Source organism: Lottia gigantea, assembly GCF_000327385.1.
Source record: "Lottia gigantea unplaced genomic scaffold LOTGIsca_79, whole genome shotgun sequence".
In the NCBI taxonomy this organism is placed as follows: domain Eukaryota; kingdom Metazoa; phylum Mollusca; class Gastropoda; family Lottiidae; genus Lottia; species Lottia gigantea.
In genome coordinates, this window is record NW_008710630.1 from 722,158 (window position 1) to 788,482 (window position 66,325).

The following is a 66,325-nucleotide window of genomic DNA, read 5'->3' on the forward strand; positions in this document are numbered from 1 at the left end:
TGCCCACTTGTAAGTTTAAAAGCTAAAATGTCAATAAATGTATGCACTATTTTGAAAATATATCGAGATCAAAGGGAAACTTTATCTAAGAAAAACTCACCTGTAAAATTGTCGTAATTTAAAAATAAGATATCTGCCCACTTTAAATTTTAAAAGCTAAAATTATTTTTCACCGGAAATAGAAGAAATTTAAAAACCGTTTTTATCAATTTTTTTTTTATCCCAGGGAGAAAATTACATTTCAAAGTTTGATAAATTTTTCAGAGAACAACACAAATGAATCATCCCTCAAATTCATACAAAATAAATATTATAAGACTCAGGGACATAAAATTGGCAAAGTTAAAAAAACAAATTAATTTTTATTCTCTTAAAGAACTATTTTAAAACATACAGACACTGTATTAAATAAAAGTGACATCGTTTTTTTGGGAGAACATGGTAAATGAATCATCTTTAAAATATTGGCCCAGTTTAAAATTCTAATTTATTTACATCATCTATCAAAATATATCTCAATCACAGGGACCCTTCATTAAAGAGATTGTAAAAAGGTTTTCTAAATTTCTATAAGCACCAGGGACTCTGATATCATGGATTCAAACCATTCTAATTTTCAGTCAGACGTCTGTGGTCCTTGCAATTCCATTAAAACTATGCTTTTTCGACATCATTATCTCAACAGCTTCCTAATAATAACTACATACCTTTGTGATAGTTATTTCACAAAATATTTAGTTTTAGTGGAATTGCAGGAACCACAGCACAGATGTCTGATTGAAAATTGGAATGGTGTAAATTGTTGTCAACAGTATCCCAGATAAACATAAAAAGTTTAGAAAATCTCTTTACAATCCCTTTAAAAAATTGCAACGTTTTTTCAGAGAACAAGGTCTATGAATCACTTGTAAAAAGTGGAAGGTTTAAAATAGAAAATACCAAGCAGGTGTAAAATAAAATACATGATTGTTTACTAGCTTCATCCTTTACCTTCAGATAATACAAATACCTAAATATTTTGACAGTTTTAATACACTGTTATTACTTAACTATATCAAAGATTATTCACATATGGTGAAAATATCCACATGTATTTTATTGAGCTATTTACAAAGCTTAGCTAAGATATTACATTCCAGGGGTTCAAACTTCAAATGCAATTATTACAAAAATTCAATGCAATTAGACATTCTGGGGGCATAATCTCAAAATATTCTTAACCTTAGGATATCCTAGGGTTTTAACTTCTAACACTGTTTCTAGGATATCCTAGGGTTTTATCTTCTAACACTGTTTCTAGGATATCCTAGGGTTTTAACTTCTAACACTGTTTCTAGGATATCCTAGGGTCTTATCTTCTAACACTGTTTCTAGGATATCCTAGGGTTTTATGTTCTAACACTGTTTCTAGGATATCCTAGGGTTTTATCTTCTAACACTGTTTCTAGGATATCCTAGGGTTTTAACTAACACTGTTTCTAGGATATCCTAGGGTTTTAACTTCTAACACTGTTTCTAGGATATCCTAGGGTTTTAACTTAACTTCTAACACTGTTTCTAGGATATCCTAGTGTTTTAACTTCTAACACTGTTTCTAGGATATCCTAGGGTTTTAACTTCTAACACTGTTTCTAGGATGTCCTAGGGTTTTAACTTCTAACACTGTTTCTAGGATATCCTAGGGTCTTAACTTCTAACACTGTTTCTAGGATATCCTAGGGTTTTAACTTCTAACACTGTTTCTAGGATATCCTAGGGTTTTAACTTTTAACAGTTTAATTCTAGGATATCCTAGGGTTTTAACTTCTAACACTGTTTCTAGGATATCCTAGGGTTTTAACTTTTAACAGTTTAATTCTAGGATATCCTAGGGTTTTAACTTCTAACAGTTTAATTCTAGGATGTCCTTGTGTCTTAACTTCTAACACTGTTTCTAGGATATCCCAGGGTTTAACTTCTAACACTGTCTCTAGGATGTCCTAGGGTTTTAACTTCTAACACTGTTTCTAGGATATCCTAGGGTTTTAACTTCTAACAGTTTAATTCTAGGATGTCCTTGTGTCTTAACTTCTAACACTGTTTCTAGGATATCCCAGGGTTTAACTTCTAACACTGTCTCTAGGATGTCCTAGGGTTTTAACTTCTAACACTGTTTCTAAGATGTCCTAGGGTCTTAACTCGAGAACACCCGAGGCCACTCAGCAACTGTGCAGGTCAACAGCTCAATAGCTCTGTCGTGACTAGAAAGAACAGACTCTACCAAAACAACTTATGCTATCATGACCTTATGTGACAGATCTTTCTAACGCTATGTAAACACCAGAACACCCGAGGCCACTCAGCAACTGTGCAGGTGAGATCAATAATAGCTCTATCGTGACTAGAAAGATTAACCCCATTACGTTTAAAATAAGAATTATTATATTGATTTTATTTTTCCAACCTTAAATTAATCTTTTTTTTACACACAATCTTTTCTCTTTTTTTATTGTCTTTTTTATTCTCTCAACTAACTATCTCTGGACTGGTTTCACATTTCTAAAAGTTCAGACAAAAACTTTCCAAAGGTTAAGAAAAAAACCTTCCAAACGTTCAGGGAAAAACCTTCCAAAAGTTCAAAGATAACCCTTCCACAAGTTCAGGGAAAAACGTTCCAAAAGTTCAGAGATAACCCTTCCACAAGTTCAGAGAAAAACCTTCCAAAAGTTCAGAGAAAACTCTTCCAAAAGTTCAGAGAAAAACCTTCCAAAAGTTCAGAGAATAATCTTCCAAAAGTTCAGAGAAAAACTTTCCAAAGGTTCAGAGGCCTTCTTGAACCACCCCCCCCCACCCCTCTCACAATAACAGCACAGTCATGTAGTGTGCAATGATGGAAATTATGCCAGGACAGCTGCATTGAAATCTTTAAATAACCACATAATAAGATATTTAAGTACTTGGTAGTATACCTGATAAAAAGTTAGAAGTCGTTAAAAACAAATCAGAATTCAAATGAACATGAAGTATTTAGTCAGGAGAGCTAACTTGAAAATAGGCGCGCCTCACATTCCAACTAGAGTCAAGATGTGCCTCACAAACAAAATACATTCATAAAATAACTCAGAGGTAAATATCATCAGCAGACACCACACTTTTATAAATATCACCTCATTTTGATTCAACAGACTATTCCCAGGTGTCGATCAGGCCAGAGTCAGAAAAACTTATTTGATTTTGATTCAACAGACTATTTGCAGGTGTCGATCAGGCTAGAGTCAGAAAAACTTATTTGATTTTGATTCAACTGACTATTCGTAGGTGTCGATCAGGCTAGAGTCAGAAAAACTTATTTGATTTTTGATTCAACTTAATCCAAAATAACAGTGTTTTCAATATCAAAAGTTTGCAATGTAGTGTGCAATGGGGGAAATTTTGTCTTTTCTTGATTTTTAATCTTTTCTTTTTCAAATTCCAACTGTCGAGGGATCTTTAACATGCACAGCCTGTAGCATACAGGGCCTCGGTTTATTAGCTCATCTGAACGACCAGACTAAGGTTGAAAAATCTGAAGGTTTTTTTTCTCCGTCTGTGCCGGGGTTGAACCCTAAACCTTCAGGTTAGCAAGCAAGCGTATTACTCACAGAGTCATCCTTGGAAAAGTAACCAGAGCAGCAAGAGAGAAGTGATTTTAAACTTTATTTAATTAGCCAAACAAGATGCAGAAAAGAAGATTGAAAAACTCTGTTATATAATTTCTAAGTTTATAAAATGTTCATCCCAAACCATACAAACTTTCTTGCCTTTCTTTGAAATAAGATAATATTAGAAAGTGACACATCATAATTGTTTACTTTCATTTTAAATTTTCTCACCCCTTCATAAGTCTTGTATAGTTCATGATAAAGGCCTTTTGAAGTGGTTTTGTTACTCGTGACCACATACAGTGGACAATGAGAGGAAATTCTGTCATTTCATTTCAGTATAATGAAGGAAATCTATTAGCAATGTTTTCATTTTAAATTTTCTCACCATTTTGTATTATCATAATGACATTACAATTAAAGTATAGTTTGTGAGTAAGTGGTTTTAGAATAACCACCACTAGAGGGAAGAAATATTAAATACATGTTTGATAAAGTTATATTATAACAATAGGAAATAGAATTTGAACCTCATTTGATTATTATTTACTTAATCATCCTGGTATTAGATTATTTCATACTAATTATAAACTTAAGCCTGGTGCACACTGACTTATTATTCAACAATTCAACTAAAACAACACGTTTTATCACCAGGCTATCACAAAGGCCCATAGACATTATTAACAGCTATTAAGCCTGGTAAACAGTTCCAAATCTTTTGGTAGGACATTTTTTCTCCAATGACATTACTTGGAACAGATATAAGTCAGTAGAATATCAGATTAAAGGGATTGTAAAGAAATATCTACACTAATGTATATCCGGGACACTGATAGAATCAATTTGCACCATTCCAATTTACAATCAGACACCTGGGGTTCCTGCAATTCTTCTAAAACTAAGTGTTTTAGCTGTTTTAAAAATCTTTATATATAGAATGAGCAGCTTTTGTGATAGTGACGTTTTTTTTTCAGTTAAGCATTTCTATAATTATAGGAACCACAGACATCTGACAGAATATTGGAATGATACTAAAAGAACTCTGTACAGTCACTTTAAGACTAGTAATGCTCCAAACTTCCATAACTTTTGATGTTTTCTTACCCTTACTGGTCCAAATTGCTCGAAAATAGCAATCAGAGGTTAAATATAAGTCAAGCAATTTAAGGAACAAAAAGAAAAATGGTTATAATCACACAAAATGATGGTCATAAAAAAACGAAACAGTCATATAAACACAATTGGAGTAATAGGAGTTATTTATGATCAGGAAATATGGCAAACCAAATACAAAATGGTGACCATTAAAACTAAATCATTTTTACAATACATCAAAACAATGATGGCCATGATTATTCAGATTTTGAGGAGATAAGGGTCAGACATTTTATTATAATAAATTATAATGTAGAAGCTTATCTCTTATTATCAGAAAATCATAAAAAAACATGGCTAAATATAGACCTGCATAAATTAGCATAAATTAGCATAAAATTAGTAAGACAACCCAAAACATGTTTAATAGTGACTCTATAGGCTTATGTTTATTTCCGTGCAAAATTTCCCTCATAACACACTCCATGGTGTTCAATATCATTATTAATTTCATACTGATTTCCCATACCCTTTAGTACATTTGATTAGCTTACCCTTCAAGCAAGGATTAGACTAATGCTGCCATCTTGGAAAAATTTCCCTTATAGCACACTGCAAAGCATTGTGCATCTTCAAAAGCTTAATCAAAAGAGGAAACAGGGTTATAAAATTCTGTTTCATTTCTCTTATGTACCTTATATCTCTACCATAGGCAATTGATTGCTTTTGAGGGAAGGGTGTTGCTAACTTGAGAAAATTTCCCTCATTCTACACTGCATGGCATTGTGTATCTTCAAAAGCTCAATCCGGAAAAGAGAGTAGGAAATTAAACTTCATTTTATTTGATACTGATAACTTCAATGAAAGATATGAGTAAAATCACAGTGGGGGTTACATAAAATGGTGTAAAAACTGTCAGGGGTGGTAAAATGGGCACGAACCTGCCCCCATAAAGATAACAACTCTGTGGGGAGGTGAGATAACTGCTATGACCCACAAGTTAATGTTCAGATAAACCTACAAGTATCTCATAATGGGATAAACTACAAAACTAATGGGCAAATATATACATAAATTATCTTAGTGAAGCTACTATTATCAGTGGTTAAGGGTTGGCCATGGAGTGTTTTATGTACTTTTATTAGCGGTAGGGGGAGAGGGGATTAGCCCTATGGAGAGGGTTATGTTCTTTTGTCAGTGGTAGAAAGGGGCTGGCTGTCTAAGGTTTTGTGGCTTTTGTTCTTTTGTTCAGTGGTAAGGGGGAGGGCAGGGGGATGGCTCGGAAGTGGTTGTGTACTTTTCTCAGTGTTAAGGAGACATGGGTTGAAAGCCAACTTTCGAAGGCATTAACCATATCATCAAAATTTTCTTACCAAGAGGACAATGAGCACCTTATCACCTAGCAGAGGACATTCAATTTTGCTACCGACTGAGCTATTCAACTTTGATGCAGTGAATTTGACTCAACAGAAAAAAATCCATTTCACTGGTCTAGTTAGATAATCTTACAAAGGTCACTTTTCTGGGCTGGACTGGGCTGGGCATGTATTCACTTTTCTAGAACACCTGATGTAACTGATAATGTAGCTCAGAAGAGTTACAGAGTAAAAGGATTTGAACTAAACTTGAAGTAGGAGCAGAGTTAAGGAATGATAGATACACTGTTTGAATGATTAATTTGTTTAATTAGTTAAGAGTGATTACAGCTCGTTAGTCATGCTAGATAATTAACCAAGCTCTGATTGACAGGTGACAACAATAAATCACCAATAATAAAACTTGAACTTCACTGTGTGAACCATCTTAAAATGACTAAAGGGGCTCTCACACCATTGCAATTACCTGCCTACAGTTGCAAATAAGAACAGCACTCATAAGTATCAAACACAACTCTCATACAACTGAGTAGTGAGATGTATTCTGTATTCAAGGTCAAGCTTTCATTATTCATAATATATGCAACTGGTAATGGCTATGATGCAAGACCCTTTAGGCTAAATTGCTGGGCAATATCACTATTACATACTAGTAAACTTTGATTTAAACCTCCTGATTTCTTGTTACTATGTCAACCAACTGATTAAAGCTCATCCAGCGCTGGGCAAGATCCATCAAAACTCATATATTTTTAATCAAACTCAATTTTAAATTTCCTTTCTTAAAAGAAATCCAAGTTGAGAGTTTCAATTGACAAGAGCTCATCTAATGCTGCTGACATGTTTCAGATACACAATCCTTATCAGGACAGTTCATCTCATGGTGCTGAAACGTATTTCCTATGCAAAATCAAATCACTGAACAAGCCTGAGTGCCAAATTGACAGTTCTTGGTGACAATGATAGCTTAAAAGATGCTCAACTCCAAATTAAAAATCTTTAAGTTCCTGATATTCAAAGAATCAGTCTGGATTTACATCAAAGTTACTTAGAAGTTGGTATGCAAATGTTAGTCTAGTCTAGTATTAGCCAAAATGAGATTCAAACTCATTGCACCAAATTCCCAAAAGAACAAACAATGTTTCTTATAAACTGACCCATCAACAGAAATACAAAGTCATAAATGAAAACTTTACGATTGCTTTGAAAATCTAAATTTCAAAATTTGCATAATGGTGGTAATTTATTGCCGTTTTCTGTCAATACGATACTATAAATAGTAACAATTAGACATTTCACGTTAATGATGCAGACATGATAGAAACAGTGTAATTACATCAATTTAAAATTGCCAGAATCAGATCTTTCAAGAAAAACTTCAGATCTGATTAAAGATGGCGTCTTCTGAGAGTTGAACCAGACATCAAATCAAGGTGTAAATCTGATTGGCTGAGAACCAGAAATTGTCGTCCATTTCTTGCTCCAAAATGTCTTATTTCTCATTTGTGAATGCGATTAAAGACATTGTAAAGAGGTTTTCTAAACTTTTTTTGAAGGAGCCCTATTGGGTACATTGATAGCATCGATTTTCAACATTCCCATAGATATTATTAGCAGCTTTTGTGACAGTGACTTCATAAAACGCCCAATTTTACAAAGCACAGGCCAAAGTGTTGTAGTATAAAAACAACAGGCATCATCTGATTAGCGACATAGTGAAAATCAATGCTTTCAGTGTCCCGGATACACACAAAAAGTTTAGAATAAAATTGTATACATATATGTGAAGGATATTTGATGAAATGTGTTAGATCTCAATCTAGATATCATTTTAAAATAACATTACAAGTTTACAAAATCTACGAAAAATACTCAAACAGTTGTAGGTCTCTAATCTTTAAAATGAAAAAATAATAAACTTTCTTGCGGTTGATAAAATTCAACAATGACGTGATTGTGCAATAATCTTAGAGAGGTGCCTCGATACAGAAAACCAGAAAAACTTAATTCATTTATAAATGGGGTGGAGTTTTATCCTCTATCTAACAGTGTGCGTGCGCAATGGAGGAAATTTTCATCAGCCTATTCTTTTGTTTTGTTTGCAAGTATATTCAAGTTGAAATATGAATTTAAAATTTCTAAATTAGCTGTCCTGATTAGACAGGTTTTAGTCAATTACCTGCACTGATGTTGGCTCTTGTGTCTGAAACTCGCCATAACAGCACAAGATGAACTTTAGTCAATGAACTGTCCTGATGAGGATTATATACCAAAAAACATGTTACAGTATAAATTGAGCACTATCCTGATGAACATTATATACCCAAAACATGTGCTAGCTATATAAGACAAGCTCTTGCAATTCATAAGAAAAGAAATGCTAGTTCTAAGGAGTGATAGAACCCAATGAGAATTCAAACATGCTGTCCTGATGAGAATTTTTTATCCAAAACATGTTTTAAAGAACAAGATCTTGTCAGGTCATGGGAAAATGAATGCTAGAACCCTACTGTATTGAATAAGAAAATGAAAGCCAGCAAGTTGGAGGAATGAGTCAGAGAGTTTTAAAGGCCAACAGATCCAATTTCAGTTCAGTTAATGAATTTCATGAAAATAACTCTCTGGTTTCACTGTTAACTCTATAGAATACCGTACTGTTATATTGTGAAGGAATGATCAGGTCACTTCAGGGGGCAATAAAACCTGCTTAAAGTCACACTGACACAGGGATTAAAGAGGGAAGGGGGTGGGGATAGTATACATACCCTTCAGGGGGCAGTCAAACACAAGGGTAGGGAAGGGCACTGATTACAATTCTAGAGAAGAACTCTATTTGAAGGAACGGTAAGGTCACTTCAGGGGGCAATAAAACCTGCTTAAAGTCGCACTGACAGAGGACTTAAAGAGATTGAGGGGTCGGGGGGTAGTAAAGGGTCGGTCCCTTTAGGGAGCAGTGAAATTGACACAGTATATTATATTGGATAGGCTAGGTCACTGTCAAACTGACACAGGACTTAAAGAGGGTGGGGGAATGTCAGAATTAGGTCACTTGTAGGAGTCGAACTGACACAAGGCTTATGAGGGGAGAGGGATGATGCTGATTAGGATGGGGCACTTCAGGGGGAAGCTGAACAGACTTCAGGGGAAAGGCAGGAGGAGGGGGGGCAGTATGCCGTCCCTTCAGGGGACAGAGAAACTAACACAGTATTTTATTCGAAAGGTTAGGTCACTTCATGAGACAATGAAACCATCTTTAAGGGGATGGGGCAAATTAGGGCGGGGCAGGATTCATTAGCATACCACCATATCAACAGGTTGGAATATAAAGCCCCCCTCCCCCTCCCCTCTCTCTGGAACTGAGGCTGGCCCAGCCCTCCTCTGCTCTAGTTTTCTAAGAAAATCTTCTTATGCACACCTCCTTATAAGGTTCTACCAACCAACGTGACAAAAGTCATATGATTAGAAACAATTGAAATTGTAAGAGTGACATCGCTGTTTGAAGTATTCAGGAAATAAATACCAAACAATCAAATTAAGAAAATGATTCCACAAAAGAAATCTACTTTAGTGAGCACTTTAGTGAGTTTCCTTATGCGCAGGATCCATGTGTAAAAGGCAATGGCTTCATAGAATGACGTGACCAAGATAAATTGAATTATTCGAATGCAGACAATATTACTAAGATTTAAATCTACTTTAAAATATTCAGGAAACGTGTAATATATTTTAGGTTAAGAAAGCAATTCAGCGAATTTTCTGAAAAAAAGTTTCCTTATGAGCAAGATCCGTTCATGAAATGACTTGATAAAAACTAAATCATATGCAAACAATTGATTAAGAAGGTCATTTCCACTTAAAATATTCACCAAAACATTTATAGGATAAATCTACTTTAGTGAGCACTTCAGAAATTTTTTCTGAAAAAAACTTCCTTATGTAGAGAAACCTTCGAAACGACGAAAATAGAGATAGCTGATAAATGGGACTAGTTTCATATATTAGGTCATGTGACCATAAATTTATGTCATATAAGTAACATCTGAAGAATTATAATTTGTAACGAGGATGTAACTTCCGCCTAAAATCAAAGAAGATTTTCTTCCATCTGCATACGAGGTTATTGTCAGGCGTAGCGAGAATGGCCGCCATAGATACCATTGAATTACATGTACAGTTCTTCTAAGATGGATGTTTCCACTTAAAATATGGCAAACATTTATGGGATATATCTACTATCAGCAAATTTTTCTACAAATCTTCTGTATGTGGGGGAACCTGCCATGAAATGACAAAAATAAGATTGGAGCACATGAATACATAAAGTTCTTCTAAGAGTGATATCTCCATTAAAATTATTCAGGGAAAAAAAATTTGCACAGGATATATCAACTTGTAAGCCATAAAGAATTTATCTATAAAATTTCCGTATGTAGGGATCTTTTTCTAAGAAATTTTACAAAAAGAAATGTAAAAGTGTTATCTCTGTAAGTATCGAGGAAAACGTAGAGGTTATATAGGTACAGTCAGATCATGATGACCACATAACAACACTCTCACCACATTATTAATAATGTCAAGGTTATCTTGATAAATTTTGAGATTTGTCCACTAAAGTTGGTGAGAAGATAAAAAATGATGATTCCATATGATATTGAGTTGAATTTCTATCACACCATATTTGTCCTTTCGACAATGCAAATGTGCATGACTTGAAAATACAGTCAAATGGACAGCCTAGAGCTCTAGTCAGACACTACATAGAAATCAACAGCCTAGAGCTCCAGTTAGACATGAACCAAGTGAATAGTTCAGAGCTCTAGTCAAACATGACTGGTAAATACACTCTTACAAACAGTCTAGTACTGTATAACTGGCAAATATGGTCAAATCAATAGGCAGTCATGACTGGTAAATACAGCCCAATTAACAGTCTAGAGCTCTAGTCAGACATGACTGGTAAATACAGCAAAATCTACATCCCTTGAGTTGATCCAATTTGAGTATAAAGATTAGCACCTACAAATGTAAACAGATTAGCTAAGATTATCCTAATCCCCAATAATCCTGACGACTATATACTCATCTAAAGTTCGTCAATATTTGAAATGACCACTTTCCGAATTAACACACATATGTAAATTTTCTCAAAGCTTATAAAAGAAATTTTTTTGATAAGTGAGACCATGATACTTTTTCTTAGAATCAACAAACAAAATCTCAAAGAGACCATGAAAATGTTTAAACTGATTATTTTTCAAATAAACAAAAATATGAAATGTTTCTCAAAGATCTACTTGACCACTCTGAAAATTAGCATGGATATGAAAATTTTACATAAAAATTCTTAAAAGTTATCTTTTGAGATTCAAACTCTAGCTTAAGAATACAACACTAATCTAAGAAATATTACTGGGACAAATCAAGGCACCTCTCCCATGTAAGCTTGCTGAATTGTGGCTTGTTTACTCTACGAAGTTAGATCTAAAACTTCGACTGGATCATTTTCAATTACTACCTGAGTTTTCAAAAATGCACTGGCTATTTACGGCATTAAGACGCATCTTTTCCATACTGTTGTTAGCAGCCAATGGGGGTGCTTAATTCGTGGTGTGCATGGGCAATGGGTTCATCATCACTAGTTTTTGTCTCGATCATGAAGCCATTTTGATTGTCATGAATTGTATCTAGCCATAGTCATGGTCTTTATGACATGCAAATCAAACTTTAAATAGAGTAGCCAAAACTGAAATTGGTGTAACTGATTATTAATGACAGTTTCAATCTAAATTAAACTCTGATTCATTGGCAAGTCTTCAGTGCTGTTGCTGAATAAAATAGTTGCCAACTCAGCAACATTCAAAAAAATCTTCTAAGGTATGCATTCCTCGAAGTTTGTCCTTTTACATCAGCTGATGGTACTGAATTTGGGCTATTTGTGTCCCTTACCAGAATGCAAATCTAAAATTCCCACCAAATTATGACTATCCAAATTATAACTATCCAATCAGATCATTGTTTTCTTCAAATCTGGGGGGGACGTTGTGGCTCAGTGGGTTAAACGCTTATTCGCTAACCTAAAGGTCCAGGGTTCAATCCTGTCATCGGTCAAGATGATACCCTCAGATTTTTCAACCAGTCTCCTCCTGTCAGTGATGTAGGTAGGGGCTGACATGGAAAAAACGTCTAGTCGTTCAGATGGGACAATAAACTGAGGCCGTGTGCCACAGGATGTGCACATTAAAGATCCCTTGATAGTTGTAAATCTAAAAGGAGTAGGCTAATGCCGCTGTCCTGGCAAAATTTCCCTCATTTTATCCTGCATGGTGTTGCCTGTCTACAAAAGCCCAAAAGGTGCAGAAAAGAAAGATGTAAAATTCTATTAATTTCATTTCAAATATGGATTTTATCTAAATGATGTTGTTAAAACGGGTCTCTAAGTTTGTAGTGAGATCAATTCAAAATGGTTTTTACATGCCGTTATACCAAATGCTGCTGTATCACAATTGAAAGTTTTAATAAGGAGTCAAGTAGAAATTTCAACGACAGTATCCCTTAAAACAGTCTTTCATGTCAAAAAGTGTTTAACTGGTGTTTTTAATATTTAAAATAAATGGAAATCATTTTAGCACTTCAATTATTACATTAGGAAAATAGTTGGGGAAAGTGGTCCGAGGCACTCTGGCTCCATTTTGATATTTGATTATTAGAGGGTTGTTGATTTGGTTGAATTTGCCAGTCATGTCTGACAAAAGCTCTAGATTGTTGATTTGGTTAAGTTAACCAGTCATGTCTGACTAGAGCTCTAGACTGTTGATTTGGTTGTATTTACCAGTCATCTCTGACTAGAACTTTAGACTGTTGATTTGACTGCATTTACCAGTCATCTCTGACTAGAACTTTAGACTGTTGATTTGACTGCATTTACCAGTCATCTCTGACTAGAGCTTTAGACTGTTGATTTGACTGCATTTACCATCTATGCCTGCTCGGCAATGATTTTAGTCTTAAGGAAATGATTAACTAATCTGTACCAGCAACTAAACAATTTGACATAATCATGGTAACAAAATATGACAGCAAATCCTAAATTAACACGCTAAAATGTCCGGCAGTGTAGATTTGGTATCAAGAACCCTGGAGCGATGATTATTTACAATTGGTTTGTAAACTAAAGACAATTCTCTCCACCATTAGGGAAATTATTATTGACATTCCAATTATCCATAGAGTAACACAATCTTTTACTAAATGTGAAATACATTGCCAATAGCACGGTTATTTTCAACTATTCCCACATGATTTCCTAGTTTCATGTATAGATATGTATCCATGAAACTTGATCAAATCTCATGCATAAATACAGGTTTAAAACACCATAATGGACCAAACAACTCAGAATTTGGATGGTTTAATCGGAAGTATTTTTACAATGGCGATAGCTCTGTAATGTCTTACTATTCCAAAATGTTTTCCTACCTTTATGTATGCTACAGATATCAATCTCTGCTGAACTGAAGAAGGTTTTGCTGGAGCTTAATTCTCACTTGCTGGGGCCAAGCCTCCATGGACCCCACCCTAATGACGGGGCTGGATATCATTAACTTTATCAGGAAAATAAAAACAATTGCCAAAATTTTCTAAAACAATAAATTTATTACAATAAAAACTAATTTGAATTATGAACCGAGTTGTATTTCTGTTCATTATCTGTATTTCCCAAAATAAACCTAACTTATGACTCAAATTTCTAACTGCAAGTTAGTATCAGCCTTAAGCAAATATTTTCTTACATAAATGTTGTCACCTTGTGTCAAAACCGGCTATTTATTAAACTTTTCATTAAATCTTGTTATATGACAATCTTATTTTTGGATTTAAAAAAAAAACTTGTAAGTTACTTCAGTTGATTTAAGATCAAAAAGTTTTATTGATATCTGCACATTGGAAACTAAAGACAGAGCCATAATTTTCATGCAGGGGAAAAAAACCCTTCAATATCTTATGTTATGAAGTTGGCAAATGAAAACCAAGAGTTTTGCCCAAAATTCCCAATTCCACCAAAAGTAAGTGATTCACGACATTGCTATCAAAAAGGGTCTTGTGTTATATAAGCAGATTTGATAAAAGTGATGGCATCAAACAGTTAGTTTTAGTGGAATTGCAGGAACAACTGACATTTGATTGAAATTTGAATAATGCAAAATGATGCTATGAGTGTCCTTATACACATAAAATGTTTAGAAAACCTTTTTACAATCTCTTTAAGAGACCTCAAAACTGACTACAATCAACCTGTAACTTGGTTTAAAGTTATTAAATGTTATCAAAAGAGAAATGACAACTTGACCTTATAACAGATGAAATTTATACTAATGTCTTGTCTGTATGCTACTCAAATAGAAAGTATATATGACATTTAAATGTGAAAGGGACACGGGTTGACATGGGGCGACTTCTGAAAGTTAAGGCAATGGAATTTAAAGCGTCTCGGGAAATTTTGTAAACTTATAACTAATGAAATTTATACTAATGTCTTGTCTGTGAGATAATGAAGTGTATAGTTAAGTGATATTTAAATTGTATTAATATTTCAAATGTAGAAGGAACCTAGGTAGATATAGAACGACTTCTGAAAGCAAAGGCCATGGATCTTGTAAGTGTTCCATGAAATAATGTTAGCTTATAATGTTTGAAATTTATACCTAAGAAGGAATAGAGAGAGGGGTAAGAGGGAAGGGGGTAGAATATAAGAATAAGCTTTCAACTGTCTCTTTTAAATTTGTGACTAAATAATGTAATTTATTTTCAAATATTCGTACTTGATTGAAATATCGATTACAAATAACTTAACATCAGTAAATTCAATGAATACATTGTTAAAATATCAAAATAGAATACATAGCTTAGCGTTATTACTAATATTTGATATTAACTCAACGATACACTCATCAAAATGACTGGAGTAAAACTGATAAGTTGTAAACACAAACAAGCCAGCAAGGTGTTCTGCCGAGAAACAATTGATAACTTTTGGTAAAAACGTTATCATCGATAATGCAAGACGCATGGGGGTCTCAGATATTCAGCCAACCCACGCATAAAATTTCTAAGGCTATTTAAAAAGAGTTACTTACAATTTTAACAAAATATTTTGAAGTCGTCTGAACTCTGCTAATCTCTTTCCAATAACACAACAAGCTTAATGCGCATGTGTATTTAAACCGGAAATGGCATGAGGCGGTAATGTTAAGTGATCTCTTTGTTTGGTAATGTTTGAATTAAAAGGTAAGTGCTCAAAATTCTCGAGAAATTTACAAGTTTCTTGTCATTTCTGCAGTAAGGATTAAGCCTTTATTAAATTATTGTCCGATCAATATCGTGCCATCGTCATATATTGCTGTTATTGCCCTGTAATATCACACAGTAATACAATGTTTTTGTTGTCAAGTGTGCGTTATGGCTCATATTGCACACTTGATGTCAATATCCTATAATCGTTATCAATGTCGGCAGGTTAGCATGGCTTCCACCTTTTGTCTGGTATTCGAAACATAATTCAATTATTTTTCTCTAAAACAACCCACACCATTCTGATTGCTCTGTATGAAAGAGTGTTGCTGATTCTATTTGCCTAATTTGATCATATTTGTTTTGAAGATATTCGCCTTCAGATTTCTTTGAATGGAGTGTATGCTTTTCTTTAAATATTTTACTTTTGGTTTGCTGAAAATTCTACATAATTATATTTTCCTCACATTGTCAATTTTTTAAGAGAGCTAAACTGTCAGATAACAGTCAAAGGGAAGTAACTACATTTAAAGATCAGACAACAGTTAATTTCTCTCTCTATTTTGTGAAAGCATACAGTGAGCTAAATTTTCAAGAAACTGCCTGGCCGTTAATGAAATATGGGAGAGAACTCTACTAGCAATAAAGTAAAGGTTGTTCTGGATTTCCAGTTGTTTCCTTATCCAATAAATATAGTATGAATCATAGAAGTCATAAATCATACCCCCTCTCTCCTGATGAGTTCTGTTTACAATAGCTCTGTGTGTTGTCACGACAACTGGTTAGTAAAATGAGTGGAGACTTTTAAGTTGATTAGAATTCAGAATTTAAATATGATACCATGTTTGTCCACAATTAAATAGAAACATGGAATTGATTTTGAGATTTTCTGTAATATCTCTATGATAGAATGATAGCCTATCAAAGGGACATCAAGTTCTCCTGTCATTGCAGTGGTAATTTTTGGGTCATGCCCCTGCTCCCTCAGACTTAAAAAATGAAAAATTTGCTTATTTATTCTTCCACATTTAAAAATTTTCCAGGTGAAGCCCCCTCCCCCCAATCCCCCCCCCCCCCCCACCAGACTGCCCTGTCTGGTGCCTGTAAAATCTGCAAAGGGGTGACGGGGCTCTTAAACGTCTTTCACTTCCCTTTGAGAGATTGAGTGAGAACAGATATCAACATGACTACAAATTGTTCATGATAATCTTTAAGAGTCAATTTGCTGACTTTGATGTAATAATTTGATTGGTTTAAAAAACATGACACAGCTGCAAAATTTTGTCGATTAATTAGATTGAATGTATGATCGTAAAACATGCATGGTTGTTAAACTCAGCCTCTCGCGCCCCGTTTCCCAATACAACGCAAATCACCATAAAACTTGGCGTACTAATACAGCGTTTGAATCGATGATCGTTGAGCCGTAAGAGCATTCTTCTTCCCTTTGGAACTCTTTTTATTTTTCCCCGATTACGTAATTAAGTAGCCCTGAAAGTTATAGAAATTATTCTCTTTCATGTTTCATGATGATCAAACGAAATAGTTGGAAATTACATCGACAATAAAAAACATATCAGTTATTCTTGCCAATAATTATTGACGAAATCGGATGGTTATGTTTTTGAAACGCTCGTAAACTGTGTCTGATAGAGAACAAAAATCGTCACCGATGAGCCATTTAGACGTCCGAATGTAGGAATCACTATCAACATTTCTTAATCTAATGGTATTATATTTGTCGTTTGTAAAACCTCGTAAAATCTGTAATATTTCACTTTTCTTTGAAGTGTTAAGATATGTAGAAATATGCGGCCGATTTTTTAATGCGTCTGTGTGAAGCTATTGATTCAGGAGTTAGTCAGAAAGGAAAATTGACAGAGGAAATTGTTTATCATTAGATGACTAATCTTCACTATGTCAAGCTATTACGAATTTCGTACTTCACAATGTCAAGCTATTACGAATTTCGTACTTCACAATGTCAAGCTATTACAAACTTTGTACTTATACCTTGACTGCAATAGCCACCGTTTTTTGAAACTTCACAATGTTAAGCTATTACGAACTTCGTACTTATATCATGACTGCAATAGCCTCGGAATGTATCACAGAATGAAGCAATTTGATTGGATTGTACGCCAGCAAACACAGCAAATCAAAGCCCTCCACAGAAGGGCTGTAAACATTATGGCTTTGTATTTGGAGACTTTTATCAAAATCTCTGATTGGCTATTTTTGCTAGAATACAATCCAATCAGATCTCTTCATTTACATAACTTCCATCATGATTCAAGAATAGTAGCTATTACAGTCAAGGTATAAGAAGAAGTCTGTAATAGCTTGACATTGTGAAGATGCAGATGACTAATTTTTGGACAAAGATTTGATTTTTTAATGGCAGTCATATCATAAATCTTCCTTTGTCTTTGATTTATTTAGAGTTGACAGGACAAATGGCGATTCCTGAAGAACATGATTTTGTGATTTGTTTGTCCTCATAATGTAAAACCACAATATTTGTAAAAAGTCTTGCAGGGTTGTTGTTCTGTGGTTTTTCCCAGTCATGTTTGACAAGATATAGGTTGTGATTTTGTTCCATTAGTCATGTTTCGACTGTACTGGTATGTATGCTTGGAATGACTTATAGAGAGTCCACATAGCTTATATTTCTATAATCATTATTTTTATAATCATCATCAGCCATTAATTTTTATAAATTCTCCAGCATGACAAAGCTTTTCACTATTCTCGAACACTTGGTAACGAAACCTTCATATTCCCTTTCAGAGAGTCCACATAGCTAATATTTTAGCTTTGATCTACAATTTACATAATCATCTTCAACCAAGTCATAAAACATTGTCATGCTCATTCTTCTGTTAATATTGTTAACTTCCATAACTTTCAGAGAGTCCACATAGCTAATATTTTAGCTTTGATCTACAATTTACATAATCATCATCAACCAAAGCCATAAAATTTGGTGTGTGAAAAAGGAGTGAAGAAATATGATATTTAGAAAACACAAGAGCAATAAACTGTCAGATTTAGATAAAAAAATCTACGTATTAAATAATACTTAACTTTGGAAATATTGGTAGATCAAAGAGAATTATATTCCCTGCAATCCTGAATTATGGCCTAATTATGTTGAAAAGAAATTAGCAATGTGTTGGATAGATTACTTTTTGATTTTTACTGCCATGCAGCCATCGTAAATTTGTCTCCCAGCGTATAGCCTACCCATAAAACTACAGTCTGACTGCATTTTGTTTTGGCTTGATGCGTTCTGTTTCACCATTTTCTCTGCTTTGAGGTTATACATTCGTGCATTGAACAAACTTGTCTACATTTGATCATAAATATGATAGAATTTTTCTGTATTTTCACTCAAAATAAACATGGCCGCCCGATCAGACATGTGTTTTTACTTGTTTGTAGTTTTATATTTTTATGGCTTTGTTTCCCTTTCAGGATATCAAAGAAACTGTGCATCTGATAAATTTTGAAATCAGTCAATCAGACCCATGTATGTTATTTGTTTAGATTTTAACATTCAATGTTTTTACACATAAATTTAAACAATGAAAATATAAAAAATATAACTTTAAACTAGGTGAAAGATTTCATAAATCACACCTACGAAAATTGCATTATTAGGTATGTGAACTCTCTGAATGGGATGCCTAGTTGACTTTTTTTAGTACTTCTTAAGACTATTAAAGCACAATAAAGACCCAAATCAATCCCTGAAAATGCTGACTGTTCCCTTTAATTGACCACAGATGTACTGTACAGTATAGTTAAGATAAATTTGTCTTGACCAGGTAATCAACTGATCAGCTGTTGTAAGATTTATATTGTGGAGTCTCTAGAGTAATGTAATTAACTGATATATCTTCTCCTAATTAAAATAACACTCCAGTAATTAAACTAATTATACAAACATTGTAACCATTTCATAGTATCAACAGGTTCTTATTTAGATCTTTAATTCACAATCCACGGCCAGAGACAAACACTATTTTGCTATTGAACAAACTTAGCATGTTGATTCTTAATTTCTTTGATCAAACTACGTGTTAGAATTTTTAAAAAGATAAATTTATTTGCCCATTAGGAGTTTCAAAATTTCAAGTTCATAAGCGAAAAGAATAGATTTCAGGCCTTAACTCCTAGGATGTAAAACTCCATTTCCTGTCGAACCTGAAGGTCCAGTGTTCAATCTCGGCATAGGTCAAGATAATACCTTCGGATTTTTCAACCCGGTTTCCCCCTGTCAGTGATGCAGGTGTGAGGGGCTGACATGGAAAAAGGGTCTAGTCATTCGGATAGGACAATAAACCGAGGCCGTCTTCATTAGCCCACATTGTGCAGAAAAGTAGGACGTAAAACTCCATTCATTTCATTTTTTCCATTTCCTGTCGAAGGTCGAACTCTGTAAATTAACCCAGAAGAATCGAATGTAAACTTCAATGTCTTTACCCAGAATATTTAAATATAAAACTACATTTTATTTGAACAAAGAGTATCTATTTTAACTTCATTTCATTATCTCAACTAGTAGAATATAAAACTCCTTTTCAATAACACTAGAGCTCTGTGACCTAGGCCAGTGCTTTCATTGAGACTCGTCTCAATGCACCCTAACACTAGAGAATAGAATGTACAATTCCATGCCTTAACCTTCTTAAAAGAAGAACAGATGTAAAACTCCATTGTCATGCATGGGAGAAATTTATTGGTAATTGTTAGTATTAATGATATATTATTTATTAATATGAACACCCAGAGTATTTATATAGACCATTTTAATATCCACCATCTTGTTCACATTCTCATAAAAATATAGACACAGTTCTGTCACTGTGAACATTAATACTAGCGTTCACACGTCATAAAGCTTTAATCCAATATATGATGCGGTTAAAAATAGTTTTCACACCCTGTATGCGTTAATCCGATGGATGGTGCACACTACTAAACACCCTTATTCAATATACCACGAAATAAAATACAGTGTTCACACTTCTTGTTGCTTTAACTGATGTATCCTGTGATATTTGGTAGGTTATAAACTTGGCTTAATCTAGTTAATGTTTGTTTTAAAGGGATTAATCTTTGAAATTTCAAGCTATTACAAACTCAGTCTAATACCTTGACATCATAAAACACTTTTATTGGCTGTATATGCAGCAAATTGCATGGTTTGAGAGTTTTTTGAAAGATATTGAAATTTTTGACATTTTAACTACTCTCATTGAAAGGAACCAACACCAAGCTGGATTGCATCATAGTCCATGGCCAGTACCTCTGACTTTCAACCTTTCCACCTTCATATCCTTTAATATATGTATTTTATGGTTTCAACAGTATACCATTATCAGTGTTAGACTCTTTCCCTATGGTACTGGGCTAGACTTGGCACTGCAGTTTATGCCCCGACCAGTACCTCTGAATTTATACCTTTCACCCTCTCCACATTCATATCCTTTAATATAGGTATTTATCAGTATTTTATGGTTTCAACAGTATACCATTATGAGTATAAGTGAAGGTTAAAATCGTTCCCTATGGTACTGGGCTAGACTTGGCACTGCAGTTTATGCCCCGACCAGCTCTTTCGACTTTCAAACCTTCACCCTCTCCACATTCATATCCTTTAATATAGGTATTTATCAGTATTTTATGGTTTCAACAGTATACCATTATGAGTATAAGTGAAGGTTAAAATCGTTCCCTATGGTACTGGGCTAGACTTGGCACTGCATCTCTCAAGTACCAAAAGGCTAGATAGGTTTTACTGATACTAAACTTAGGCCCTTATAAATACTACTTTTCTTTTGTTTGGTTGTATGAAGCACACTTTTACAATTATAAAAAAAATATCATATCTGAAGTGCATAAAATGGTGTCTGTTTCCATGGTGATTCTGCTTGGTCTTATAATTTTGTTCTCTGAGAATAATGTCCATTTCGGTGTCCGCAGAGGTGAACTTAATCACTTAATAACTCAAATAAACCTCAAAATGTTTTAAGCAATTTTTCCAAGCAAGATAACACAAATTCAAAATGGTGGCATATGTGTATTTTAGGTTAAAGGTATTGTAAAGTGGTTTTCTTCAAACTACGTGTTTTATGATGTCACTATCGCAAAGGTCCTTATCTTATATCAATATCAGCTTTTGTGATAGTGACGTCGCAAAAGGCTTAATTTTAGTGGAATTGCAGGAACTTCAGATGTCTGACTGAAAATTGGAATGGTGCAAATTGTTGATATCAGTGTCTTCGATACACATAAAAATTTTTAGAAAACGTCTTTACAATCCCTTTAAACAAACTTACCTATATCAAGCATCACAATCTTAAAACATAAAGAATTTTGAAGAAACATGAGAATTTTCTATGTTGGCCTGAAGATCCATCTGTTGCTAGTCAAGACAGCTTTCTAATTCATTTCATGTGAACAGTAGAATCTGACAGGGCAGGGAGTTGGCTAGATGTTGAAAGGAAAATTACATTTTAGTTCCAAGTGGATAACCTTTTAAAGGTAATTAATACATTTTCTGTTAGAATTTGATTAAATAACTTTCTAGAATCTGAGCCCCAAGATTTTGTCATTGATGTTTTGGGGATTTTTATAATTAATTCAGAATTTAATTTCTTGTGGATAACCTTTTTTAGGTAGTTAATACATTTTTTTTGATTATTTGATAAACAAATATTTCTAGAATCTGAGCCCCAAGATTTTGTCATTGATGTTTTAGGGATTTTTATAATAAAATTCGAATTAAATTTTTTTATATTCTAAGTAATTTTTAAAAAAAAAAAATCTTAGTCTGTTTAATAATCGTAAGTTTTCTTTCTAAGGTTTTTTGTTTAATATTGTCCAGGCTTTTGACGTTTATGTTCAAAGGATTTTTATTAACGGAAGAGGATAATCTTGCACAGAGAAATAATATATAAAAAACCATGTTTAAACTAATTTTGCCATGATGGAATTTTCTGAGTAGAAATTAAGATTGTTATTTTCGAGTTGCGGGACCGTTAGAAACTATTCTTGAACTTTTTTAATACCTCAGCTAGTGTTTTCGGGAGTGATTCTGGCAATGATAGTAGAAATTAAAATCGTTGTAAGAACTTATTCTACGATATTTTTTTTGTATATTGGTTTTCATATTCTCCAATGTGTTTTAGGCTGGAAAGATTTGAATTCCTTGACCATTGCTTAAGGGGAATGTCTAGGTTTCACACTAATTGTTGAGTCAATTGGGCGCTTTGGTCATTCAAATTTCAGGACTAGTATTAGATCTAATTTTATGATGATTCAATTCGGATTGTCGTATTTACATTGATTGGCTTTCGATTCTCAAATTTCTTGAGACAGGTAAGATCCTAAAGCCTCTGCCATTGTTTTCGAGAGCAATTCAGGTATCGCCTATCTTTGTTTATTGAGAGGAGAAAAGATCTATTACAATAAAAATGTAGATGGAATTTTAATTGTTTTGTCATCTGCTCTGAGATAGGTTTCAAAAATTTAATGCCAGCTTCACACTACCACAGATTGGCTTCCATACATACTGACTGAAATATAGTTCACATATATTCAAGATGGAGCTTTCTACGCAAAATTTTACTCTAGTTGTTCGGATAGGACAAGAAACTGAGGCTCCATACGCTACAACCTGTAAGCATTAAAGATTTTGAAATGGAAAAATAGTAGGCTTTTGCTGCTGTCCTGGCAAAATTTCTTGAATTTCAAACTGCATGGTGTCTCCATTAGCCCGACAGGTACAAAAAAAGAAAAAATAAACTTTTTGTCAAGTTGTTCGGGTAGGACAATAAATTTAGGCCCCATGAGCTACAGACTGTACAAATATAGATTCTACAACTGGACGGCTGTCCTGGCAAAATTTCCCAAATGACACACTGCGTGGAATGGCTCGTTTCATTATCCCATTTAGTTGCAGAAATGAAGGACGTAAAACTATTCTATTTTTACCAAATTGTGAAAATGATCATTAAGTAGTATTAGAAAATTTCCCTCATTGCACACTGCATGGCAGAAAAGTAGGTTGTAAAACTCCATTTCATGTTTAATTTGAACCTATCCTAAGATATCCTGCAGCTGACTATAAATGTTTCTAACGTAACATTTTTCTAGTTTTCTCACCTATTATATACTGAGAACGTCAGCCAAAAATCTCAATCAGTTATTTGAAGATTGGAAGTTAGTAGTCTAAAATTTTCTGACTCATACTGAGTCTCTGAGATATATTTTGTGCATTTGGGATTGATATTAGGAGATGAGACCAAACACGGGGCTGGTTCTTGGAAGCACTGGAATCAGAATTTTTCTTACCTTGAGGAGGATTTGGGTTGAAAATAATGGGGGTGAAACTCTCCTATCTTGGTTTGGTTGAAGGTTATAATGATCTCCTTGCTTATATCATCTTTAGTTTAGAAATACTGTAATCTGATTGGTTAAAAGAGTAAAATTGAAATCGATTTTTTGAAACCTCACCCGCACTTTATCCAATTAGATTTGTATGATGGTGTGAATTTAAACCAATCAAAATAACTCTTTTCTCTTTAGAAGGGTTACCCCAACTCGTATATAATATTCTCTAGATTTGTTCATATTTACCAAACAAAATGTAGTGTACAAGCTTGTTAATTGGCCAGTTTAAAATCATGTGACATGCGGTATATTTATTATACATACGAAATTTAAGTGAAACATGGTAGACATATTTATAAAAAGCCAATCAAATAAGTGAAAAAAATAAAATCGCTGAAAGACTTTTGAAAAACTTGGCTCGGACTTTACAATGGCAGTTGTGATTATAATTTTATCAGAGGCTCCTAGTCTGATATTGTGTAGAGCTGTCTATAATTCTATGGTAGACTACATATAAGTCAGTAGGTTCTAGGCTAGAGAAGTTAGAGGGTTTGAAAGGTAACGATCTACTCCAGCTGGTGAAACTATCACTCTATCTTACTTTTACCATTATAAAACCACAAATACTTCTTCTTATCATTCTTTCTTTCATTTTATCTTTCAAATAATTTTTTATTTTTATCACAAAATTTGTCTTTTGTGTTATATTTTGCAGTGGTGTAGATGAAAATTTTGTATATCGTTACCCACGTAAATTAAAAGTTTGCCAAAAACAAAGCTGTTTTCTCCAATTTTTGACTATAAAGTGGTTAGTGTTCCACAGATATCAAGAGTTCTTTCTTGCTTTTTTTAAACTAAATCTTAATTATTTGTATCGTTACCCACGTAAATTAAAAATTTGCCAAAAACAAGGCTGTTTTCTCCAATTTTTGACTATAAAGTGGTTAGTGTTCCACAGATTTCAAGAGTTTTTTTGTATCCAATATGAATTCTATTGTATTTATAAAGGTATACTGTACTTGAAAAATCTCAGCTCCAAAAATCAAACTTGAAAGGGTACAACTTCAAAAAATATACTAAATTCAAAACCTACAATATTAGAAATTAACGGTTCAGTCTATTACATCAAATTTGGCAAAAAGGGACAAAGACTCTATATATTGATAGCGGCAGACAAGCAACAAATTTTTTTTTTTTTTTTTTAAATAAGGGTCTAGGATTTACCCATACGCCAGGCTTTGTGCCATTATCTAATTTTTAATCTCTATAGAAACTTGACATATTTTATGGAGTCATTCTTTGTTATTTTGATATTAGCCGAAACTAATGAGGGCTGTTTAAACCTTCATGAATTGAAAACTCAGGCAAATATTATTCTTGAATACCCTACAAAGAATTCATTGAAAAAAAAAATGTTTTTGCGTTTGATGTGCATATTCTTGCTTTTATTTTCGGCACACTTTGACCCGAAGGCATCCGTAGCGTCTAATTGAACGTAGACAGGAAATTTAATCAAAAATCAACAAGCCTCTCTTTCATCTGACAGCTGTCTTCGCAGAAAAAAAAATGGCGGATAATTTTTTAATTCCAGGTTTCATCTCTTTGAAGTTGTTTTGATAAATGGAATAAAATTTTATGGAGCATATCGTAATTTTTGAGGCCATTAAATTTTAATTTGCTTCGTGGACTGTGAATGGGTGCCTTTGATACAAACTCGTACGCAATGTTTGTAACGTGTGGATTCGAAATTCTAATTTTCCAGCCCATTCAAACAATTTCTATCAATTATCAAAATAATTCTGTTTTATGTTTTTGAACAGATTTTCCGCGTCAATAATTTTTATGACTTCACAAGAGATTTGATGTATTCAGTAACATTTTATGGCCGATATTTGCATTTTTCGTTTTGAAGTTGCGTAAAAGTTTATGTTTTCATTTGATAATGGCCGGCATGTTAGTCTCGGGATTCTTTTCTCTCTGCTAGTTTAATATGGTTCAGCTGTCAATATGCTAGAAAAAAAATTTGATTTTCACTTTCGTTGATGCAGGTTTTTTGTTTCGAACACGAGACTCCTTTTTAACCAAGTGTTGCTTTGACATTTGGCTGACGAAGGGCGGCCATGTTTTTCATATGAAAGAAACGATAATATTTTTCTTGATATTTTCGGTGAATGTTTGATATTTTAGTTTTCATTTTCGTTTTATTTTCCTCTCAAGGCAGATATTTATTTTAGCATCGCATGTTGAAAAGTCAAATTTTATCGTGGGTTTTGTTACAAGTGAGCTATTTTATATTGAGTTCAGTTCATAATGATTCATGGTGTACAAAGAGTTTGGTAGGTTGGATGCTGTGGGTTCAAATCCCTTTGTAAGTTGTGAAACCTTGGCCAGTGCTTTCATGCGGCTTTCTGTCATATGAATTATTGAGGAGATTGGGTGCTCTGGGTTCAAATCCCCATGATATTTATGATACCATGGCCAATGCTTTTAAGAGTGAATCATGCTTTCTGTTATACAAATTGGTGAGTTCATTTAGCGCTTTGGGTTCAAATTTCTTTAAAATACAGGATTATTTTCATCTTATATTTTTCAATTCTAGAAACTCATTGGACTTTATTAAACTAATCAGCACATTGGAATTAAAAGATCTTTCTTCTGTCCTCGGTCAGTGCTTGCTGTGAGTTAAAGTTCTTTCACCTCAACCCAAATTATTTCTATTTTCCAAAAATTGCAATCTGTCCCTTTAAGCTGTGTATTAGTTTCTAATTCTATTGTATATTATAAAAATAGAGTGTAATAGATAATAAGAGGCTGGTATTTATTCTCTGGCCTAACCAACAGATGTGTTTGAAGTGTGTTTCTAGTCAGTGAATGTAAAAGACTATAAATCACACTCACGCTCTGTGTCTAACTGGCTGGCTGGTTGGTTGGTTAGCTTGATGACTCCAGTGTATGGCTGGCTGGCTGGCTTGCTCCTTCCTTTCACTGCAGTACAGTACTGATATTGATAGTCTTTCTATTTTTTGTATTCTGTCTGTCTGGCCTAGTCAGTAGTTAGTTGATTCTATACATACACAAAGAAGGCTAGGGTATGGATACATTGTGCAACAGTTACATTTAACCTAGTGTTTTAGTCAACACTATCAAAGTTGTCCAAATATAATCGTGTAACACTGATGCAGAGTTAATGGAAATGTTAGTGTTTTTTTAGTACAGTCGGATTTGACTTAGTGTTTTTGTCAATGCTGACACTAATGCAGTAACAGTGTTAAATGGATGTAGTGTTTTACATTGTGTAACAGTTTAATATTAGTGTTTTAAGTTATGTTAGTGTTTTTTAGTTCCATTACTTTTAAAGAAATATTTCATGATCTATCAGGGAATATTTCATTGATCATCTAAAAGGCAATTGTTACATGTAGAATTTTCTGAAATAATTTAGGATTTTTAAACAGTGAACTAGGATAGTATAAGAGTTCAAGTGGTATATTTTATGTTGCATAGAAACTTGTGAATAACAGTGTATATAGAATACTTTACATTTGAAGAGTTGGATATACCAGTATAGGTTTAGTGTATATTGATAGAGACTTTGTATTCATAATAGGTAAGTTCCCCATTCTCTTCTCTCCTCTCTGAAGTCAAGTCAAGTTCTTGATATATCAGTGTATACTTTGTGTATGAGATATTAAATTCTTTGTTCAAAAAGAGTGTTTAAAGATGGGTTCCCTTATTTTCATTTATGAATATGAAAATGCTTAGTACTTATATGAATAGACAGTAGAGGTGTTCTGATGACTTGGAAAAATACCAGTTTGTCTCACATGTCCATAATTAATTCATAATTAGCTAAATTAGTAGGGAATTACCAACAGAATTCCAATTAGTGACTGATCAATAAGTCTTATTGTTTATCCAGACTGTACAAACATTGACGTTTATGATTGGTTAAAACTATTAATTATATGCAATAAAAACATAATGATATGATTAAGAATGTACAATAATTCATTAGAAACACCAATTAATCAAATAGTGTGCCAAATTTGACATCTTTAAAATATTATTATAATAGTCTCAAAATTTGTCAGTGTTTGGGTCTCCTTCTTCCCCCACAGTCCCCCTTCCTCCCCGATCCCCCCTCCACCTTCTCTCCTTCTATACTCTGTCTTAGAGATATACCATGGTGGTTCATGTGTCTAAACATCCCCCCACCCTATCACTGCCCCTTCATTCTACATCAGTCTATATTCTGTGTTCTATGAATAAGAGATATTATATTGACTAAAGTCTTTTTAAGCGTGTTAAAACACTATTATTTATAATAGTCTCTGAGACAAGGTGTTTAACTACCCCCTTCCTCTTTCTCTCTCCTCACCCCTTACTCTCTCCTCTCCCCGTCACCCTTTCCCCGTCACCCCTGCTACCCTTGTGTATGATATAAATTGACTAAAGTCTTTGTGTTTATAAGCGTGTTAAAACACTATTATTTATAATAGTCTCTGAGACAAGGTGTTTAACTACCCCCTTCCTCTTTCTCTCTCCTCACCCCTTACTCTCTCCTCTCCCCGTCACCCCTGCTACCAGTTGTGTATGATATAAATTGACTAAAGTCTTTGTGTTTATAAGCGTGTTAAAACACTATTATTTATAATAGTCTCTGAGACAAGGTGTTTAACTTCAACAATAGAAGAGTGATTTGTCCAGGATATTTGATCTCTTTTACTCCCTTGAATAATACTTTACATCTGGAGATAAACTTCAATACTGAATTCTCCATATTTTGTATGTTTTTTGTGAGTTTTGTTGTGATGCTATGAAAGGTATTGAAGATCTTCTCTCCAAGAAATACTTTCTCTCTCGACGGACATCTTGCTTGGTTCTTTATTTTCATCTTGGGTAATTCTCTACACCTTGTGACTGAAGTTGGAATATTTTTTGTTTTGTTGTGATGCTAGGATAGTTATTGTAGATCTATACCACTAAGATGTCTTTTAACAGCTTGGTCAGTTAATTTCATCTACTAAGATCCAGGATGGCTGTTGGACTCATATCATGTCTACTTCATTATGTGTCATCAATTCCAAATCTCACAATTTTCTTGAGGGTTAACCCTCTCAGACGATCCATGGAAGGTTTGTACCAATCCTGCATCCACAGAGATGCCTCATACTGAATCTCATCTTTGACAGTTGTCCCCCAGTAAGTCTGTCTGTTGACTATATCTCTTGGGAGGGTGGCTCCACCACTGTCCAGGATTGTCTATTTTATTTCGTGTCTACCTCATTGATTTGGTCCGCTTGTGGACTTTGACAAAGGAATTTCAATTTGGATAGATTCATGTCGATTTCCTTCTGTTTTTTTGAAAGTATCATCTTTTTCAAGCTACAGGAGAGGTTTGTTTTGAGTTCTAATTATTTTATGAAAGGAATGAGTGATCTGTAGAGTTAAGTGATGTGTAATGTTATTATAAACAACTACAGGGGACCCCCCTCTAGTCCAATACCACAGTTAAGTGAGGCATGGTCCATCTACTTTACAAATATTATGATATGGTTAACTGAACTTTTTTTTTCTTTTTTCATGAACACTTGATGTCACTTTCTGACAGGGTTTGTCAAGGGCTTTACGAACACCTTGAACGAAGAAAGTTAGCTAAATATCTCTGGTATGAAATAGAAAGTTAAATCAACCAGGTGTTCTTGTATAAGTTACTCAACAAAACTGGATTTGATTAGAACTCAATAAGGCTATGTGAACACCTTGACCATGAAATTTGTTAAAAATTGCGGTGTATAAAATTCTGAACACAGTTGTACCAGGTGTATAGTGTAATGATGTGTTAGTTTATATATTGAAATATTTAACGTATGTCTAGGATGTAGAGTAGGTTGTCTGTTCAGTTTTATTCGTGGGTCATGTATAGAATTTTAATAAGATGTCCTATAGCTCCCCTACTTCAAACATGAAATCAGTTTTACTTTCTAAGTTTCTGCTCATGTTTGAGCTTATAAAGATGGGCGATGCCATGCTGTATGCAATGAAGGACAGTGGCATGAGCCTTTCTCTTTGATTGGAATTTGTGAACAAACTGCAGACTGTTCTTAGTCACAAAATGTTCATACACTGACAGAGATTAGAGCCTACAATCACCATTTTTAAAAAAAAAATAAAACTAATGACCTCAACGTTCCATCACTCACTCCATTATGCAACAGTCAGTCCTCAAATCACATCAAGATATGGTGAGAATATTGGCTGGTTAGATCAAGGGTTTCATGTTAAAGACTCTAAGTACCTTTGGTAACTCAAAATGCCTTTCCATCCTATAACTTTCTTATGACTTTAAGATAGGATATTAATAGTTTTTAAAGGGGAGGTTTATTGTTCATAACTCACTAATTATATTGTAACATCTACTTGTTAAAGTGAAACTTAAATATGACATAAATTTTCATCTTTAATATTTAAGATTAAAATCCAATAAACTTAGATAAGTATTTTGAAAAATTTCATGAAGAAAACTGTAAAGAAAATGGAGTTTGTGTTTTTATTTTCTGCTCTGAATTTTGCATATGCAGTATGCATGAGGTAAATATTGCCAAGATTGCTACATTAAGGTAAAAATAAATAAGATACAATGTCCCAAAAGGTACAGGATTATCAACACAGTACAAATTGAAAGAAGAGAATATTTTCAACTATCGAGAGATCCATAATTTCTTTGCTTGCGGTATTATCCCAACATGCAATAAAAACTTTCAATTGATAACATTGCTAGGCTAAAGATATACCAGTTAAGATATTAGCCAATATTTGTAAGATGGGTTACAAAAGATTTCAACTGTCTAGAGATCCTTAATGTGCACACTCTATAACACACGGGGTCACAGTTTTTTGTCCCATCATAAGATGAAATTGCAGGTTAAATATATGTAGGTATACAAGTTATTTGTAAGCTAGGTATGTCTGTGTAGAGAGTGTTTAAGTTAGTAGACTATTTAGTAATTTGATATGTTGATTTATCAATATTCTTCTTATCTACTCATAATATACTTTAACTCTTCCCACTTACATTCTGTTATACTTATACTTCTGTTATACTTGTTCTTCTGTTACATTTATACTTCTGTTACATTTATACTTCTGTTACACTTACTTCTGTTATACTTATACTTCTGTTACATTTATACTTCTGTTACAATTCTTTTCTGTTACACTGATATTTCTGTTACACTTACTTCTGTTATACTTATACTTCTGTTACAATTCTTTTCTGTTACACTGATATTTCTGTTACACTTACTTCTGATATACTTATACTTCTGTTACAATTCTTTTCTGTTACACTGATATTTCTGTTACACTTACTTCTGATATACTTATACTCCTGTTACAATTCTTTTCTGTTACACTGATATTTCTGTTACACTTACTTCTGATATACTTATACTTCTGTTACAATTCTTTTCTGTTACACTGATATTTCTGTTAAACTTACTTCTGATATACTTATACTCCTGTTACAATTCTTGTCTGTTACACTTATATTTCTAATAAACTTACTTCTGTTACACGTATACTTCTGTTACACTACTATATATAAGTTTAAATATATATATTGTTTTATAATAAAACAAAGACTTGATGCTTCTCTGCAACTGGGATTGTCAACTTGGACTCTATTTGGGCTTTTAAGAGACTCCACATAGCTATGAAATCTTCTCAGACCCCAAACGAAATAAAATGTCCATGACTAAACTTGAAGAGTGAACATATTTAAACCAAATGTTTTCTGTAGTTATCTTGAAGAATATAGGTTTTGAGAATGGAATTTAGGTTATTTCTTTTTACCTCTATGATTCACTTATAACCCCCAGTGTTTTTACCTACTTCACTACTTCAAGTAAAAGTTAACTTATATCAACAAGTAACACTTTTGTCAAATCTGAATTATTCCTTTGTAAGTTGAAGTCCGCATACAGGGTTATGGTTCAAAAAAGGTAAGTTTTGTTTTTAACTTTGGTGATAAATTTTTATAGATGAAATGGCTGTACATTTTTTGTAAAGAAAGTAACTGTTTGAAACGATAAGAGAATTTTTTTCCTTAAGTAAGTCAATCATACCTAATATTAAGAAATTTGGTTCATAGTTCAATTCTGGCATAGGTTGATATTATTTCTTTAATTTTCAACCTTGTTTCCCTTGTTAGTGATGTAGGTAAGAGAATAAGCATCTAGTCGTTCGGATGGGGCAATAAACAGAGGCCCTGTGTGCTACATGCAGATGGAAATAGTAAAAGGGTAGGCTGGCACTCAGGATAAAATTTCGCTCATTGCACACTGCGAGGTGTTATTTTGTCAGAATATATTTGTAAGTTTTATTTGACTACTGTTCATTTAAAAACTATTGTAGACAGTTGTATTTTGTATACCTGTAAAATGTTAATAAGGTGTAGATTTTGTCTAGATTATGTAAATTATGACCGAGTGTAATATATGTAGACGTTCAACAATTATTTGTTAACTACAATACATAATGAGCCATCATGTTCAACAGTCTACTGTATTACTCACTCAATGTTGAAGGCATACAAATGAGATATACTATCGCATATATTCTGTTTAAGCAATTGGTATTTGCAAGAGTGACATCATCTTGGCCAATTACACCAAAACATACTAATTAGAAGATACTATCATAAACACCATTCCAGCCTTTTTTAATTGCAATCGAACATCATGAGCTGGTCATGTTTTTCTGGAATTACAGGAACCACAGACATCTGATCCTAAAATCAGAATGGTGCTAATAGAACCTTTCTATTAAGAAGGAAGCATCATTTTTACCAATAGCCACCTATACAACTTACAGAAACTAAAAGGGATACACTCACTGATTGAGCTCATTTAGCCATGAGTGTCACTTATCAGAATTCAAATACAATTTATGGTTCTTATATAATTAAATAAATATGAATGTTGGAAGATCAAACTGTCCTCACTTCCAGGATGCGTTGGGCATTACGAAGACGGTAGATCGTTAAGTGAAGGTTAAGGAGACTCAAGTTAATTTTCGCTTTTAATTTTCTAAGCATCTTTATAAAAATGGCTTCTTTCTCTTTTCAGGTAAGGGAGGTAACTAAATGAGAAAATGGAAGGAGGAATCAGACTGCAACTATTTCTCCTGGTGTCGCTGATCTGTCACACTCAATGTATCAAAATACTACACAGTTTCCGAGACCCTGGCGGAAATATTCTGCAAAAACTAGTCATTGATGACCAGACGGGCAACGTGTTTCTCGGTGCCTTAAACAGACTTCATAAACTGGATCCCGATCTCAACATCGTGCAGAGTGCTTCAACTGGACCACGATTGGATAATGTGGAGTGCCCGCCTCCATTGCTACCATGTGATAAACCTAAAACTCAACTCAACAGTCAGATCAAAGGCTTAGTGATTGACTCCGCCTCCAACTCGCTCATTTTATGTTCGTCACTTTTTCACGGATCTTGCCAAACATTGGCATTAAACAATATCACAAACGTTAAAAAGTTTTTTCATAAACCTTTAGTCCCTAACGACCATCATTCTTGTTACATGTTTCTTGCTCCTTCTATCAACAACACGCAGGCATTGTACATAGCAACCGCCTACAGTGACCTTGGGGATGCAGCTTATCGTGACCTTGTGCCTAGTATCAGCAGTCGTAGCCTGGATAATCTAGATTTCATACATCGCGATACCGAAGGATCTACGAAATTGGAAATTTTGAAAGAGTATCGCGAAAGTTTTATAGTGAGGCAATTGTATGGATTTCAAAATGGCGGCTTTGTTTACTTCATCACTCTTCAACGAGAAAACCCAGGATCGCAGAAAATTGTATCGAGAATCAACAGATTATGTCAGCAGGACAGGTATTTCCGATCATTTGTGGAAATTCCAATAAAATGTCAAAAATCAGATTCGGATTCTTATGATGTGGTACAAAATGCTTATTTCACAAACGGTAAACTTTACGTCATTTTTTCAAACACCGTTTCATCAGCAGGTGCGAAGAAATCAACATTTTGTGAATATGATATTCAAGATATAGATTTGGAGTTTAATGAAACGGTTCGAAATTGTTATAAAGCTGTAGGAAATTTTGGTCCTGAACATTATAAAAAAATTGAACCTTGTCCTCCCTTAGTAAGTTGTTATTTTTTATATTTTGAGATATTTTACTTTTGTTATTCTATACAAGAATTAACTTTCATCATCTTATAACCACCATTCTCGGTTTGTAAATTCAGCGATTTGATTGGATTGTACGCTAGTGTATACAGCAAATCAAAGCCTCTGATAACAAGTACAGTCTTACTGTTGCAGGCTCTGATTGGCTGTATTTGCTAGCATACAATCCAATCAAATTCCTGCATTTACAAATGTGCATGATATAAGAAAGGTGGCTATTGCAGTTAAGGTATAAGACGAAGTTCGTAATAACTTGACATTGTGAATATGTATAACACGATGTTCGTAATAGCTTGTCATTGTGAATATGCCATATTTTATGGTGACTTTTATTGGTCTCTCAGTAGTACCGATTAGAGAGCTGAGCTATCGTTATCAATATTGATCTGAAGATACTAAAATTGACCATAAACTATGACAACATCGGTACTAAAACTCACATCTACTAATTGAGATGCTGAATTAAAACTAATAAACCGGAAAATAAAGCGAAAGTAGGATAACTGGGAAAGGGAGGATTAAGAGTTACGACTATCGTGTCATTACCTCCCTTAGATATGACATGTTTGATGCTGACCTTCGCTGAGTCAGGACCATATTTTGTCAAACTAACTGCTTGGCTGGTTTCTTTATGTTAGCGTGTGTCGATTGCAGATCAAACAAATCCCACGGGAAGGGCTATTACATCCTACTCAATGTCCCTCATTTTAGTTACATCATTTTTATGTCCGTGGAAATCTCTGATATTTGCTTTGAACGTTCATCATGGGGAATTACACAAATCATGGCTAACTGTCATTTTCTGGTTTTATTTCTTTCAAATGTTCAAATCTTTGCCAGTTTTCATTAATTTTATGTCATCGGTCTCTTTGAGACGCGTTTTCCTTCGTTTTTTCTCAAAGGGAGATCAATTCTGGTACATAGATAGTGGAAGGAGAACGGTAATTTGTTGGAAAATAAAATTATATTAAAAAATCTTATGAGGATAACGACATCTCTATTTGAATATTCATGGTCGTAAATTTCACGTTTTATTGTTGGATGTTTATTTTTTTCATTATATCAAAGAATTGTCGAGAAAAGCGTAATTTGTATTTTCTCTGGCATAGCTCGATCCCAAAAATTTTGGAATGGCCTTTTTTATGTCTTTTGCAAAGGTAGTCTGATGTTCGCCTTACCCTTTCATGTGATGTTGACAGACCTCCTAAACTTTTCGAAATTGGAAATTGAAGAGAGTTCATCTCTTAGTGTCTTCAAATGTTTTGGATACACAATCTTCATCAGGGCAGCTAGTTTTGATTTAAGGGTTTACATTGAAGTGACAAGACCTCTTTAGTTGTGTACGTGTGTTTCAGATATGATGCTCTCATCAGGACAAGTAGTAACTCTCCTATTATATAGATCAGGACGATGAAATTCAACAAAAATTCCTCTGTACCGTAATTTTTGGCTTTAAACCTAGATTGTTTATCAAGCCTCATTAGTGTGTTTTGGATATGGAATCCTCATCAGGACAGTTTTGTAACAGACTTATCTGTTACAAGAGTCACCTCACCATTCTTCCTAAGTAATGGTGCCAGACAACAAAGTCTTAAAAAGTAACCATAACTTCAAAAATTCTTTAAAAACAATAAAAGGGTAATTTTCAGAAGCAAATGTTGATTATTTTTCAAGCCACACTACTTTACTATGTTTTTAAAAAGATAAAGCTATCAATACCAGATAGTTTGGGTTTAAATTTCAAAATGTCTGCCAAGGTAACAGATGGAATACTGTGTTCTTTTTAAAATATCAACACTGTTGACTGAGAGATAGATTATTCCAAGATGGTACCATTGTCAGGATTGGAATATACACCAGAGGGTAGATAGTCTAGATGATAGATTTAGATGGTAGTTTGGTATTTTCGGTACCAACACTCCACTATTAGGCAAAATATTAAAACCTGTTTATTACTTAAAGAGATATAACATTGGCCAAATATTTTTTAACAGAGGGATGTTTTAAGAATTAACCGTGCAACGAAAGTATTAAATTTCTAGATTGTGAACACTCTAGAAGACACAGTTTGTGAAAGATTTGAAGACAATTATTAATGACTGTTAAAAGATCTGGGAAATCAACGTTTAAAAGAAGTGTATGACTGAAGGTTGAATATTTCTTACTGGTAATTGTTACTGTACTGCCAAATATTTTTATTCATAATCAAAGCTGTCGGTGGGCGTATATTACCTTGTCTGGCAAGCTAACTAAAAAAAACAAATGTCTATAATCAGACATATTCAAATACAATCGAATCAACAAGTCTGAATACAAAATAGAAATAATTCTTGACTTTAGGAAGACAGTAATTGATTATAGAATATAACTAGTCAAGTTAAAATAATGTTATAACTTATATCTGACATGACTGGCAAACTCAATCAAATTAACATCCCTGAATAAGAGACAGAAAAAACAGCTATAGAAGTAATTGTGATTATAGTACAGAGCATGTTGTTTATTGAAAGTATATTGAAATACTGAAGATGAAAGAAATCTACTTGTGTATTCTGTAGACAGACATTTAAATACTTTACTTTTAATATAAACAACTTTATATCTGCATCTTTACAATGTCAAGCTATTACCAACTGCATCTTATACCTTGACTCATCTTCACAATGTCAAGCTATTACCAACTGCATCTTATACCTTGACTCATCTTCACAATGTCAAGCTATTACCAACTGCATCTTATACCTTGACTCATCTTCACAATGTCAAGCTATTACCAACTGCATCTTATACCTTGACTCATTTTCACAATGTCAAGCTATTACCAACTGCATCTTATACCTTGACTCATCTTCACAATGTCAAGCTATTACCAACTGCATCTTATACCTTGACTCATTTTCACAATATCAAGCTATTTCAAACTTCATCTTATACCTTATATCTTCACAATATTAAGCTATTTCAAACTTTGTCCTATACCTTTGACTGTAATAGCCACCTTTCTTGAATCACAGCAGTTTGAAAATGCAGCAATTCGATTGGCTGTATCCATTAGCTTACAATCCAATCAGAGCCCTTGACAGAAAGACTGTAAACATAATGGCTTATGGCCTACAAACTTTTTGGTGATGGTTTTTATTCGCTGTAATCCATTAAAATCGTTGCATCACTAACTCCTGTTATTCAAAAAGCTGGCTATTGCAGTCAAGGTATTAGACATGTATAATAGGGATATGAGTCTGTACCAGCTGTTCTGATGATGATAAATGGAGAACAGGTGCTATACTCAGATTTGTAACCAACTGATATAGAGCTTATCTCCCTTTATCATGCAACAAATAGTACTTTCATCTTGAAAGTATATAGTCATATAGTTTACTATGATATCAGAAATGATACAGAGCTAAGTGATATAGTCCTGTAGTTATTGGTCTAGATAACATAAACTGTGTAGACATATTGAAATTTAGATAGATAGACAAATCTCAAACTTATCAAGGGATACCACTTACTACAGAGTCTGCTTTTTAAGGTCCATCAACTGTTGGACATGTTGCTGTTCTGACAAAATTTCCCTCATTGCACACTACGTGGTGTCCCTTAAGTAAGTAGAATTTGAAGGATTGAAAGACTCCATATTGGAATGGGACCAAAAATTTTCAAAAGATAAATTCATTTTGTTTATTTATATTTCAGATTTTCGGTTCCGTAGACTTCTGTGGAGAATCAGGAGAATGGAAGGATTATTCAGCCATCGAAGGTTCCAAACCAATCTCTGCAACACCATTACATTTCTTTACATCTGACAAACCAACCGCCATCTTTGTTCACCCTGAAGGTAACCATAGATACGCCTATATTGGTACACAAGATGGTCATGTCATTAAGGTATTTATGAACTTTTTCACCCCCCCCACTTCAACCCTTTAATGCAATAAATTTTTGACTCATTTTGATAGCCATGTTGATACAATCCTATATATGTACACAGCCCTTTAGACATTATTGGCAGCTAATTGCAGGAACCACAGACGTCTGACTGGAAATTGTAATGGTGCAAATCAATGCTCTCAATGTCCCTGATGCACATTAAAAGTTTTAAAAACCTTTTTACAATCTTTAAAGATGAAAAATGGTGGCTCAGTTGTGTGAACTATTCACAAGAGCCAAATTATTGTCGTAATCATAATGCTTCTACCACAGCCTTTTATTTCACGTCTGCTCTCAATAAAAACATTGACAATTTTTCGGATTTTTTTTTAGTTGAGGTTTGAAAATGGCCAAGTTAACCAATTATTTAAGATTACACACAGTGTGGGTGACATCATTTTACAAATCACAAATCACCCACAATCCAATCTACTCTACATACTTGGCTCACACAAGGTAGGTGTCTTGTACAAACTTTCTATAGATTGCAATGTTCAATGAATTTTTCACCCTAGAAATTTTCGATGTAGCTTTAAAAACTGTAGGATTGCAACAGATTTGTTGGTTGTCAAAGTGGTGGCCATAGTTTAAATTAAACCCAGCATTAAACCCATTTTATGTATCTGATATTAAGGAAAGTGTAAGAATCTATTTTGAATATTTTCAGCTGTCTGTGTTATCGTTAAACCATTGTGATGACCTCACTTCCTGTGACGAATGTATGAATGACGGAGATGAAACTTGTGGCTGGTGTGTCATGGACAATAGGTATGTATTTTTAATCTAATTAAATCAAGTTGTGCCTTGTGGAGCTTGCTTCTTGATAACAAAATGAATTGTGGGATAGCAAAACTCAAAGAGAGCAATATAACAGAAGGGGTTAACATGATACAATTTGATTGGTTAAAAACAACATCATTGGAGTGGGACTGTCGTAGAAAACTTGTTGGATTACAATGGAGATAATCAAAATACTAAAAAGATAAAGGTGAAACCTTTGGAAATTTTAAATTTTTTTCAACCAAATCTTTGGAATAATAAAATTTTTAAAGATTTTTTGAAAGATGAAAAGTTAAAATAAGTTTTGATCAAATTATGATCAAGAATTCCTTTCCTCAAAGATATCAGCAAACAGCTGCAGGTTGGTGCATGTACCTCTCAGCACTTGGCTTGAATTTCATCATCAAAAATAATATTTCATCAATAAAAACGCCAAAAGATACAGTTTTCTATGAAATTATCATTAAATGATAAGATATTTTGGCAGATTTTTCTGTTCAAACAAGTTTCAGTTAGAGATCAAACTAGCTGGTAATTTACAGATGGAATATAGCGATAAGATACCCAGAATGCACCTTGATTCCCCTTCTGAGTATAGAGATTGAGGAATTTAGTTACCCACAATGCACTTTGATTCATGAATCACCCAGAATCCCCTCTGGTATATGAGTACGTCATAGATATAACCCCTGACTTAATTGTATCAATATTCGAAAATATGTCTCAAGAAATACAGTACCCATAATGCCATGGGAGAAGCATCCTGGGAGGTTAAAGAACAATGTCGCAGAAATTCACTACCCAGAATGCTCTATGATATATGAGATCATCTTATAGTGATTGCACTTGTACTAAAATATGTCTCTAGAATTACTCTACCCATGGTGCCCTTAGATGGGCATGCTGGGATATGATAGAGCTATGTCGCAGAAATTAGCTACCCAGAATGCAAGCTGATTGACCTGCTGTGAGGTCGTAAATCTCGAAACATATTTTTACTGATAATTATACCAATTATAATAGTTCTCAGGCCATAGTGAATTTATTTTGTGCTTTTCCGTTGTTTGATACCAAGTTTTACAGAGAGATCACTCCAAATGAAATTCAATATCCTACTTTTCTACACCTGTTTGGGCCTTTTAGTGTACAATGAGGAAAATTTGGCCAGGATGAAAGAAAGAAAGAAAGAAAGAGGCTTTAGCTTTCTCTTTTTTATTAGGCTACCAATTGTCAAAGGATCGCAAACGTGCAAAGTCTGTAGCAAACAGGCCCTCGGATCTCAACAACCCAACAAAGAATTAATTCAGTTTGGCCTAAAATAAAACTAAAGGTCGTTAAGTAAAAACTATTTTAGATTTTAAAGATGAAATAATTAAAAACAGATTTTAGGAGATTAGAAAAGAGAATTACACAGAAAATAATTTTAATGTGTAGACTTCTGATATGATTCATCTTATCTTTTTGTACTGAAGTTTAAAGGGATTGTCAAGAGGTTTTCAAAACATTTTGTGTATCTGCTGAACTGATAGCATCGATTTGTATCATTCCAATTTCAGTTAGATGTCTTTGATTGGTGTAATTATAGAATTGCTTTACTGTTTATATAAGATTTGGTTTCTAATGAAACTCATGAATAATCTATGAGTATGGGCAACCACAATGTAGTTGTTTGGATAAAGTAAACCACAGTCTCCCCATTCATTTACTGATCAAAAGGTGTTGTTTTAACAAAATGTCCACAAATACTTATTAATTTTTGATTTCATGATTTTTCTTAACCAGTCTCATCCATTTGTTTCAGGTGCACCACAAAAGAATTATGTCAATCATCAGTGATAACTCCGCCTTGGTTGTCCAGAACTGACCAATCATGTGCTTCCATTTCATCCTTACAACCATCCAGTTTGAGCTACAAGAAATTTATAAATGGTGGAGATTCAAGACAGGTAAGCATATTTGTTTTTTTGAAAATATATCATAGTCATGTATTGAGGAGTTGGCACCATAAAAGAACACCCCTAATTTTACAAATAAGATGTTCCAATCATATATATACAGTTTCATATTTATTGAAAGTATGCATGTGCGGAAGAGTTCATTAGAAAGTTCAGGGGTGTCACATAGATGACTGGAACACTATATCCAGCATTGATTACAATCAAACAAGGCTACTGTCCTGGAAATATTTCCTCCATTGCACAATGCAAAGGAAAGTAATGCACCATTGTTTGTACCTGAAAGTTGTTAGACGAAGTTGACGTCAGACGAGACTTATGGACCTGATTGCCTTATTCCATCAGCTCGCTACAGAGCATAGATAGCAGAAAAGTAGAACGTAAAACTCCATTCATTTTCTTACTGTTAATTCCAGATAAAATTTCAAGTAAACAAATTAAAATTTGAAAGTAACAGAAATTTAAACTGTTTGTTTATCAACGGTGAAAAACATGACAACACTATGGCCATTTTGGATCAAAAGGAGAACACAATCACATGTCCGTTACCACGACAACTACCTACAATACCACAGGGTAAGGGTGAGTAATGGTAAACTTTAACAACCACGATATCGGCACGGCACTCCACGGCACTACTAAATAACATAGTTAATAGTAACACTGTAAGCGTGAACGCCACCTTAACACCTGTCTCTAAGAAATGCAATTTTGGCATGACATAGCACTTTTGAATACCATATTCTCATGTATAATTGTTTGTGTAGTTTCAAAAGCAAAGTCCAGAACACCTGATGGCATGTTCAAAACACAAACTTGGTACGACATGACGCTATTTAATAGCATGTACTCACTTCTGTATTTTAACACTGTTATCCTGAACACAACTTGTAACATGTAATTTGGTACAGCATGGCATTATTGATAATCATATTTTTGTAGTTTGATATGCTATGAAGTGCCCATTATGATTCCAAGATATTTGCTGATTTGACACCAATGAGCCCCATTCCCCCATTCGAAGCACAAGATATCAATTGAAAATTACTCCATCTTGCCACAGCATGGCACTTATGTCTCAAGAGGAATAAACCTTTTGATTATTGTGGCGCTGGTTGGATTTGACTAGAATTTAGGGGACTTAAGAACCTTGAATAATTGATTGTTTCACTGTTTATTCTATAGATCATGAAGATTTAGAACTTCAGTTCCATGTTGAAGGAAAGATGATAGTAAAACGTGATGTATCAGTGTTTGACTGTCAAGGCAACAATAAGTGAGTTTTGAAATTAATATTTTATTTGCCACAATGATCTCTAAAATTTGACAATCATTGAAAAACCAAAGTTAATTGCACACTGCATAGTGTTCCCTGTCTCAAAGTCTGCCATTTTTACGCTCACCAGTAATGAATGTTGAATGTATGAAATCCTTTACACGTTTGGATGGGACAATAACCAAGACCCTGTGTAATACAGGCTGTACATTGTGAACATTAATAAGTGACTATGTACCGGAAGTTAATTCAGTATAAAGATCCTAGCTCTGCATGTATAGCAGAAGTAGATATAAGATACGAAAGGATGGCTCAATCTATGAATATGAATATGAGTATTCGACGGCTATCTTGTTATCATCATCCATTCATCTGTGTGTTTATGTTTGTTATGTCCCCCTACGTGTTTATATATTGTCTTTTATCATTTATGTCTACATCAAAGTAAATATCATCAATATATTTGTAGTTGATTAATTTTTAAACCTTTCTTTTCAGCTGTACAAGTTGTAGTACTAGTCAGTTTAACTGTCACTGGTGTCCTGTATCTCATTCTTGTGTTGAACAATCAGAATCCTGCCCACAGGTAAACAATTTAAATATCTAGATAGGAGGGTGTAGGATGAGGAGTAAAGGGTATGGGGTTGAGTGAGGGAAGAGGAAAAGGGTATGGGGAAGAGGGAAAGGGTATGGGGAAGAGGGAAAGGGTATGGGGAAGGGGGAAAGGGTATGGGGAAGGGTACGGGGTTTCAGCTAAGTTATAGATAAAGGATGTTGTTAGTACAGGTTCAGCTTGGTGTTTAGTGAGGTTAAGGGGGTGGGATTTCAACTCTCTCTGAACACATGAGTTTTTTCGTTACTTTTAATCTGAAATCTACAATCGTATCTTTTGTTTTGACAGTTTCAAATTATTTTCTTTTTCAGGGAGACAGTATAAAGGTCAATGACCGCTGTCCGAGATTAGAAACTGCAGCATCAGATACAGATATTTTAGTGCATTCTGGTGAATTAAAAACAATTTCTGTCCAGGTTCGAGCTCTGGAGGTAAGCATACATTCAGGGGCAGTAACTCTGTCAATTTTTCATAATCTGAACTAGTGATTGATAGTATACAATATTAATTACATACAGATGTGATTTTGTTTCCATTATTTTCTGTGGGTTTCTGACTCATTCTTCAATGAAATTGCATCTTGGACCAATGGGTATAGGGGTTAAAAGGTTGCAGACTGTTCAGAGCATTTTCCATGGCATCAGACAATTTGTCTCCTTCAGGAGGATTTGATTCCACGGCACCGAATTGCATGGCATAAAAGAATTGCACCTAATCACTTGAAGACAATGATCCAACTCTATTCTGACTGAGCTATAATATCTTCTAACCAATCAAAATCTTAGAAATGGACGATATAAGTCAATGTTCGATAACTAATTAGTTTCATGCGTAACTTACCGAATTATTTTCTTGTATTTTTTCAGGCAAATCAGAGATCCAATTTAAAATGCCATTTTGATCTTTCTGGTCAGGTCCAGACCGTGTCTGCTAAAATATCTTCTTCAACTCTAACCTGCGAGACAATCAAGGTAAGGTCAATTTCTGTGGCAGGTTTCCCTTGTTCTGATTGGTCGATAACTGAAATAGAGGTTAAATTTAAATTTATTAGCCAATAAGATAACAGTATTTTCTTCAAATGGAGGGGCTTGTTACTGTCAATTCTGTTGGAGAGACTTAAGTAGGCTTTACTATTTTCATGTATTATGAATTTTGCTTTCAGTTAGCGTATGCTGACGATATACCATACATAGTAGCAGGGTTCAAGGTCACTTGGGGTCAACAAAATCATCCGTTAGATAACCCACAACGAATGAATGGTAGGTATTGATATTATTAGAATAATGTTCATAAGTTTTGATGGCTCAACAGGGTGGCCCTTGGTAACAAACCCACGTACATGGTCATAGCACTTTCAAATTTGTGAGTCATGAAATCTAAATTTGATCCTTGCATATATCTGTGATCCAGAAAGGACTTAATGTAGTGAGTAAAAAGACCAAAAGCCCTGGCAAAATTGTATTCATTGAGGTACTTAAATTGGCAACCCTGTTCTAGCAAAATTTCGCTCATTGGATACAACTCTAGAGTTGAGATGCACAACTCCAATTTTATGAAAAGTTCCATAGAATCTATCATTTTTAATATTTTGGTGAACTTTATTTTCAGTGCGGATCTATAAATGTGCGTCCATGGTAACCAACTGTGGTAAATGTCTCAGTCTAGACGTAGAGTATGAATGTGGATGGTGTGAGGATCAATGCTCCTTACAGAAGAAATGTCAGAAATCCTGGCTAGATCAGTCTGAAACTTGTCCTAATCCACAGATACTGAGGGTAAGTAGATCTATTGAATAACACTTGAAGCCACTCAGAATGGGTTTGTGAACTCTGGATTCCTTTTGAAGATTTCACTATTTTGGTTATCGCATATCAGTGATTTGATAATTTGTCGACCTTTTCAGAGAGTCCACATGGCTAAAACTGTTTATGACATCAGGGGTTTGTCAATTTAGCATCTATCTAATTTAACCACTAAAGATTCTATTTACCAAAGAGACGACAGTCCATCATTCAAGAGAGTCAAAAATATCATTGATTTTGAATATCACAGTATTTTGTGATTGTTATTTACAGTATAGTCCTAGTAAAGGACCTGTCAAGGGTAAAACAGAAATTCAGGTCAACGGAATAAACCTGGGAAAAGAGATCTCAGATATTTTAGGTCAGGTGACTGTTGCCGGGTTACCATGTGATGTCATGCAAGAGCACTATGAACCATCGTCAAGGTAATGACATTTTTACAATATCATACTTTTGATTTTAAATGTTTGTGTCTTGGCTTTAAGTGCGGAAATTTAACCTTAATTTTCAAAAGTAATTGTCCTGATGAAGATTGTGTATCAGAGACATGCATTTATAAAATGAGCTTAAGCAATATGGAATAGCCAAAAATAACTGATTTGAAAGAGTAATCATTATTTAGTCAAATTTATACAGATTTTTGTTTTAAATTTTCAGTTTTAAATGTGAAGTAAAAGGGGTGACGTCTGCTAAATCTGGGACAGTGAAAGTTGTAGTCAATAATAAATATACTGCTGAATCAGATACAGTCTTTGAATTTGTGGTAAGTGTTCCTTTAATACAGATATACTCATATTGTGTTCCATTCATTATTTGTATCCATTTTGGTCATTCTAGACATCTATGGAAAAAGGGGAGCCCCAAGATAATAACAAATGGTAGAAATCATGAGACATATAAGTGTTTTTTTTAAATATCGATGTTACATTATAGGATCCAGTATTAAACCATGTTGATCCTAAACAAGGTCTGATGTCTGGAGGTACAAGAGTTCTAATCAAGGGGAATAATCTAGATGTTGGTAGTGATACTCAAGTTATAGTTGGTGGAAACTCTGTACCAGTCATAAAGTAAGGATATATTTAAGATTAAATGTGTGTGTATTAGGGTCATATTTGTCTGTCTGATGTCTGTGGTTCCTGTTCTTCTTGAAAAACTTGAATAAGGTACATAGTGTCGTTATTGTACAACAGAATCCCTATAATAATCTAATAAATCCATAAAAACAAAGTAATTATTCAAAAAAGTTATGTTCATTCTGAGGTAGAAATTCCAATTGAATTTTAAACTAATGCCTATTTTTAGGTCCAACATGACGACCATAGAATTTAAAACACCGAAGAAATCCACCAGTAGGAAGTCTGTGAATATTGAAGTTAATTTTGGCGGTTACCGTAAAAAAGTTCCTGGTATTTTTACCTATACTAAAGACCCCACTATAACCATGATAGAACCCAAGAGAAGTATTCTCAGGTAAGAACAGGATTTTGCATTTTCATTGATTTTATCATTGATGGGGATTGTTTCTCTGTTATATTGAGGGAGCTGCGGCCAATCAGTGAGTTAGACGCTTGCTCGCTAACCTGAAGGTCCGGGGTTCAATCCCGGCATAGGTCGAGATAATACCTTTGGATTTTTCAACCTGGTTTCCCCCTGTCAGTGATGCAGGTATGAGGGGCTGACATGGAAAAAGCGTCTAGTCGTTCAGATGAGACAATAAAACGAGGCCCCGTGTGCTACAGGCTGTACATGTTAAAGATCCCTCGACAGTTGGAAATCGAAAAAGAGTAGGGTAATGCTGCTGTCCTGGCAAAATTTCCCTAATTGCACCCTGCATGACGTTGCCTGTCTTCATTAGCCCACATGGTGCAGAAAAGTAGGACCTAAAACTCCATTCATTTCATTTCTGTTATATTGATTGTTGATGACAAAGTTTCCTGCATTGCACACTGCATGGTGATGCTTCTTTAGCAAGGAGACAGAAAAGTTCAGATGAATTTCTTGTTATTTTCCTGCATTTAAGAGAAAATAATTTGAGTGTCATTGACTTTTGAATATTAACGAATCTAAATATATTTCTAATTTTGTGATATTTTATTTCAGTGGTGGTACAACTATAACAGTAGTTGGTACTCATCTTAATATGATACAAGAACCTAAATTCTTTACAACGTACGGTGGCAAAATATACACCAAGGTAAGTGTATTGTAAATTTTGAAAAAGTTACTTCCGTAAAAAAAAAATCAAATTTGAGAAGAGTTAATTCCATAAAGAATTTAGAATGCTTGAAAGAAATATTGATGGTGGATAACTATATTTGTCATCTTTAAATGGGTAAGCACTAATAGTACCTTTTTTTATGAAGATTTCCACAAAAAAGGTTAGAATGCTTTGCTTTCTTCTTTAATTTAGAGTCCACGTAGCTATTGAAATTAATATTTTTTTACAGCCCTGCAGCAAACAGAACGAGTTAATGTTATACTGTACAGTACCTGGTATTAACGCAATGGGAGTTAACGTAACCGATACCAACCCTCTTGAGGTGCATTATGGGTTTGATATGGATCAAGTTGATTCATTACGTAATATATCCCATCAGCCAGCGTTCGGTCCCATGTTGTATTTCCCTGATCCGAGTATTTATAAGTTTAACGGAGATGATTCTACTAAGAAGTATAACAAAGATGATCTTCTGTCTATTCAGGTATTGTTTTTATGTTTAAGATATTTTACGTGTTATATTTTCAATAAGTTTAAACAGGTGACAGACATTGGACAGACTCTTGAAAGCACAAACCATGGAATCAGAATTTTTGAGGAAGATTCAAATCCAAGACTTCTAATAACAAACTTAGCTTTACTGGGGTCATGTACCAAATAATATTCTTGTTTTTCCTACTGGTCCATAACTAGTTGTCCTGATGAGGATTGCGTATCTGACACATGTCAGCAGCATGAGATGGACTTTAACAAAATAAGTTTCAATAGTAAAGTTCCTTGATCAAAATCATTGGTAGCCTATATTGAAGTTGTATTAATATTTTTCAGGGTCAATTCCGCAGCGTAAATCCGTTAATGTCTAACGTAGTGGTGTATGTAGGATCTGAAGAATGTATTAACACAGCCTCGACCGACTCCGCTATTACTTGTGAACCCCCTGTAAAACCTGTAGATATTGATAACGGCAAGGCAGTTGTACAGGTAATAAATCTTAGTATATCATGGTCCATTAAAGGGTGGGTGCCTGTTTGTTTCAGTGCTGAACTGAATCAAACTTGTGTCTGATATATTATAGCTTGTTTTGTCAGTCCATTCAATACCAGTTACAGCTCTACTGGTCATATAATTAGGTGATATACACCTGAGCAGCTGGTGATGCAGACGTAACCAAGTGACATCACATAATGTTAACGTCATACACTTCAAGTTATATTACTTGTATTTCCCAGTATATGGCATTTTATTCACACTCAGTGCTCAAGAGTTTAAGTACCTCATTTTAAAAGCGAAAAATAGTAGGCTTATGTTGCTATTTAAGCAAAATTCCCCTCATTGCACACTACATGGACTTTCATTTCATTTCATTTACAGCTGCAGATTGGAAATCTAAAAGAAGATGTAGGATATTTACAATATTACGAGGTTGAAAACAACGAGAAACCAATAGCTCTGGGGATCATACTAGGCGTAGTTCTACCCATCATAGCTATTATAGCATTGCTAGCTTTCTGTGTCATTAAAAAACACCGTAAACACGGGCCGAGTGATAGTTATATACCAGATGTATTGAAGGATTATGAGGGACAGAAGGAAGAGGAAGAAATTGGGTTGAATCATGTCTCAGTGAAAGCTGATATGAATGGTTTGATAGAGGATAAAGGTAAGTCTAAAAATTAACAGAAGAAAAACCATCTAGCAAATGGGAACCACAAGAAAACTTTTCGTCCAATTTCTTAATGAAGTATCAGTTCGAACCTAGATCTGTACATATTGGAGAAGTAAAACATTACCTCCCCCTAAATCCAGATTCATTGCAGATAGCTCTTCTTCCAATTTCTAAATGAAGTACCTGTTACCTCCATACCTGTACATTTTAGGGAAGTAAAACACCCCCTTCCCTGAAATTGAAGCCACAAAATCACTTTCTATGATATCTCAATCCATCTGTTCCATCCTAGGCCTAATTTTTTATTTTTTTATATTGGAAAACTATGTCTATTAATATTTTCAATGATTATATTTATATTTTGATAGATTCTGGCCCATATATCAGTGAGTTATTATCCAAATTTGAAGATGCTGCTGTCAGACAGAATATTACAGCTTTACTGGTTCCACGCAGTAAATTAGACGTAGGAGAGTTGATAGGAAAAGGTAATTTCGGAGCAGTATATAAAGCCCAGTATCAAAGATCACCAGATGAAAAGCAAGTTCAAGTAGCAGTTAAAACTTTACAATGTGAGTTATTTCCCTTTTTATTGTGCTAGGGGTCGCACGATTCTTGGAAACAACCGAAGCAACATGTTGGAACAGAGTTCCGAACACGTTCCATGTGCCAAAAAGATAGTAGGTGAAGACAGAATTCAAAATGGCAGAGTAGAAATAGATGGAAACATTTTGAATGTGACACATTCCACTTCGGTACCATTGGATTGAGGGCAGTTGGAATCTGTTCCAATCACGCTCAACCTCTATCTGACCAGAAACAATAACATGAAACCTTTCTCATATCCCTAAATACTACTGTTTGCAATTCAAGTTTCTTTGACGGTTTGAAATTGAAGAAGAGTTGACTATTGCACTTTTCTTAGCAATATTTCCCTCATTGCACACTACATGGTGTTGCCAGTTTCCAATACTTCATTCAGTTCAGGCAAGTAGAACACGCAAGCTTTGTTTGCCCGCCAATTTTGTTCATCCATCTGTTTCTGATTTGCGTTTCAGGTAAAGGAAATGACAGCGAAACAATCCAGACATTTTTACAAGACACGGTGGTTTTAAAAGATTTACAACATCCAAATATTCTGCCGTTAGTTGGTGTCTGTGTCACCGTTAGCGACGACCCCTTAATTATCATGCCCTTCATGGCAACAGAAGATCTCAAAAGTTACATTAGAGAACCATCAAAGGTGGGTAACTCAGAGTTGGATATGAAGATATGTTTACTTTTTTTAGCTTAAAGGGATCGTAAAGAGTTTATCTAAATTTTTTATATGTATCAGGAACACTGAGAGCATCAATTTGTACCATTCCAATTTTCAATTAGACGTCTGTGGTTCCTGCAATTCCACTAAAACTAAGGGTTTCATGATGTCATAAATCGTAAAGGTCCTATGTGATACAAGCATAATTGCAATTAGTTACATCTTCAAACAGTTATTTTGGATTTTGCTGTCAAGGCAATATGTTATTTCCCTCATCGCACACTGCAAGGCAACTAAGTAAAACTCTGTATAATTCCAGAATTTAACAGTATTGGAATTATTAGATTTCGCCAGTCAGATAGTTAAAGGTATGGTCTATTTAGAGGATGTTAAAGTCATACACAGAAACTTAGCTGCTAGAAATTGTATGTAAGTATCAACTCAACAACTCATCCCAAATGTGTTCTGGATAAACAGTCATTGACAGGACGGGTCAAAATTGGTCTCAAAGCATATAGACATTTGAGAAACTAAGATGTGGGTTCTGTGATATACAGGCAATGCACAATTAAAGATCCCTCAACAGTAGGAAAATGAAAAGGAGGTTAATGCTGCTGTCTTGGCAAAATTTCACTCATTGCACACTGCATGGTGTTGCCTCAGTCAGGTGCAGAAATAGAGGGTGTAAAACGCCATTTTTTATAAATTTTCCTGATATTTCTAGTGTAAGTGAAGATAAGAAGAAAAGGAGGCTAATGCTGCTGTCTTGGCAAAATTTCACTCATTGCACACAGCATGATGTTGCCTCATTTTAATAAATTTCCCTGATAAATTTGTAAAATATTTCTAGTGTAAGTGAAGATAAGAAGATCCAGCTCACTGATTGTGGTATAACTAAAACATTATTTAATAAAGACTATTATACATCAACTGATAGTGTCGGCAAATCACTTATGAAATGGCTGGCACCAGAAACCATTGAAAACTTCGTCTTCTCTCACAAATCAGATGTGGTAAGTAGAGAAATTTTCCGTTGAATACTTGTGGCTAATTCCATGGATAGAAAGACTTTCACACGACCCCACAACCACCATTTGTTCAATGTAACCAAGCAAATAATACCCAATGTTAACGATCAAATTTCCTTTGCTACATCCATCAAAAATTATGATGTCCAAAGGGTCAGGAATGCCTCTACCCTAAAAGTACAAAGCCCTGTCTTTTCTGACCAATGCCCATCCCAACAAACAAGTCTCTGTTGATTATGTGATCTAAATCATTGTACCTTCCATTCCAGTGGGCGTATGGTGTTGTATTATGGGAATTATTGACAAGGGGAGTAACTCCCTATCCTGATGTAGACAGTAATGATTTAGTTCAGTATTTAGATGATGGTAAAAGAATGAAGAAACCTAAACAATGTACACAACCTATGTAAGTACTCTTTCTTTTTATGGTTCAAATCTTCAAATCCCAACTCTTGGAAGCGTTGGTTGTGGCATAACTGGATTCCAAATCAGTCCAAAACTGGACTTAAGAGACTGATGTTTCAAACCAGATGAGGATTACATAATCGAAGCTTGTCTCGAGCATGAGATGAACTCTTTTCAACAACTTAGGTTCACGAGGATCCTTTGTACCAACTGGTCCATGGTCAGACATCTTGGCATTACTCTTTCATGGACTATCAAATGTCCTGAAGAGGATTTTTTATCCAAAGCACATCTCTGCAATTGAGTTCTAATTAATTCTATTCTCTATTTTAGTTATGATATAATGTTAAAGTGCTGGAGTCAAGCTCCTAATGAACGACCAACTTTCTCCCAAATAGACTCTGAATTACAAACATTAATAAGTTCCGAGGATAAAACTTCCAGCAGCGATGATACTCGACCTTTGCTGAACTCTGTCGAAATCGGTGGATCAACTGAATACTTGGAAATGATTGGTTGAATTTTGTGCTAACAGATTTTGTTGATGCTTAGTGCATATATGGGATTTGACCTTTGAACTCAATGGAATACTTGGAAATGATTGGAAGAATTTGTGCTATAAGATTTTGTTGACGCATAGTGCATTTCACCTTTGAACTTTGAAGTGCCAACGAAATAGTTGATAGAAATGATTGGTTGATTAGCTCTCACTAATATTGCTGTGTTGCCAGATTAGCAAAATATGGTTAGTCGATTTTGTGGAAAAGGGAACTCATTTATTTGCACAGCACACGTGACCTTCAACTTTGAAATTGATTGGTTGTTTTTTAATATCTGATTTTTGTGCCATAGAAATTTTCTTGACTGGTGTAGTTGGTCAATCAAGTTATGTCTTTTGTACATATGTACACGTCACAACAAGAAACTTCATGCTCATTTCTATTCAATCCGAGTCAGACATGACTGACAAATAAAACATTTTAAACGTCAAATTTGCAGCCATATCTACTGTAAGATATTATCCAGATCAATTTTTGTATTATCATAATTTGTATAAAAAATAATACATTTTGCCAAAAATGGAAGGAGATAATCCCAAAGATAAAATGGAATCCAGAAAAACAACTCGATCAGAAGACGTCATCGTTAAAGTGCCAAAGAAAAAGGGAAATACCAAAAATGATTTGAATTTTTACTACTTATTTTGTGTTTCTTGCCAAAATTCTTGGAACCAAAAATTTAAAGTGCATAATAACTACTTAGATATTATAATGAAAGCTGAACAAATGACAATGTTAATATTAATTATCTAGCACATAATAGGCAGACATTTTTTAAATGAGGAAAGTGCAATTACCTAGCACTTAGCATGAAATACACTTAAAAAACTCAATTTCATTTAGTTATTTTGTAATGTTTTATATTTCAATTTTATATTTTTATGTGTTGAAAAGTTTATTTTTAGTCACCATTTTTGTGAATCAAAATTTTATTTTTTAAATTTCAAAATGTCATCAAAATTTTTTACATGATTTTTTTTTTTTTACAATTTGAGGAAGCTACCTCTGAACATATGTTTCAGGTTTTGTCTTTAGTAACTTTTTACTTTTTATCCATTATTTTTATAGGCTTTTAAAGCAACTTTTAGGCTTTATGATTAAAATTTAGAATAGTAAAAATTACCCCAAAATACTTAACAGAACTAATCATTGACTATTAAGTGAAACAGTAGTTGAATACCTAGTCTGATAGTGGACTTTTCCGCTAATGCATTTTCATTATAGCTACTTAAAGGCTCTCACATGTTTAAAAGAGTTCATTTACAAAATAAGGGGTGTTTTGTCCACTATAGAGTGAAATCCAGCCTTGTCGGTTTAAAACACCCCTCTGTACATAGCACGCTGTATATTTAATACCTTATTGTAAATTAATGTGAACTTGTGTCCTTGACCCTTGCTGCTAAAATATGCTTTGTCATGCTTCATTGGTATAACTATATGCTTTGGTACATCGCATTTGATTGGTCGAATCAGCTATGGAAACTAGTCTGTAGACCAATGAGAATTGCTTTATTTTCACTGTACTTGAGGATCAAACTTTCTTATTTATACTGATATTAATTGTTGATGCAGATTTATGTCTAATAGAATCTCATACGAGCACGTCTGCTATCCTTTTGTACATGAGGATGTGACTTTTATATTTTTATTACTGCCCTATACTTAAAAGATCTGAAAAAAGCTTTATATTTTTAGCCAAAAAAAACTTTCAAGAATTTGTCTTCAGTTCCTTTTGCACATGAAAAGGAGACTTTTGTATTTTTTTTTATGGCTCCTGTACTTACAAAATCTAAAAAAAACTTTGAAAACGAGACTTTTGTATTTTTATTATTGCCCTGTACTTACAAGATCTGAAAGTTTTATAAGTTATTTTTATGCTCATTGTACATATCAACTTCATGTCGTCCAGCAATAGTGTATAAAACGTTTGCATTATGTGAACACCGTTGGTGGTAAATGTAACAAACTTTTTATGTGTATTTATTTTCACAATGTCAGGTTTTGCAAGATTTGCATTAACACAATTAGCAAAGAAATTCATAGTGAAAAATGATGGCACCTAACTCTGGGTTATATAATAGAGTGTGGTTCACTGTTGTAAAATTGTCTGTTTATAGAAACACCAGACATCACTCGTTCTGGGTTATCTTACCTGGAGTGGTCTACTGTTGTACTATTGTCAGTGTTAGAACAATCAGACATCACCTAACTCTGGGTTACATCTGAGAGAGTGGTTCACTTGGATGCTTATGCTTTTGCTAGCTTAAGAGCAATAGACATCACTCAACTCTGGGTCATATATCTCAGAAAGGGAGCAATCCACTCTTGTGCATTGTCTAGTGTTGATGTCATTTAAGCCTTATCTTAAGAATTTTCCCCCCAAAAGATCGGCAAAACCTGGAGATTGTGAAGTATATTTTTTAGAATTTTGTGATAAATTTGAGCATAATGATATCATTGTTAGTGTTGCTTTTTATATTTTTTTTTTAACATTTTTTACTGATTATTTAAATATCATTGCATTTTTTACTGTATTCATTAAATACAACTTTTGACAAATAGAGTTATGTTTTTAAACCCACAGATTGTCTGTAATTGCTAGTTCTGGTACGATATAATGGTGAATCGATGTGTTGCGATAGGCCCCTCCGACCTGCAACACTGACAGGGTGAAGCGGATTAAAAAATCTGAAGGTATAAACTCAAACTATGCCGGAATTGAGCCCTGAATATTTTCCTTTTCAAGAAACCAAACCAAATCTTTAAAAAAATTGATTATTGTTTAACCAAAATATAGTTCACTCAAATCAAACTATACGTATATGTTTCAGGTATGTTGCCATGACATTGGCCTCCTCACAGTCATAATTCTCACCCAAAAAGCGGTCAATGTGGCCTTAGTTACATGGAGGCAATACCCCATACCCCAAAATTATGTAACAATGAACAAATTGTCAAAATTCATGTTCAACTGCAAAAAATCCTTGCCTTGTTGTCTAAACCATCAAAACACATTCATTTCACCCAATCAAATTAAAGCCACTTGGATCAGCTGGTCAGTCATCTCCTTGGTTACCAAGATGGCTACTCTAGGAGTGTTGGCCCTTCATTTACAATAGTTCCTCGTTTCTGGCGGCACCAAGATTCAATGCTAACTCCTTCTCTCTGAAAAACACATTCATTCATATTAGGAATTTTAGGTCGTAACATTGTTTTTAAGTAATGTTACAAAAGCACCGCCACAGGCATTAGGGTTTGAGTCAATCTTACAGTAATCTGCTAAAATTGATATTTGCATGTTTACTTGTCGACAATAGTAAGAGAACATGAACAAACTTTAAAATGACAAAACATTTTGGTAGTGCTGGATTGGTTAGTTCTGTACAAATTCTAGCTTCAATTGAATAGTACCAAAGCATGGTTAATGATTCAATGGTTTGTCAACTCAGCCTTTCCTTTGCAGTGGTTAAAGATGGTATTTGTTTTCCTGCCATGGAGAAACGATTATTTTCTTACACTTACTTTTGCTCACGTAATTTAGTCTGAACATTCCAGAAATGTCTATTTTCTTGAGACGTACCAGTTATTCCTGCCACGTACGTAAACATAACACCAAATAATAATCTGTAATATAATTACAAAATGTAATAAATGGAGTATTTCATTTTATTGTTCTGGGCCGTATCGTATCATGTGCTCACTACAAATTTATGATAACACTGTAGAAGTTGGCTTGAGGCTTGAGTTGTGATAAAAATTCAACTTATGTAACTACATATCCAGATACATTCTGTTACATTCTATCAAAAGAACATTCAGTGTTTGCTGGCCTTTAAGATTTTTGTAAAAAAGAGCTCAGAATTTATCCTAGCTAAATGAGAACTTTTTTCTATCTCAAACTAAAAGATAGTAGACCACAGCCATACACACCCACCACGGCATGCGGATGGTAAATAAAGAAGATTTTGGGGCAAGGGCTTCTAACTGTCGAAAATAGCTCAACACATACCGAATTTCATTTGATTCCATCAAAAAAGCTAGTTATTAGAGCGTTTACAAGCAAATGTTGACAGACAGACCGACAGTATACGTCCACATAGAGAGATGTGGGCGTATAAAAAGGGCATGGTTTACAAATAGTTCACTGAGGCTCTGAATTCATTCTTGCTTAGTGAGAAAAAAGGGGTTTAAAAATAGTCTACTGATCAGAGACAAGAGTTGAAATACAATGAAGACACTTACCCCATAAAAGCACCATTTAAAATACCGTTTCTAATAGCAACCATACGAGTTATAGGCTTCAAAGGCACTTGCATCTTGTTTGCTATAACTTTTGGTAATTCGGGAGGCTTAGCTTCATACTGCAAGCCACTGACTATACCAGACATCAAACCTAAATAACAATGAAAGGGAAAGATTGTTGGTTGCAAAAATAGACCATTTATATCTGAAGATCTCTACTTGTCAAACTTCAGTAGGGACACAGGCTGAAATAGATCAGTTGTCTGAAGATCTCTACTTGTCAAACTTCAGTAGGGATACAGGCTGAAATAGATCAGCTATCTGAAGATCACTACTTGTCAAACTTCAGTAGTGACACAGGCTGAAATAGATCAGTTGTCTGAAGATCTCTACTTGTCAAACTTCAGTAGGGATACAGGCTGAAATAGATCAGCTATCTGAAGATCACTACTTGTCAAACTTCAGTAGTGACACAGGCTGAAATAGATCAGTTGTCTGAACATCTCTACTTGTCAAACTTCAGTAGGGACACAGACAGATCTAGCTAAGTTGTCTGAGCATGCCAGTGCATGAAAGGGCTAAATTATGATTTTTTATTAATATGTTTGCAAGGAATAGGTGAAAGCATTTCCTTTAGGAAAGAAAACTATCTTCAGATTCAAAATGGAGGAAAATAATACTTACCACAAACAAAAACAAATTCTAAAGGTGAAGTTTTGTTTCTATAAACACCGATAGTTTCTGTGATGCCACTGGAAAATAAAATATATGGAAAATAAGTATACTTCTTAGAGGTTCTCAAGGATCTGTTTAACAGCTGGTTCATGGTCAAACGTCTTGCCAGAATATCCATTACCATCTTTCCTGCATTATTTGTCCACGATAACAACTTCAGTTCATGAGCATTGTTTCTACCAGCTAGTCCTTGGACAAAACTCTTGGTATCAGTCATTTCCAGATTATCCATACCCATTACAGAAAACAACTATATTTTACAGGGACAACAATGTTATGTAGGTTCTTGAGGATCCTTTATAACATCTTGGTATTGATCTTTCCTGTATTATTCATACCCATTAACATAGGAAGTGGACTGGAATACTTGCAGATGATTTTAATTTTCCAGTAATTTGATTGGTCAAACATTAAACACAATTTGAAATTCAATGTTATCAACCAATCAGTTTAGTGCTTTTCTTAACTTAAAATGATTCTATAGTTCCAGTCATCTGATTGGTCAAATTAGTATAAGCAATTTAAAAATTAGCTTTATTAACCAATCAAATTACAGATACTTACAAACTGAGGGCAAGGAGTGAAAAATATCGGACTGAAATCAAAACAGAATCCTTCAAGCTATTCTTAATTATTGTCTTGAACTGTTCCTTCTGAAAAAATTTCATAAAATATGATAAAAATTGATGTTTAATAGAATAGTAGGCCTACTTGGCAATACATATATGAAAAAAAATTGCAAATTGGATTCAACCAAGGAATGATTTGACTGGTAAAGAAAATCCACCCTGATTTAGCAAAATGAATTCTTCTAACATTGTATCTTATTCATAGTAAAAGCACATGTGTTGGTGAGTTCATTTATGGTTGAGGGATGTTTAGTAGATGTCTGTCCTGGATTCAACCCTATGCCACTGTTCTTAATGATATAAATATTTCCAAGGGAAAGCCTGTCTTGAAATCATTCCAAAATTCTTTTTAAAAAATGAGAAAATTACCAACCTTTGGCAAGTTTGGTGGAATAAGTTTCTTATTTTTGTTGTAGGCATACAAAGATGAAACAAAGAATATAGCTTTAGCTGAACTTTGATTGGCGTAATTTTCAAAATAGAAATTTAATTCTGGACTTAGTTCACCATTACTGAAAAATATCAAAATTGTTTTTAAATAGGCTTCATTTAAAAGTGAAAACACACATAGGCCTACATAAACCTACCATAAACCTCTAACGCTGGGTTAGAGTGCTGTCTTATTGTGGCAGTGGAATAGCTCAGTAAGTAGCGAGTTGGATTGTTGTCTGCAAGGCAATTAGGTGCCGTGGGTCGAATCTTCCTCAAGGTAAGAACAATTTTGATGCCTGTGTCAGTGCTTCCTAGAGTCAGCCCGGTGTCAGCTTTCACCCACTAATACCTAATTTTTGTATTGTATTCTTTACTGTACCAATGTCATTTTGAAACAAACAATATGTGGTAAAATGGTCTCCGGCGAAAACAGCACTGTTCTAGAAGACTAGTGCTTACCTTTTGTCAAAAGCTCTTTTCAAGCGAATCATCCCATTTTCTTGACTCAAATATTCATATATCTCACGTTCTGTTACAACTGTTTTTGGCTTTGTTAACGAATCAAAGGATTCAGCTTTTGCTCTCAATTTATTCAGCAAAAACATTTTAATCAATGCTTAGCTGGGCTAGGAGATGGGTTGATTTCTTTAACATTAACACCTTATTGCCACAAGTACATGACTTTTGATTTGAGTTTTGGAAGGGTTTAGGGAAAACAAGATGTTGGCTTAGAAGTTGTAGAGCTTTCACTATCAGTGCCCAATGCTCGGTCGGTGTCTTAAGAAGAGAAGCCAAGTAGAGCCAGAGCAGAGCAGAGCAGGGTAGAGCAGATCCTTCCAGCCGCAACAGCTTCAACAGGCGAGTTAGCCAAGATATTCCTGACACTTCCTTCAGATAGGAAGTGGAACAGTTGACAATCTATTATAGAGGGAAATACAAGAAGTCACGTCTATTCAGAATCTGTTGACAGCAACCATGAAGTAATTACAGACGAACAATTTTTATGTTTACATGTGCTCTACTTTTGGTTTTTAACTTCAAGGTCATTTAACCGGAAGTTGAATTGGCATGCCATTTCGTACACCTTTTGTTGGAAAACCTTCAAAAACAACTACAATACACAATACATGTACATATATACACAAATTCGCAATCAAAACGTAGAAAAGTTGTAAAATCAACGAACTGTCGAAAATAGTGAGGATTCAAGAAGTCAAAATCGTTAATTGTCCGAAATGACCTATAGGCATAGGATATGGACGATTTTGAAGGTCAAGGTTATCAAAAAATCTACTTCCTGTTGATAAAACAAGACTGAAGAAAACAATTTGTAAGAAAAACACGTTATTCCAGCTTTTAAAGGGGATTAGGCAGATATTTGCAACTGGGACATACTCCTTAGGAAGAGTTGAATGTTGAACTCAATAATTCATCAAATATACTGGGTTTTTAGAGGTCTTTTCTTTGTGAAACTCTCAAAACTTGACTCAAACTCAACTCAACTGAACTCAAGACAAGTCCACCATAGATCAAAGCGGAATAGGCCTACATTCAAAGGAATAGTCTTATTACAATAGATAATGTGTTACAAAAAAAGCTTCCAGTTAGCCTTCGACACAGGCTCACTTGTTTTTAATTGTACATACTTCTTTTTATTTCAGATTAAACGGACTGTTTAAAGAGACTGGAACTGAAAGGCTAAGATGACTCGTCACGCAAGAAACAGTACAGCAGGAACTGTTTACACCTACCATGAGCGTAAGAAAGATACAAACGCTTCCGGTTATGGAAGCAAAGAGGTTCGATTCGGCAAAGATTCTGTTAAAGAATTTGATTGCTGTTGTTTGACTTTACAACCCTGCAAAAATCCAGTTGTTACGCCACAAGGGTATTTGTATGATAAGGAAGCCATCTTGGAATACATCATTCATAAGAAAAGGGAAATTGCAAGGCAGATGAAAGCGTTTGAGAAACAGAAAGAGAAAGCACAAAAGGATGACCAAAGCCTAATTGATGCAGAAACTGCTAAGAACACACAGAAATTCATAGATAGAGAAACCAATCCGATCGTTGGAGTCGGTAATAAAAGCGAAGAAAGTAAACCAAGTACTAGCAGTCTGTGTAATATGAAAAATGGCAAAGAGAAAGTATTACCCAGTTTCTGGATACCAAATCTCACGCCGTCTGCTGAACCTACAAAGGTTAAAAAACCAGACGAAAAGGTCAGATGTCCGATGAGTGAAAAGCCAATCAAAATGAAGGATTTGATACCTGTTAAATTTACAGAAATTAAAGATGGCGACACCAAAACAGCATTGATTACAAAAACTGCACGATATGTGTGCGCGGTCACTAATGATGTATTGGGAAATTCGGTTCCATGTGCTGTTTTAAGACCATCAGGATGTGTAGTGACAGTGGACTGTGTTGAAAAGCTCATCAGAAAAGACATGTTGGATCCCATCAATGGTGAAAAGCTTCAAGATAAAGATATTATTTATTTACAGAGGGGAGCTTCTGGTTTCTCTGGGTCTGGAGTTGGGCTAGAGGCTAAGTTAGATGGTGCAGCGATACAGTGTTAATACTGGTGTAATGACAGTAGCAAAGATAATCATGTACATTGGGTGTGATCTGAAGTAAATCAGGTTAGATAAGTAATAAGTATGTGTACAATTAGTCTACTGCAAAATAACATTGACTGTTTGTGTTTTGAATAGTCCTTGGAAGTCCATCAATATCTTTCTTTGATTATTCTGTGTGTTCAGGTTTTAAAATGTCTCTGGATGTTTTCCTCACCCATCATGAAACTACTAGTAAATATTCCTAGTTTGTTTTGTAAATAGTATCTTTATGTAAATATAATGTTCATTTATTTTAGCATTGTAATTTGTTTTCCATCTCCATATACTCCTTCATGGCAAATTTCCCTCCTTCCTGACTGCATGGCATTATGATTTAAGGAGTGTTGTAACTTTGTAATAGCTCTTGCAATTCTATGAACGTGTGTACCTGCTTAGAAAGTTTTGCTCATGAGTTTGAATCACACCTGAACTGAGTAGGGCTATGAATTCTTTTAGGGAACTGGGTCCTGGTTTCACAATAATGGCTTGTGATCTATTCTGTCGGATGGTATTGCTCAATATTCAAAACTAACAAATTCTTTTCTTAGGATATTTTCAATGAAATAGGATCTTTACAAAGAAACGTCTTTGACAAAAGAAACTAGTTTGGTTTTGACAAAAGAAACTAGTTTGGTTTTGACAAAAGAAACTAGTTTGGGTTTGACAAAAGTTGACAAGGAAAACAGTTGGGTTTGACAAAAGAAACTTTAGGGTTTGACATAGAAACTAGTTGGTTTTGACAAAGAAACTAGTGTGGGTTTGACAAAGAAACTAGTTTGGTTTTGACAAAGAAACTAGTTTGGTTTTGACATAGAAACTAGTTGGTTTTGACATGGAAACTAGCGTGGGTTTGACAAAGAAACTAGTTTGGTTTTGACATAGAAACTAGTTTGGTTTTGACAAAGAAACTAGTTTGGTTTTGACATAAAAACTAGCATGGGTTTGACATAGAAACTAGTTTGGTTTTGACATAAAAACTAGCATGGGTTTGACAAAGAAACTAGTTGGTTTTGACAAAGAAACTAGTTGGTTTTGACAAAGAAACTAGTTGGTTTTGACAAAGAAACTAGTTGGGTTTGACATAGAAACTAGTTTGGTTTTGATAAAGAAACTAGTTTGGTTTTGACAAAGAAACTAGTTGGGTTTGACAAAAGAAACTAGTTTGGGTTTCACAAAAGTTGGCAAGGAAAACAGTTGGGTTTGACAAAAGAAACTTTAGGGTTTGACGAAGAAACTAGTTGGTTTTGACGAAGAAACTAGTTGGTTTTGACAAAGAAACTCATTAAGTATTATTTAAGATTATTACATTGATTATGAAACTGTCTACTTGGTAAACTAGGTGATACATCTTCATAATCTGGTCTTTTAATTACCCAAATAAACTTCATCTGATACAAACTTAAAAAATAACCAACAAAAACCAGATACATAAACAACAATTTTAGAAAATTTGAGCTCAATTATAACATTTTTCAAGAATAATGTTGTTCACTTGCAAATTAAAATAAGCAGTTCAACAGTAATGAACTTAGTCAGATAATCACAGAGTTACTACGAACAAAGTATATCAGCTGGCCACAAAGTATATCAGCTGGCCACAAAGTATATCAGCTGGCCACAAAGTATATCAGCTGGCAGCAAAGTATATCAGCTGGCAGCAAAGTATATTAATTGACAGCTAAGTATATTAGCTGACTGTAAAGAATATTAGCTGGCATCAATGTAGGGCCTACATTAGCTGACAGCAAAGTTCATTAGCCGATGACAGCAAAGTGCATTAGCTGACTGCAAAGCATATTAGCCAACGGTAAAATATAACGAAGTATATTACTGACAACAGTACAAAATTCAATTGCTAAATATCAAATTACAGTAATTAATAACATTATTCAAAAACGACAATTTGAACCAACAGGTTGATTTCCAATTTACAAAATTAGACTGACATGAAGTTTAATGAGTGAATATTAGACTATATAAACCTTGCATACCCTATAACAATAATTAGTGTACTGATGAACATAAAAGTATTTTGTCAAAAACCAAATATAATCATTATTATATCTTCCCACAAACATTACAACATTAAAACACCTACAACTACATTAATATCAAATATCAAATTTATATGCCATTTCCTTAAATGCAGAATAATCAAATTGAAGAAATTCCATAAAAAAACAATAAAATATTTATATGTATTTTGAAAAACTATTTCTAAAAATGTATCTCAGCTACTTTTTTTCACTTCTAGAAAATTTATTAATGATTAAATAAAAAACATTTGAATTTTTGACAGATACATCCAAGGTACCATTTTACATCTTTAAAATAAGCAATTGCGATAACTAGCTAATCATAACAAAATTGGAATTTAAAAACTTAACGATGTGTTAAATTTATAGAGTTAAAATTTGTTGTACTGCTTTAACGATACTGTTAGCTCCAATTCCATATTTCTCGATTAATTCAGCTGCCTTTCCACTCCTTGGGATGTCGTTTACGGCCAGTTTCTTCACGATTATATCCCTGCATTCACTCACCCCACTGGCCACGGCGCTACCGATTCCACCTGGAGGATCAGAGAGAATTAGGATTAGGACTTAAAATGGGAGAGAGAGGGGGGTGTTCATCCTAATTTTCTGCATCAATGAAGGTTAGGAACATCATGCAGTGTGCAATTGAGAAAATTTGGCTTTGAATTTGACAGCCTTGTCTGCAGGTTCATTCTTTATTTCTGCATCTTATGGAGCTAATAAAGGCTAGCAACATCATGCAATGAACAATGGGATCAATTTTGATTTCTATTTTGATTTGCAACTGATAAAGGATCACACTCGAAGCACATTATAGACACTTGGGTCTCCTTATATCCAAAAGGTTCAAGGCTTTCCCAAACGGTACATCCCTGAGTCACTGACTGTCCTGGGATCAAAGCACAAGTTAGAGCACACGTCTAAATCTGTTCTTTTCCTCCTGATTCAACAAATTTCATAAAATTTAGTATCCATATGCATGAACCTAAAATGGGCATATTCCTAACTTATAAGTCACATACCTTCAACATAATGATCCTCAACAGTAACAATACGTCCACCAGTTTCTCTAGCGTTCTGTATGATACCAGCGACATCTAGTGGTTTAATGGTGAAAGGGTCAATAACTCTGACATTGACTCCACTCTTAGCCAACTCATCAGCTGCTTTCAGAGCCTCTACAATAGTTACACAGGCTCCTATTATTGTTACTTGATCAGAATCAGTTTTACGTAGAACCTGAAATATAGAATGAATACAGTAAAGGAATAACAACCATTAAAGCGAAACTAGTAGCTGTCTAATCAAAATTAGATCCAATTTTTCATATGTATAGAGGAAATTTATGGCATTAGTTTGCACCACTTCTTTTTCAGTCAGATGTCTGTGGTTTCTGTAAATGCTTTATTGTATATGACATATATCACAATATCACAATATTGCTAATAATATCTATGAGCCTTTGCAAGTGCAACATCATGAAGGGCTAGTATTAGTGGCGTTGCCAGAACAAGATTTTTAATTCCAAATCTGAAAGGTGTAAAACAGCTGAAATAAGGCCCTGTGTTCTTGAAACGATCTTAGCACTAGGATGTCCAAAGTTCTTAAAAACCGTTTTAGTATATCCTAGCACTAAGATCATTTCGAGAATACGTACCCAGGTGTTAAAGAAAGATATTGAGATGTCTGTATCCTTTTGAAATTTATCTGGATTTTGGTCACCAAATCAAATTACAAACCTTGGCTTGACCAATTTTAAAAACTTCATCAGCACCATAAAGAATTGGTATGTTGGGTCGACTTGAACGAATAAAACAGATACCAGACTTGTTGGCTGCCAACTCTACAGCTCGTTCCATGGAGACAGCGTCAGACGGATAGAAAACAGTGGACCCTGGGATGGATTGAAACATGGCCAAATCTTCCAGCGCCATCTGTGAAGGTCCATCTTCACCTATTGACAAAACAAAATAAGATAAAAATATTCAGCACAATTTGAATGCCATCCCCAATCCACTTTGCCACCAAATCTTTGATAACATTTGCTAGCTCAATGAGATTAGCTCTAGTCAACTGACTGTCCTGATGAGGATTGTGTATTTGAAACACCTGTCGCATGCACAAAATGAGCTCTTGTCAATTGACGGTCCTGATGAGGATTGTATATCTAAAGCATCTGTCAGCATCATTAGATGAGCTCATGTCAATTAAATGTCCTGATGAGGATTATATATCTGAAACATATCACCATCATGATATAAGCCATAGTCTAATAAGTTATCATTAATCAATACTTACCAATGGATACTCCAGCATGGGATCCTACAAAATTAACATTAGTTTGAGAGATGGCCCCCATTCGAATCTGATCGAACGCTCTGGTGAAGAAGGCAGCAAAGGTGCTGAGGAAAACAACAGTTCGGTCTCTAGTAGCACAGCCAATACCAACTCCAACTAAATTCTGTTCTGCTATAAAACATTCTACGTATTGATCTGGTCTTACGTCCTAAAAAAACACAAAATGCAACATTCTACAGACTGCTTATTAGGTATGAAAGAGCCTCAGTGGGTTTTCATGTAAGGCCAAGGTTGCATTACTTTAAGGTCAGGGTTGCCTTAAGGTCAAGGTTGCATTAAGTTAAGGTCAAGGTGACAGACACAAAGAGCTTTGCATATTTACCTTTTGCTTTCTAAAAGAATCTACTACTTAGCTTAGAAAGTTGTGGTTATCTCAGCTGCCCAAATTTATATTGCTGCAGAGGACAAAGAGTATCTAAGCCATTTGCAGGATATTCACCCTCTGGTCTATTTGTAGAAAGGGCCATCAGAACTTAAGTCCTAATCTTTATAAAATATGGTTCTTTGTTTCTGAGGGTCCATGAATTAATGACTAACTTACCATAAGTTTAATGGAATATGTAGAGTTTTTGGTGTCACCGTCCATGGCGATGACCCGATTGTTAGCTTGACCTATTTTAGCAATGGCTTTACCATAAGCTGCTCTACATGCTGTCTGAAATAACAATTATTACGCGTTAAAGTGGGGAAGAACGCGATGGAAAGGAGGACACTTTACTTCTTTTATACATTAGTGTAAATTGAACTAGCCAAAGTTGTTCATGATAACCTATATTTGACATAAAAAGCAATGAATTCGATGAGAAGAGCATACCCAAAGTCAAATGCAATGCAATCAAAACTTTGTTCACATCAAAAGAATAACCACTGCACTGCGCAATGACGCAAATTCACCAGCAGTGTTATAATTTTTGTTTAAGGTTTAGTCAGTTTTTAATAATAACCAGCCTTTTTCACGGACTGTGCTGGAAAACTGAGAGAGGGGTATGGTTGAAAGTAAAGGGCAATAAGGTTCACTCTTTCCCTGTCAAGGTTAGAAGGTTAAAGGACATTACTGAAAGGGTCAAAGTTGAAAGGTGACTTACTGGTTCAGAATATTTAGGAGGTTCTGGTAGAGCTATATTGGAGATGTTGGCTGCTTGAACTGTTCCACTGGGTTGGGGTGGGGTGATGTTGTAAGGTCCATTATTCTTAATAATGGCCTTGATTTCAGCCAGTGCCCTTTCTGTTTCCCCACCCAGAGGCTTTCCATGCCAGTTGATCTGATCTTCAATTCCTACAAAATTAGACAAAATTTCAACATACACGTAGTTCAACCCATGATGTGCTCACCTATAGTCCTGGGTCCTTATTCTTGAAAACTTAACTAAGTTTAATGTTCCAGCCATCTGATTGGTCAATCACTAAGATTGATATTAAATTTAGTTTTATTATCCAATCAAATTACTGTATTTCTTTAAATCTGGATTTTTTTTAGTTAAGTTTTGGAGAATAAGGCTCCTGATAATAAGAGCTTATATCGCGTTGTTTTGGACAACCAATCTGTCATCAGGATAAAGCATGGAAATTTCAAACATTCAGCATTTCTGTGTCAATTATGTCACATCTTATAGCTCAAGCCCATCTCTCACGCATCCATCCCCCACCACCCATAACTGCACTTACCAGACACCCCCTTGCCCTTGAATGTTTTGGCGATAATACATGTTGGTCTTCCACGAGGTGGTCTCGGCTCCGTGGAGAGCTTTCACCAGCTA

General features: G+C 34.4%; 5 protein-coding genes across 5 annotated transcripts; 3 read left to right on the forward strand and 2 right to left on the reverse strand.

Moving 5' to 3' along the window:
- Nucleotides 1-32,938: 32,938 nt before the first annotated feature.
- On the forward strand, nt 32,939-45,451 carry LOTGIDRAFT_168805 (hypothetical protein; the record flags this gene model as incomplete). Its single annotated transcript, XM_009066719.1, has 15 exons — nt 32,939-33,976; nt 37,718-37,909; nt 38,285-38,407; nt 38,619-38,719; nt 40,533-40,677; nt 41,103-41,268; nt 41,872-41,962; nt 42,461-42,548; nt 42,887-43,006; nt 43,442-43,546; nt 43,738-43,834; nt 44,184-44,350; nt 44,651-44,802; nt 45,035-45,140; nt 45,311-45,451. The coding sequence occupies 15 exons, from the start codon at nt 32,939-32,941 to the stop codon at nt 45,449-45,451; spliced, it is 2,832 nt and encodes a 943-aa protein (XP_009064967.1).
- A 3,231-nt stretch (nt 45,452-48,682) lies between these two features.
- Nucleotides 48,683-51,343, forward strand: LOTGIDRAFT_73042 (hypothetical protein; the record flags this gene model as incomplete). Its single annotated transcript, XM_009066656.1, has 6 exons — nt 48,683-48,836; nt 49,323-49,507; nt 49,842-49,951; nt 50,373-50,535; nt 50,820-50,956; nt 51,289-51,343. Coding segments are annotated over 6 exons (804 nt in total), but the record flags the coding sequence as incomplete, so codon positions are not given.
- Nucleotides 51,344-54,625: 3,282 nt separating this feature from the next.
- Nucleotides 54,626-58,158, reverse strand: LOTGIDRAFT_168807 (hypothetical protein; the record flags this gene model as incomplete). The annotated part of the gene is made up of 7 exons (XM_009066720.1): nt 54,626-54,680; nt 55,038-55,139; nt 55,758-55,908; nt 56,442-56,509; nt 57,057-57,145; nt 57,495-57,633; nt 58,013-58,158. 7 exons carry the CDS (start codon nt 58,156-58,158, stop codon nt 54,626-54,628), a joined length of 750 nt encoding a protein of 249 aa, XP_009064968.1.
- A 701-nt stretch (nt 58,159-58,859) lies between these two features.
- On the forward strand, nt 58,860-60,429 carry LOTGIDRAFT_196769 (hypothetical protein). Its single transcript, XM_009066721.1, has 2 exons — nt 58,860-58,883; nt 59,215-60,429. Exon 2 carries the CDS (start codon nt 59,257-59,259, stop codon nt 60,133-60,135), a length of 879 nt encoding a protein of 292 aa, XP_009064969.1. The 5' UTR covers nt 58,860-58,883; nt 59,215-59,256; the 3' UTR covers nt 60,136-60,429.
- Nucleotides 60,430-62,573: 2,144 nt separating this feature from the next.
- LOTGIDRAFT_132348 (hypothetical protein) lies at nt 62,574-66,303 on the reverse strand (the record flags this gene model as incomplete). The annotated part of the gene is made up of 7 exons (XM_009066722.1): nt 62,574-62,746; nt 63,233-63,449; nt 63,950-64,164; nt 64,509-64,716; nt 65,110-65,219; nt 65,650-65,844; nt 66,234-66,303. Coding segments are annotated over 7 exons (1,188 nt in total), but the record flags the coding sequence as incomplete, so codon positions are not given.
- Between the last annotated feature and the right edge of the window lie 22 nt (nt 66,304-66,325).

What these genes read in the sequence shown, in the direction of transcription:
- LOTGIDRAFT_196769 (XM_009066721.1), top strand. Translation starts at nt 59,257, where the DNA reads ATGACTCGTCACGCAAGAAACAGTACAGCAGGAACTGTTTACACCTAC.